Below are 72089 nucleotides of genomic sequence, written 5' to 3'. Positions count from 1 at the left end.
CTTTTCTGAAATGTACACAGTATTTGCCTTTTCCAGAAAAAAATACATCTTATTTATTTACATGATTTTACAGAGTTCTTGAACAGTTTTTCAGTGTGAAAAGTTCTTTCCAAGCATGTGTAGATTCATTGAGCATTTAATAATGGCTAGAAACAGTCTACTCTGAAATATTTGTCCAAACTCTATTGATAAATATCTTGTTATAAATGTAGTAAAGATGCCACACAACATTTACCCTAGTAAGAAATAAAGTGTAGTCTGATTTCAGTGATGTTAATATAACGAAATATGTATTCATAAATTCACTTTACTGGGCAGTACCATAAGGACACAACTACATTTCCAAGGAGATCCTGCAACAGATCCCATACTACACAATGTTCCAGCTTCATTTTCAATGCACAGGGTTTTCTTTTTAATTTAAAAATGGGGCATCATCTGGAATGTACATACACTTACCTAAGCTGTGGATTAATCAGGCCCTGCCTTCAGCTGATACCTCTATTATGGAGCTCATAACTGAAAATGTTTTATGCTCATCTAGACACAGCTTTGCCTAATTTTAGTAAAAGCTCCTCTTCTCTTTAGAGAGCTGATGGTAAAGGTGAACACATACAGTATGTTCTTATAGCCTCATTTACATATATTTTATATTGTCTTTTGCTTTATCTAGGTTATCCCACCTAATCCTTATCCTGGATAATAGAGCAGTGAGCTACAGCAGAATTGGGTAATGAGAAGAAATTACATCTCTGGCAAAGACTGAACCCCAGGTGGCTTCCCACCCTTCCCAGGGAGGCTGAAAGGAGCTAAAAGTGTGCTAAGCCAGGCTTCCCAGCCAGCCCATGTCTGGATCTGGCCCCAGGGTAAGAACCCCTCAGCCAGGTAAGGAGGTGCTCTTGTTAACTATGGCTTTGAGCAGCAGAGTAGGCTGCTCTGAAGTTACAGGTTGTTGGCCCACTGTGGCCCCATTTCTGACTATCCATCTTGTTCTCCAGAGCTTTCCTGAGGTCAGTCTGGGTCCCATCCTTACATGTGGGACTGGAGGGGCAGTGCAGACAGGCAGACTGCCAGGTACCATGGCTATATAAGGCTTCACAAACGGGAGGGAAGTGGAGGTTGGGTCTTCTGCCAGGCCCCTTTATAGCACAAAGGCTGCCGAGTCCCCAGAATATGCAGGGTTGGGTTGTGGGTTTAAAAGCAGATGTGAAAAGCATGAGAAGGAATGACAATTTTAACTTCTTGCAGGCTCAGAAGACAGATGCGTTTCTTTGGAAAATGAAGGGTATGAAGCCTCGCAGCCTGCCCTTTATACTCTGGGTGCTTCTGGGATCTAGTGCTCATATCGTATCTCTTGGAACTGCTAAATGAGCCTTTAAAAAAAAAAAAAAAAGCAGCCATTTAAATGCTGAGGAGAAATGCCAGAAGTGTCAGTGATAGGCACCCTTCCCTACCCCCCGCCGTGCTCAGTGGGAAGTTTTCCTTGCTGGAGCTGATTAAAAATACACTGTCCTAGGCTTGATTTCTATGAGAAGGATTCCACATGCCCATGTGAAAGCTTGACCCCAAGCTCATGTTCCTACTGCCAGAAAGTACTCTTTTATGCACAATGCACAATATTATTTCAACCTGCAAACCACAGACAGGCCAGTACCCTCTCTAGGCTACACCCAGTGTCCCAAATGCTCCATGTTTCTTGGGACAACACTGCTTAGAGGACCTTAAATAGAAGACAGCCAGCACTAACACTCTGACCCTCTGCTGCAACCTTTCTTCACAGCAGGAAGCACAGTTGCATCTAAGCCATCCATCCTTCATACTCATCTCACCAACATGACATGAGTTAGGGTTGAATAACTGTGAGTAAGCCCTTATGCTCCCCTCCCAATCTGAAGATTTCCCCTATATATCCCTAAGCTCAGTGTACACAAGTCCAGCCCCTCTCCCCTCTCTTTTGAACCCCAGATGCACTTTTTTGGAGTTCTGGAGGTTTTCTTGCTTTTAATAAGGGAATGAATGCATGTGAAAACCAAGTGCTATGCTATAAGAAACATTCACTCTCTCTAGAGAAAATCAAGAAAGGGCCAGTGAGACAGCAGCATTCAGGGAGGTACTATTGTGGGACCCTGGGCTAACCAGATCGCTTCTTGAAAAACATCTTTCTGGGTAGGTCTCTGAAGAATTCATTGTTTCACCCAGTGACTTGAATTTATCCCATGTAAACGAGATATATTTAGAAAAAGTTGCAGTCAAAACCATACGACACTATCATTGACTTATGTACACAGCAACAAATGAGCAATAAAGTTAAAAAGTAATGAGAGGTCTAGCAGATGGGCAAAGCACCAAAATAAACATGCTTATAAAAACACAGATTCAGCAAACCACCAAACCCAACAGTTCTTGGGAGTTTGGCTTTATTTAACTAAGTAAATTTGCTAAGAATGTTGTTAAACTATTATAATACTAAAGCACAGAACATGACCAAGGACAGTTCAGGACAATCTGGGTATCAGAGTATCAAGATATCTGAGAGAAAATGCAGATCTAATTGTAGCTCAGTTACACTTCGCCCCCATCATGCGAGCTTAAAAATCCTTCTAGGAGAGTTGCTCTTTCCCACAATCTGTGTCACTAAAACTAGATCCAGCAATGGTATTTGTGCACCCAGAGCCCTCAGCTGCTGCTCCTCACATCATCCCTTCACATTTTGTATGAAATTGCTTTCATTTCAGGAAACTGGCCCCAGACTTGGGGAAAAGTACAATAATGCAAGTGTATAAAATGCTGTCTTAATGGGATATGGTAACTTGGCAAATAACTTCTCATTAGCAAGGTTTTTGGTCAACTGGTTCCTGTTTCCTGCTGCAGGATAGGAAAAGTTAGATAAATAATACTTCTGTTTTGCAAAATGTGGCCCCATTATAACTGGGGAATCCAGTGCCATTACTGCTGGGGGCTTGGGTGCAGATTCTGAAATTCACCCGCTCCCTTTTTTCACATATCCCAGCTTTGAACCTGCTCACAGATGAGGGAAGTGGGCAACTGCTTCTTTTGATCAGAAAAGGACAGTCACAGGCTCTGCTTTGTGATAATAAAAAAATGATTTTAAGTGGTAACACTGCTGCACAATCCATTGCAATCTGCAAATGGCATAAAGATTTTCAGCAGCATGGTCCTCTTGTATATATAGCCTGCATACAGGCTATAATTGTATCTTTAATTGTATCTTTTTAGGTTAAGAACATCTGAACATAGCCTCCAACTGCAATTACAACCTGTGGATGGCAGATGTATTTCCTGAGATAATCATCTGTCCTGGGAAAATGAAGCAAGATCAAGTTTTAAAAACACTCTTAGAGAAATCATTTCTAGGACGATGTTTCTCAACAGCCCTAAGTCAATCCAAGTGCAAGGTGCCACCAAAATTTGCCCTGCCCTCCTCCTTCACCTGTGTGTTTCCTCCCTTCTCTTGGGCCTGTGTGACCATACAGCGATAGGAGGAGGACACTCATCCAGATGGAAAACAGACTCATTCTTTACTGGATTCTATTTTCAGCAGTCCAGGTCGGAATAATCCCAGACCAACAGTCTTAGTTACAAAAGTGCTTTTGAACCATGTACAATCCAAATACGTTTTTTACTGCTGTAAATGAATAATTTGGTTTCTATTGCAGCTGCAGCTTAGGAGGACGGGAGTGCCAGTGTGCTAACCACACAATCTGTTGCCTATAACTCACCGCCTGAAGCCCTGTGTCTGCCGGTTTACTCTTGGTCTTGTGCAGAAACCCTTTGGGAGCAGGGCTGAAAAGACCCGTCTATATGCTTCTAGCTATAACATCTGGGCCTGAGCAAATTTCCAGCATTTTCAGCATGAAAACTCAGGATGAATAGACAGTTATAAAAAATATGGCAGGCAAATCAGAAACAAAAGCTGAATGCTGTATAAATGGGGAAACTTCGGTCACGGGAGACTGTATAGCGGTTTTCTCAAGTATATGTTTGTTGGCTATGGCTGTCTTAGTTTATCAAATCAATATTTTCTAAATTAAGAAGGATTTATATAAACAGAGGATAGTCTCTGAGGTGCTGTTTATGGTCTGTCTGGTAAAAATATTTATGATCATTCTAAAAGTAGTCATTTTTCTAAAGAGAGTTTTTGTTTAATATAGTTCATGAGAGTTTCTATGGTAAATATGCAGTTTTGTTTTTTAAGAGAGAAACAGAGGCAGCATAGAAACCCACTGTAAACAGTGCTACAATGGTGGCCAATTAGCAGAGAGTTGTTTAATATTAATCTTGCTTCTTGAGCACAGTCTGTTTGATTCAACCATAACTGGGAAGACTTGACCTTGGATATGGGAAGTGCTCTAGAATGCTTAGAGAAACAGTAGACTTCCACATGACGTATCCTAGTTAAGGAGTTGCTGTTATGGCATAACTCTGCATGCAAATACTGACAAATAAAGTAAATAATACACTTACATGGAAACAGTTTTCCTGCATGGAACCCTCTTTAGGCTCAGTGATCAGCTCCATCTTTCTGTTTAAAGGAAAAAAAACCAAACCCAAACAACCTTAAAATTATAAAATTAATCATTCTGTGGTGTGATGTGATGGTTAAAACTGGGCTGTCCTGAGACAGCTCTCAGCATCGTTTAGGGCTGAGTTTAATGCGTGGCAGGGTAGGTAGTACTTCTGCAGCTGCAGTTGTTGGGATTTTCCCTTGCAGTTCTCATTTATGGTAGTCCAGGGTCCTGGCATGAGCACTGCAGGTATTCCATTCCCTTGGAATTAAAATGTTTTTATGTAATACGTCCACAGAATAGACTCCAACAAATATCACCTTGACACAGGCTCTTTCTTTCCATCTGTATATACTACACTTTGCTTCTCAGGTCTTTTTCATGACCATGTAATGCAAAAGAAACAGTAGGAACTGTCTTTAAGAGGAACAAGAGGGTCACAAGTTTTCCTTGAAGGCTTTTGAAACATGGAGTTCATTTTTCATCTCCCTCTGCTTTAACAAGTTGCAGTTTTGTGCAGTTCTGGATCTTTCTGAATTTACTTTTTGGATAGCAGCCTGAACTGTTTAGTGAGCTGTAGGCTGGCTGAAATGATTGCCTGTCCTTAACAGCTGCTCAGGTCAGAACATTTCAAGCACCGTAATTTGGTTTTCTTTCTAGTCTGTTTTTAAATGTCTTGGTAAAAAAACCGCTCTAAATACTCTGACAGCAATAGCTTACATGTCCTATGTACGACTATAAAGGTACACCTAAATATTTGTCAAAACCTAGAAATATGGAATGTGCTGCCATATGTACATATGCAGACTGCGCAATTCAGCACTTGTGTGGTAAAATTAGATTGAAATTTCACCTGTCTCTTCTGTCACCTATGTGTAAACACACCATTGCAAGCTCATAGGTTTCACTATTTGAAAAAAAAGGCCCTCCTTTATTCTCTGTTTGCTAACTATACATTCATAAAGCAGCCTATAATTACTTGAAAGTATATATAACTCGTGAGAAGCTGTGGTGGGTAGGATGCCTCCAGGTAATTTAAGCACTGTATTTTCTGCTTCAAAGTTGACAGATGTATCTCAAACGTGCTGAGAAGCAGATGCTACCTTTGACTGTATGGTACCAGGTTAGGGTTTCACTTTGCTGCAATAGAGAACACACCTTGATCTAACATTGAGCTATGGCCGGAGTGCCTGGTTCTTAAAAAGTAATACAGGATTGCTAAAATTAGTTGTGCAAATTTTATTCTGTCTTTTAGCCTCATGGATTCTTTTTTTTCCCCCAAAATAAGTTACAGTTGGCATTTACGTTCTTACCTTCATCACATTAGCAAAGGAAAAGTAGCTATAGGTCATAACTTTGCTTGAAATTTTAGTGGTGGCATGTACAATTAGATTCCAGAAGACTATTCCTTAGTGCTTTTGTCATTATTGATGAATAAATTTTGTTCCAGGAAAAGCTGATAAATGTTTGTCAAACTGTCTGTAACACTATGAAATTAGTTGTGAGCTTTGCTGGAGTCATGAAAAAAGTGTATCTTTAATTACAATTCAAACATTGTAAATCAAATTACAAATACAGCACCGCACAGCTTCCCTGTCTGATCTCAGCAACTGACCATCTCTCCCAAAGCCAAATGAATCACCTGTGCTTCAGGTATTTGAGATTAATCTTGGGCCATTTTCTGAAGATAGCAATTACTAGATCATACAGAGAAAGTTGCTGAGCTTATGGAAGCTTGGCCATAAAATGAATTCCTGCTCCCCTCACCTTTGCAGCTACTGGATCTAATCCAAATTTTTTTATCCATGCGTGGTGCTGCAATACCATGCTGGACTGACTCTGATAAGGACATTGCATTCTGCTCTTTTCCGCTTCTGGCAGCACTGTGTGTACAGAGCTAATTCAGTCTACCTTTCTTAACGTGCTGCTTTTTTCATGCTGCCTTCTCCCTTCCTTGCCTTCCTTTTTAAAGCTCTTTCTCCTTTTAATAACACCTGTACAATTTTCAAGTGATTATACTCATCTCCATCTCTTTTCCCTCTGATCTCTTGTAGCAATTCTTTTGCCACGAGATGCATTTCCAGTGTTTCTCTCTCTTTGCTTGTTAGCAAGCCCTGTCAAAACTTGCTGTTGCCACTGCACTGCCGCTCAGCTCACTCTGCAAAGCACGCTTGTTATTATGTGAGTATTAGTCAGCCCTGGAGAGAAGGGCTGCATTGTGCTACCAGTAAGGTTGAACCCTGAACAAATAAATCAAGCTCCATTTTGCTTCCTTTCAGACATCAATCTGTTTTGCTGCAGCCTGCAGCAGAACTAAAGGAATTGATTCTCAAGCCCACCAGTAGACATGGAGATATCTGGAGTTTGTATGCATAAGCTGGCTCACATTACTCTCTTAAAATGGGACAAACATCAGGAAACCTCTTATGAACAGCAGCAAAATATTACGCAAGTAGGGAGAAAGCCCAGCTGAGAATTAGCTTTTACTGGTTTGACTAGATGATGATTGATTGATGTCCAGCATCAGGAGAAATGGCTGGAGCTGACTGCAGAATTGAAATCTCTTTTCTGGGACATCACAAAAGAAACTGTGAAAGAAAAAGCTAGCAACTACTCAGGGAGGTGGTAAGAAAGACATGGAAGTCACTCAGGCTTAAAAAAACACTTCTGTTTTCTGAAGATCAGCTCTTCCATTTTTAGAAGCAGCTCTGCCACCTGGTTGTGTTCGGTTCCTACCATTCAGTGATCTTGGATGCTCTGCACTCCCCCCTTTGCCCTTCTTGCATTTTGTCCCTGTTACTGAATGTCAGTGGGCACATTACCTAGTGAAAGCATATATCAATGGTTCTGCAAGCTTGGGGTAAAGAAACTGGGGAGGTAAGATAAATAATATTGAGCATCTCCTAGGAGCACCTAGGACTTCTGCCCCAGTTACATGCCTGAACCATAGTAGCTGAAACATCCCTCCCTGTTGCCTTTCCTTAACTTCTGAGTTGCTATCCCTACAATATTAGCATGTAAAGCAATGGTTCATGTTACATCTTGCCTGCCTGGGTAAAACCTAGTTGCAAGAGCTGTCCTGGTAAGTCCAAAGAGCACTCCTTTTACTGAGCTGAGTTTAATTGAAGAACATCCCATCTGGCAACAAGGGTTTTCCTGACAGCTAACTAAATGAGCAGCATTGCAACACATTCTATCAGGCTTTAGACTTCCAAGAAGGTTTCAATTCCTTCATTTGCTCAAGATACAGTGACCGTCACAGAAACAAGTCTCACACTGCTGCTTTGAGGAGGGGAGAAAGAGTTGCCCTTTTCCTTCCCTTCAGATTCTGCTGTGGAATGAAGACACCAGAGACACAGCATTAGCCCACATCCCACCAGGCAGGCTCTAACCTCCTTGGCATGAAGGAAACATGGGGAAAGCAATGTCTCTAAACTTGGGGAACTGAGATCTCACTCAAGTTTGGAGATGGGCTGGAAACAGTCTCAGTCCACTATTTATGCGTGAGAATGAGACTGCTATCCATAAAATCTGCCTTTCATTTATGTCTGAATTAAAAGATTGGGTATTTTGGGGACCCAATATCCTTTTCTGATGTTACTACAGGTAGCATAAGAGACTGTATGCAACTCATGGAATTTATTTTCAGCTAAGACCTGCACAGCTTTGCTCAACTGAACTCCTGTGGACTCTCTTTCTGTTTGAGAATGATTCACTCCTACATACTTTTCCTCAAGCTACATGATCCTTTTCCCACATGACCATGGAAGCATATCCATGCCACAGAGCAGAGTACTGAGAGGAAGCACTGGAGTCTACTGCTGCCTCCTGCAATAGAAAGAATGTGATCACATGGAGTGCATCTACTTACTCAGATCTGGTGCCAAAGGATAATTCATGTCTTCTCCGCAGGAGTAAAATAAATAGGGTTCAGGCTGAGTTCAACAACCTAAGGTTGCATTCTAGCAGCTTACAGCTTTCCTGGGAGATGAGGCACTTTTTGAGTTCCCACTGACAGGAAAGCAGTCAGATAAAAGCCCAGTGCATGGATGAAGGGCAGCGGGATCACACTGAAGTGACTCATACTTTCTGGTCGTGACTTTAGTGGGCTTTTGTGAGCCACGACTACAGCATCTTTTTAGCAGGGTTGCCTTGAGTCACTGGCCTATCTATTCAAGATCTATAGATTGGTGGAACCTGAGCATGTTTATAGAATAGACTATTCTGTTCATACACTGCATTATGAATCGTAAAGTGCAACTGTGGGTAGACTGTCAATTAATTTCTATCTTAATCTCTCTTTTGAATAAGTAGTATTAAAAGCTGTATTAATAAGTTGTAACCTTCCCTTTGCCAGATCTTGCAAGTAAAATCTACTCGTAGTGTAGAAATACCAAATGAGGAGAGTAAACAACTGCAAATTATTATGAGTCTCTGACCAAATTAGGTCATCCAAACAGCATCCCTTCTTCCTCTGCCTCTTTTCCATTCCTACTATTCTCTCTTGTTACACTGCATAAAAACACGGACTTCAGAGCAAATGCAAAAACAAGTTTGCTACAGTCCTCCACTCAAACCACTTCAGCAAATTTCAAACACAGAAACAATGTAAATTCATGTATGACAATTTACCATGAAGATGGAGAGCTGGCAAACTGTAAAGCAGCCATCCCACTGCTGCAATTCAATGAGCTGACAAGCTGAATGATTAATGTATGTTTGCAAATGGGAATGAATTTGTCCAAAATGGAAGAAGCCAGACACTAGTCACTGAATGGGGGAAGGAATGGATTCTAAAAAGGACTTGACATCACAGAGAGTAATTAATTGAACATTGTATCATTGTTTATAAAAACCTGATGGTTGTGGTGTGGAGTAAAGAAGTAAATGAACCAAACTCTTCTCTGCAGTGACAGGACTGCAACAGGACAAGAGGCAATAAGCAAAACCTGAAACACAGGAAATTTCCCTTGAACGTAAGAAAACACTTTTTCACTGTGGGGTAACTGAACTGGAGAGGTTTTGGAGTTTCCTTGGAGACTGACAGGGGGTAAATTTAGATCAGATCTCAGGCAGAAATTCTTCACTATGAGGATGGCGAGGCCCTGGAACAGGTTGCCCAGAGAAGTTGTGGCTGCCCCATCCCTGGCAGTGTTCAAGGCCAGGTTGGACGGGACTTGGAGCAACCTGCTCTAGTGGAAGGTGTCCCCGCCCATGGCAGGGAGTTGGGCGTAGATGATCTTTAAGGTCCCTTTCAACCCAATCCGTTCTGTGAGTCTATGATTTTTTCAACTAGGAACTAATTCAGTAAAGTCTCTGGCCTAAGCTGTAATGTGTTTATATTAGATTCTTTTTAATATATTTTTACTTAATGGTCTAGTCTATATAAAGCATATTCTTATACTTTATAAAAGCACATTGCTGAATGGGACCTATGTTGCAATGAACTTAAGTATCTTAGCTCATCTTTTAGCTCATGATTTTCATTACATTCTTTTAGCCTCAGAAAATTGAAAATATCACAAAATATATTTTTTTGCATAGCATTGTCACCATGTAAGAAAATCCTACAGTGAGAAGACAAGCTGATGTATTTCGTTAAATTATTTCAACAATTTGTGTTTGAAGAAGTAAAAATACCTTTGAAAAAAGAATATGTAGCACAAAAGAGCCCTGTACGATCCTTTCTTCTCCCTGAGGTGTCCTGCTGTATTGGTCTTCACAGGGGAAAAAAGTATTGGTACATCTTATGGACTGTGGTTTTAAAAAGTTTTTAAGAATGAAGAAATCTCCTGAAGTACAACTGCAGCCATGATGCCAAACTTCAGTAGTACTTGTAAATTTATGGAAAATGTGCCCACCTCCTTCTGACTACAGGGGATGATTTGTGTGTCATGGGCACAGAACTGAAATTTACAAACATCTTTTGAATCTCAATTTAGGTCAAAAACCAAGGCCATGTGCACCTGAGTGGCGCATTTTCTAGTTCACTGTGTCACTGGGACACCAGTCAGTGTATGCAGTGTGCTGCACATGAACAGAGTGCCTTAAGAGGCCTGCTTCAGTTTGAATGTTTATTTTGTAGATTGTGCATTGATTAGGTCTGTGCAGCCTCTTTGTCCATCTACAGTGTGCTGCAAGCATTCAGGTTGCAGTGCCCAGTTTGCTGCCTTTACTGCTTCTGTGAAAAGCACAATATCCTCCCCATCCCCTCCCAACCTCTCCCTTTGGCTCTGGCAATTTTCAGATGTGAAGGTGCTGCAGCTTGTCAGCACTTTCCATCAGATACCTGGGCAGTGGCAGCCCTGGCTCCAGACTGTTGTGTGGCAGATTGAGTGTGAGCTGGGAGCTGTTTTTTGCAGCTTTCTGTCAGGCAGCCAGGCTAAATCCCTTTAGACACAAAGAGGACATTTTTAGAATAACAAATGTTCGATCAGTGACAGGCCAGACAAAGTGATGTGTTTCAGAAAATTGCAGCTCAGGAAGGAAGACTGGAAATACTGGGGAAAGAGGATGCTCAGCTTTACAGACCCATGTTAAATAAGTGCTGAATCTTTCCCGAAAGAAAATAAGTAAAACTAAGTTGGCTAAATTCACCAAGTATGTTTGACCTTTTTTCCCTATAAGCAAAGTCTTAGATTTATGCTGAGGTCTCCCTCATGTGAAGAAAATAAAAAAGAATTTGTTCCCTGCGGTATATTATTCCTTTCTAGAGGTTGGGAGGGTGATGTTTGTAATGTATGTGATTCCACCCTACTTCAGATGGCCAGAGAACTGCCTCCAGATGGGACTGCATGGCAGATCCACTTCCCCACAGAAGCAAACCTCTGCATTGCTCATGCTTTGGAGCACCCTGAACTAGACCTTTGAATCTGCAAGAATCAGGGCTCAGAAATGACCAATGCATCTTACCAACCCCTCCCCGCCCCTAAGTCTTTCACTAAACTTTCATTAACAGAAAACCAAACAAAAGTATCACACACACAGAGAGGACTATAGAGAATATTTCTCACTGTTACAATTGCAACGAAAGTCTCAGATCCCCTTTTCCACCCAGACTGCCCAGCCCCTACACAAGAGTTACTGGGGAGGCTGCAGAAACCCTGGTCTGAGAGTGCAGAAAGGGTACAACTCTCTCACGCAAACAAGTTCCTAAATACCCAGAGAGGGTAAATTAAATGCCAGCATTATTTGCCAGAACTGGTGCTTTGTTTATGTGGTTCACCCACAAAATTCATTTTGTAAAAGAAGTGCAAACAAGCACTGCCATTTCTTTTTTTAAATCCACTTTTGATGACTGGCAGAGCTCTGTACCAGCTTCTGCCATTTATGGGAGAATAGAAGACAAGAAAGTGAGAAAACATTGCTGACTTTCAAAGTTTGCTGATTTTCTAAAATACACCAGCATAATGCTTAGGTAGAAATGGAGAAAGAATTCTTACAATCCATCAAAGATGAAACTATTCCCATTTTTTACTAAAAAAGCTGCATTCAAAACTCAGGGGAGCAGAACTTTCTTGATCATCCTCCATATGTTTACTCACAGGCAGATGTCTAAAAATATGTGTTTACCAATGACAGGTTACCCAGGTTTAATAGATCAGAAAGAAACTAATGTCGGTTAATATTTAACAGTTATCTTCTACCTTGTGGGTCTGCAGACTTTGAAGCTGTGCCCAGAACGAAGTAGGAGTTCTCTGTGGGACTAACCTGATTTGAGCATAGTTAGAGGGTAACCGTTGAAGGGCCGCCAATACAAATGATCCTTCTTGATAACGTCTGCCTTGAGCATGGTGAAATGTCTCTTGGATCTGATCCACTAAAAGCTTCTGTCCTCTCTGAGCACCTTTCAAGTTAAAAGAAAAAAAAAGAGCAAAAAGTTTACCGTAATGATGTCGAGACTGTTGACCTACAATGGAAATTGCCCAAGCCCTTTTTATGTTTTACTAAAAAAAGATATTTACTCTAGCATGAAGTTAATTAATAACTGTCCAATGGACTGGAGACCTCAGGATGGGACTGAACAATTAAAAGCTGAATCTTTTCTCATTCAGTCTGCATTTGTTGCTGCAATCAATCTGTTAGACGTCTGCTTCAGCTCTCTTATGAGGAATTTAAAGTGATGAATGCTGCTTGCAAAAATACTTAGATTTGCTTGCTGGAGCTGGAATATAAAGGCACTGATATTCTCATTCCCCTTTTTGATCCTTCCTTTCCCAGTACAATAGTACCATATTTTTACGCATGCAGCTTATGCTGACCGTACCACAGAGCCCAGATGTAGACAGCTACAACTATGGAAGAGAGAATTTTAGTCTACACTGAGCTTTAAATGTCTGCTTTAGATAGTACTTTGTCCAATGGGAGCCTGAACGGGCACTGTACGCGCCTTTCTCTTCAGCTGGGAAGGTGAAGGGAAACACTAGGTACATTGTTAAGGTCCATTATTGTCAGTGTAGTTTGTGCCAGTGCACAGACTTGAGAAGGTTTCATCTGGAAGCCCAGGACAACCATTTCCTTTCATTTGCATCAGGATTTCCTAAACTTCTGAAGGCTGTTCCTCCTGCTTCAGGAAAGGGAGCAAGGTCCTTGCACATAGCAATTTTGCTGTGTACTGCTGAAGCCCTGCATGCTTCCTGCCCACCCCTGGGCCACCTTGGGTAATCCCAAGGCATGTCACCACTAGTTCATGCTTTGCTTTTTTCAGAAACACCACCTCAGATTGTCCTTTCAGAAAATGAAAGCCCCTGAGAGTTCCTCTCATGCCAATATTTTAGGAGATTACTTGTTGCCGGTGCCAACATCAGTCTTCACCCCACTTATGTACCTTGTGTATGACACAGATTTCTCCTCCTATCCTATTAGTGAAATCTTATCACATTTAAATCCAATTATCATTAATTCAAAAGACAGCCAGCAGTGGATAGCTTTCCTATGTTTTTAGAGGCTGGAGTCTAAGTATCACAGGTTCAACTCTGTTTCGTTGACTGAAAGGATGAAGTCTCCCCACTAGCTCAGGTACAGAGGCCCTAGGAATCACCAAAATTTCACAGGGATCTCTGAAGACCTGCAGTGAATTTCAGCCTCTGCTCCATGTTGGAGATGCCACAAAGCAAATTTCCAGCAGACTGAAGAACCTCTGCTTTCAGTAGAATTGTCCCTAACCACCAAAGTGTGTCAGCACATACACAGTGCTTCAATTCCATCTGCCCTGTTCAGTAGCATATGTAAACTTAGTTTTTGTGATATGACACTTAACAACTAATGTAACAATGCAAACCACTTATGAAATTTGAGATTCTTCTTCTACTTAATATATTTTAGAAGGCATTTGCCCACAATGTCTTCCAGAAACACAAGACTACCCTGCTGCAGCTTAATAAGCTATTCTTTTGCTCTGTGCTTTTTGTATTTCAACATGCTTTCCCAGATGCCACTCTCAGCTGAAAGAGATGAGCTGTTTCTACATTTAGCAAACAAAAATGTAAACAGACTGCAGTTTAATGAACTAATGTAATGAACTAGAGGTCTTCCCTTCCTCTCCTGCCTCCCCAAGCAAGCATTTCAATTGGCCTCTAAGCAAGTATTTAAAATGCTCTGAAGGCAGTATTGCCAAAAATGAAATTGAAGGGGCTTTCGTTCTATCTTCATCTCTACTAGCTATTAAATATGGAAATATTCTGGAAATCATTAACCGAGAGGCAGTCCTATTGTCATTTCAGTCCCACAAGAATCTGTTTAGTTTTTCCAACCTCAACAGTAAAAAAACAGACAGATTTTGTTTAGCAAAAATATGTGTATGTTGTTTAAAACATTCATAACAAATGTAGGAAAATATATAATCTTCACAGCTGATATATTAAACCTATTTAGCTAAGAGCCAGGAGTTCAAGTGGCCAGAGTTTTCCAGAAAGCTGGTATGTGCTCAAATAGAGGTACCCACTTTCTGGGTACAGAAAACACAGACTCATCTGCAAACAGCCAAAGTGCTGCCTTGTGTTGCATATAACACCCCGTCGGTCTCATCAACCAACACTGGAACCAAAGCCAACCTTGGGTAGTTACACTACGTAATAAATTTTCACTTACATGTTACCAATGAATATTCATATCCCAGAGGTACACAGCTGTGATATGGACTCAGATACAGAGAGGATCCACACCAACACAAACACAAAACACAGAAGCTGAGTGTTACGGCCCTTCCAAATGCAGCCTGTCAGTGCCCCCCTGAATTTTGAAGGATGCCAGTCAGAATCCCTCTGTTGACTTTGAGTTTGATCAGAGCTTTTAGTCCTCCTGGTTAAGCCAACAGAGGCAGCTGTTTGCCATCCAAGAGCAAATGCCTTACCTGATTTGTCCTGAACTGTAAGGAATAAGAAAACAGTATGAGGTGTTTTTTTGCTTCAGTGGCCAAAATACTCATTTTGCATAATTTATATGGCTAGAAATTACTGTGTCTTATCCAGTAGTGAACTAATGTAGCTCTGACTGGGACTAGTTGACTGTGTTGGAAAGATAACACATTGATAAGGCTTATGTTATCTAAACGAGCTATTTTGTGTGCTTTAATGTGAGGTAAATGGATATTGCTGAAAGGAAGGAAAAGACAGAGCTAGGGCAAATGTTCAACCATTTCAGGCAAAGAAGAGCGAGCTGGGGTTGCCTATGCCATACCTTTGGTATCAAAATGTCCTTGCTTTCAGCAGGCAGATAAGCCTGATTCTGGGCTAAGCCAGCCTGCTCACACACTGCTATTGGTTCATGGTGTCTTTCTTTCCTTTCCCCTAGTCACCCAGGGCATGGAAAACATAGAAATCTGGCGCAAATTGCCAACACAGAAAGTTCAGGTGATCTCCTGATAAACAGGGGCTGCCCCCAGGAGCTAGACTTTTCCCTGGCTGCAGTTTTCCCCTTTTGAAGCAGCTTCAGGATTTTCTTCCCCAAACATCCCCAACCCTGTCTGCCCTTTTGCTGCCTTTGGCAGCCTTGTTTTCTGGTTCTGTTAATCCCTCTTCAGGGAATTTTGTGACTACAAAGAGGGAATTTTGGTGTTAATGATCCTAGCAGCAGTTCTGGGGCTGCAGCAAGTGGGATACCAGACTGTCCAAACTTGACCGCACCTTACTGGTTGCTGTTAAAAACAAGGGCTGTTGTGGTGAGGAAGGGGTGGCAGACAAAAGGCAACCTGGTAAAATGTAATGAGAGCAACTCCTGGCACCTGAGCACCTTGCTTTGGCCCAGGAATAACGAAGGTTGAGGTTGGCTGGAAATCTGTGGTATTACTATGCTGACTTGCAGACTCAGGACATTATCCTATTTGCTCTCTGCAAGGCATCACATGGATAAATAAAACAGTCTCCTGAGAGAATGCTGGTTTATAGTAGAAACCCACCATCAAATATAGAGAGATAGTTTGTACAGGAAGAAAGTGCAGCCTGTGTACTTGCCTGCACTGACTTCCAAAATAAAAGAGGGCAAGGTAGTGCTTGGCATGGAAGGAAGTGTTTCCAAATCAGGGGATTTTAAGTCTTTACTTTGGCCATTATGTTATTTTGCTCTTACTTCCTGACTAATTTGTCTTGGATTTTAAAGGTTATTGTGAGTTACAAGAATGCATCCAGGATTTCAGGGGATTTCAGCTTCGATAATTTTGTGTAAAATATACCTGAAATAGGAAAATACCACAAAAGGAAATCTTTTGAAAGCACCACAGTCTTTAGAACTGATAAATAAGAAAATCTAACACATGCCAGACAAATACACATAGTGTGTATATTGGTACATGTCATCCTTATGTTATCCTGGCTTGGATTCATTCTGAGTGCACTGAAAAGAATCTTTTCATGGGCACTGGTATGGGACCACACTGATATCAGGATGGAAAAAGTAACAATTATTATTGCAAACAGAATACACTGGGACAAATACTGGTGCTGATTACATTATATTAACACTTCCCAATATATTTTCCTAACCTGTTTTTGTTGCCTCTTCTGCTTGACTGTACCTCTGCTTCCATCTATTGCATCTGCCAAAGCGGGGGTAACCACCGAACTTCTGACAGTGCTAGCGCTGGAGAAAAAACCCCAGTGTTTAGTGGCACTTGTCATTGCAGAGAGTGGAAATGAAAGGTCGTTGAGAGTCATTGCATGTGGCTTAATAGTCATGTACTATTTTGCACATCAATTTGTCCTGGGTAAAGAGAGAAGTCATTAGTACAGAAAATGTGTGTTCCAGCTTCCAGACTTGTTCTGCTAACACAATGCTAATAGACCATGTCCTGGAGAAAACTTTCTTTAGGGATGTGAACACCCTTCTGCTTAAAAACGGTGAAGATTTGGACAAAAAATTATTCCATGTGTGAAAAATGTCTGCTGCTTATTTAAGAATAAAAAAGCTGAATATGGATCAATCTTAGGGGAGAATTATCAGTAACAGCATATTTCTCAGGGTGAAAAGGCGGCTGCTGTAATACTTATGCAGCATCATTCTTTATGGGCACTATCAAATTTCAAAACCCACTGACTAGAAGTTGTTGGGTTAGCACCCCTTAAGCATAGAAGTGTCAGTGCCACACTATTTTAAGCAATGACAAAGGATGCCCAAAACCACAAAGCTTGTTTCTTAATCTATGAAGACATAATTGGGAGTAGCCTGAGCTAGATGCAGAGAAAGGTGAAACAACCATATAAAGGCAAAGAAAGTCTACTGTAATCTCTGGCTGAGTTAAATCTGCATTTGTAAGAAGCATGTCAACTCAGCCAACAGAAGTTGGCAGCTATGTGTGCACAGCTAGTTTTCGAAAGGAAGGCCAAAGAAAAACTAGAGTGTGTTTATTTTGGCATCAAGACACTGTCACCCCAGCTGAAAGCTCAGCGATGTTCGTTCTAAGACCAGAATTATCTTTGTTCTACTCAGTGCATTATCATTCCTTTCAGATACATATACATTCTTAGAACAAATAATAATCTGCATCCAGATGTAATGTTTCTGAGGAAGGTTAATACTAGTGAGGTTACCTGACTACTCAGCAAGCAACAGGGCATCTTCCACAGTTCTCCACTGTCTGGCATCTTTCAGTATCCAGAGCTTTCACTAAACCTCTACATTGGTCTCACTTTTTCATACGGGGAAACTGACACCTAGGGAGATTATTTGGTTTACTGTAGGGTTGATAATTTCCAATTTTGTTGCAGCCTCATTTGGGAAAATTGACAACACACCGTAATTCCCACATAAAGGCCATTGCCTTTCAAAACAGAGTGATAACGAAGCACATGGATGTTTACAAAAGTGATGTTGCACACAAGCTATGCAACTCAGGGAATCAGAGAATCATAGGATCAACTAGGTTGGAAAGACCTTGAAGATCATCAAGTCCATGATGAATAGATCGGCCATACTAAGCCCAAAAGCAAAATAATCATGTTTACCTTATGAGAGAGAGATGTGTGGCTGCCTCCCTTTATGCAGGTGTTATCAGGATGACTTAGCTCAGAGCTGCAATGAAATGTGCTTTGAGATAGGAAGAGCGTTGCTGGAGCTTTAGGAAAGGCTATGGGAGAGTGATGGGAATATTGCTGTGGTTGCGATGAATCCCTAGGGGAGGGACAGAGCTAAAGGGGCCCCCACTGAGGGTGGGTGGGTGCTGCTCTGTGTGGGTCTGCAGCTCCTGGGGATGTCCTGCACGAGGAGTGTGGATCTGCTCACCAGCTAAACAAGAGCTGGGGCAGGTCAGTGGAATGCTGGTGAGGCTGCCTAAACCTGGGTTAGCATCAGTGGTGGTCCTGCCGGGCACAGCTCAGTGTCCCTGGGCTTGACTGGGCTGCTGCTGCATCTCCCAGCTGGCAGGAGGGGTAGTGTGGAGCCACCAAGCCCTGCCCAGAGCCCCATTCCATGTCATACATGTCCTGTCTGCTCTACATGCTCCGCAGGGCTGTGCCTGGGTGCCAGCTGCTGCCTGCTCTAAGTCACAAAAAAGCTCTGGTACAGAGTCGGGTGCTGAGTCCAGATCTCGAGCTTCAGGCCAGTGACTTCACCACTGAAATGCGTCATTTCTTGTCAAATCACTCACCCTTTCCCTCTAAGGTGTACATATGGCTGTGAACAATAAAAAAAGAACAGAAAGAAACTTAAAAACTGTAATTACTTTATGAAAAAATCTCTCAGAATACAAAAAAGAAGCCATAATTTTATAGAAACGGTCCCACAGAAATGATAATGTCTGCAGAATTTTACCAGGAATTATTACTTATTCTTTTCATCCAGACCTGTACTCCTGCTGGAGAGTTCTGCACCAAGCCTGAAAAGCCTACTTATGAAGCATTAAATTATCATATGGACCTTACATAAAGATTGCCAGGAAAATTATTTTCTTCTGCAAATCAGCAATTTCATACTTGAATGAGAGCTCACCTTTAATAAAGTCCACTATTATTGTTATAATTGAACAGTTCTATGAAACATACTCTTTTTCTACCTTATAAATGCACTTCAGTGAAGTACTGCAAGATGACAAAGATTACTACCTTTGTATCTTTAGATGTTTGCCCATTAAACACACCTGAAAACTTTTTTTTTTCCTCAGGATACCTGCGTAACTGGTGTATCATGTAATGTGAAAGCACATTGTCCTACTAAGTTGCCACAAACATATTTTTTGCTTATGGCATAAAATGAGTTAGATTCAGAGCCATATTTGTATCTTTATTCATATGCATGCCAACTGCAGTAGAAGCACTAGAGACATTAGTAACCAATTGTCGGTCCCAGAATACCAGTGAATTTAATAGCCTACTAAGTGGGTATTAAATAATTAGATGCTTTACCAGCTTTGGGTGACATAGCCACAGACTGTGTGTGGTTGCTGAAAAGAAGGACTTTGGCATCTCAATGGTCCACAAGAGATTCTTCCCCTAGGGAAGGCAGACACACAAAAGGTATCAGAGCCTGCATCTAAAGTATGTCATCATTTTGCAAATTGTATTATCCAGACTTATCATGCATGTATCAGTTTTGCATTTAATCTCTGCATTAACTGACTTTCCCCCAGAGCATGTACCCTCCCAGGAAGATGTATTTTCATTATCTTCCTATTTGATTTTTATAATACTAATTCAGAGGCAAGCTTGAAAAAGCAGAACAGCAGTTAGATCCCCATCTGGGTTTTGCAGAAAGTTTGTGGAGGTTGGAAAAGCGCTTAGGAAAGGGTAAGTTAGCATCAGATATGTAGCTTTCAGATCTAATTTATTAGCAAGTCTGCTATGACTACCAGCCTTAGGGAAACAGGACAGGCCTTGCTAATGAAATCCTTGCATAGTCATTGCTATATCCAAGACCTTATGATTTGCATGAAATGCTGCCTCTTGCCATAGGCTGCTCAAGATGCTGATGCTTTGCTCTTCAGTGGTCAATTGGCAACAGAGGGATGAGCAGGCTCCTACCATGTGCTGTGGCTGGTGTGTCAGATTAGCCATTTCCATTTGATGGACTGGTTTTTCTTTTCTTGGCACCTGATAGATGAAATGTCTTTTGTTACCTTCTAAATCCTGTGATCACGTGTGGTCTTACTGAACTGGTAACAATACAGGACTTGGCAATGCACAAGGAAAGAAAAGGGTATTTTACCTTGCTTGCCGTTTTCCTCCTGGTTTGTCTATGCTTGCTCAGGAAGTCCTGCTGCTGCAGGAAGAAAAAGTGTGTGAACCCTTGTGAGGGGGCTTAGCTGAATATACTTTGCTCATGGGAGACTCAGGACCAGTTGCTGTCAGAGTCAAGGCCTAATGTGAATCTAAATTCACCGAGTAAGAAATTTTAGGTAAAAAAACAAAATCTGGTTTCTTTCACTTCATTCTCCATCTCTTTGTAAGCTGTTTGCTAGCCTTTAAGAGAAGCACGTGCAGTAAGCCATGACAGTGAGAATACTGGAAAGGTGCTTCAAGAAAGTCTGAAATAGCATTTTCACCTGCCTAAAGCGTGCCCAGTGTTTGCCAAGTCACACAAATGCTGCTGGCAGAGCCTTGTTACCGAGAGGGCAGGCTGACAGCCTTGCCACAAGAGCTCGTCCCTTCAGCTGCGCATCCAACCCAGCTCACAGAGGCTTGGGCCCCATCCTGGAGCAGACGTGGTGGGTCACCTCCATCCCTTCCCCTGCAGACTGTTGCCAGGCGACTTGGAGGAGCGCAGCAGTGCTGTCAAGGGAGCAACCCCTTGGATGGGGACCGAAGGTGCAGCCGTCTGCCAGGAGAAAGCTCCTGCTGATAGACCTGATGGGCCAGGGGAGGCAGAGTCCAGCAACCCATCTTTATATAGGGGTGCCAGAGATACCTGGGTGCTCTGTAGTATAAGCAGTCTAATGTCCATAATGAACAAATCCCGAAATTAAGTGGAATCTCTACTGTGTTTCAAGAATGCATAAATTATACTTAAAATGTGAGGTAATCAGGTGGTGAATTGGCCTGAGATAATGGAATAGAAAACATTTAACAGTGATTTAAAAATTTGTAATGCAAGACTGGGTATGTTTCCATAGATGAAATCCTTTCAGGAGTTTTTAATAACAGATTTCTATATTTTTATTTATTAACTGTCCACACTCCTCTGAAAGGCACTCTTGCACATTAGAATGAGGGTTTAATGCGGAGGTAAAAGCTTGGAGTGGATTCTTGCCCAGCATGAACTCACACCTTTAGGACAGCTCTGCTCGTTTAAATAACTGTCTTTCTGCTAATGCTGTGAATCGCAGCTTTTGCTGCTGACAATATACATGACCTGATGAATGAACATGAATTCCATATCCACCTATCAACAGCATTTCTTGCCTTGGACAGAATCAAAGTTTTTCAACATGTTTAGAGGACAACTGGCCAATGCCTGATCTCCTGTTAAAAAAGGAGGGAGAAAGAGCAACAGACTAAGTGATTAGTGCCCTCCCTTCCTCCCCCCCCCCAAATAATCAGAATTAATAAAACCAAATTAGACTGAAGAAGTCTTTTAGTATTAGAAGTATTTACAAAATATGGTTTTGATGAAGTCAAAGGTGATTAATTCAGATACCAATGCAAACTTGTACCTGCTGAAACTGCAAAGGTTACATATTTTGGACATTGATTTACTTGATCAATTCAGACTGATCATTCAAAACTTCAAACACTCAAAAGTAGACAGTTTTGGAAGTTCATATGTAGGTTATTGCCTGAAGATTAGTGACTGGGTCTGTACCCTCTGCAGCAGCTGCATCCTCAGGGTAATTATGCAGAAGACAGCCATGTAGTGTTTGTGTTAGGAAATGGTGAAACTCACCTCAGGCAGAATTTCATCTGGACCTGGGGGAATTATATCAGAAAGTAATTAGGCACAATTCAGCCCTAATGCAGAACTAGAGCAGCTGATTTATGGTACTATTAATTCTTACTGAATAGGGTATATGTAAAAAAGTTTAAATACATGCTGCATAAATACCCACGGGAAACAGATGCACAATTGCTCATGCTGATTTTCTTTTTTCTGTTTTGATGATATTTCTTCTTCGTATACTCAGAACTACAGTGTTCCTGAAGCGGATTATGATCAGACTCAGACTCCAGAGTTATAAGAGCATTTCAATCTATCTATCTTGTTTGTCTTAACAAAAATCAGTTCATTAAAGAATGAGAAGTCCCTTGAAAAAGATGCATAATATTTGGTGTAGTAGTACTTCAAGGCAGGGAGGAAAATCTACAGAAGCACTTGTTACTTTCTGATATCTGAAAAAACCCACCTCCTCAATTACAACTGAGGGTATTTGTGTTTCAAGGGTATCCTAAGAGTAACTTAATAATAAGGTGATTTAGGAATATTCAGAAGGGATAGCAGCTTTATGTGTTTCTGGTGTGCTCTATGCTTTGGGTATAAACACAAAACATCCAAACATGATCAAGGGAGAAAATATTAGAAATTAAAGCTTCAGAAATGTCTTTTCATTGTGCAGATTGCAATTCTATAGACAAAGTTATGATTTTCAAAAATAAGTTAAGAATAAATGGTCAAGTTGTTAAGTTTGGGGAACAAATTTTGTAAACTAGTGAGCGTATAAATAGTTGTACTAAAGTCTTTGCCAATCAGGTTGTCAAACTGAAATTTCTACAGTCAAAACTTGAGTTGTATATTGACAGCATTTTTACAAGTTGGCAAATATGGGATTCATCCAAAACCTGCTGAAATTAGTGAGCATTTTCATGGGCTTCAATAAGGACTTTAACACGCTATGCTTCATAATGCAAATGACACAGTGTTCTCAACACCTATTTCTGCAAAAGTGCTTGAAGCTTTATAATCAAAATGAATTAGTTTCAGCTTAGGAAGCATATTAAAAATCCAAAGTTTCATGGAGACTCCAAATTCATATTTTTCAACACAGTATTCTTCAAAACTGTCTATATTTCATTTATCTATATGAAAAAACCCCACCAAAACCAAACCCCAAAACCAGCTAACAGGTAGAACGGAGAATCAGAAGTCAGGAAATCCAGGCTGGGTTCAATCCTATTTATGATTTTGTTGAAAATGCTCTATTCTTGTATGAGGAAAATAATTTCAGAATGCCATAGGCATGCTCTTCTCCAGCAGTTGAAGTGCAAAGGTTTTTCTGCTAACTAAAATCTGCAAAAAATGTACATCAAACTGAACAATTAAACTTCTTTCTTTAATGATCTGCACTCCAGAACAGAATTTTGCAGAAAAAAAAAAATGGCCTAGAGAGCATTTATAAGCATCCATTGGCTCACATGGCTTCTGCAAACACCCACTAAAAAATTACATTTACAAATGTCTCCATATGCTGTAGAAGGGGAAATTGTAGGATGCCTTAAATTGCACTTGCTCACACAGACTTACTATACACAGTGCGGGATGCAGACAGGGATATTGAAAAGTAGCAGTAAGTAAGAATTGGTGATAAGGTCTCTTGCTCTCACACAAGAAAATATTTGCAAATAAACTGGCACAACGAAATAAACCCCACACCTGATGTGAAGGGTAGTTTTGAGTCTGGGAAGCAGATGTTCCCTGCCTGCTCCACTTAGTGGCTCTCCAGCTCAAAGCCTGACTCTGCACCAGTCCTCCCCAGAGAGAAGGCAGGATCTCTAGAGAAAAAAAGCCCTTTGATGGTTCAGAGGCCTTGTTTGAAGGTGCTAAATCCAGCCCAAAGAATATAGTGTTAATATTACAGTAAACCATGACATTTTCTGAGTTTGATAATAAAAAAGTTAGTGCTATGTAATAACTACACAATTTACCATGATGGCTTTCACAGTGTTCTCTGTATTTTCAGCCAGTAAGTTCTTTCTGGCTTGTTATTTTTGCACATTGCTCAGGAAAATGTCATACTGAGACATGAAGAATGATGGTACTTTAGCTATTAGACTTACCACACTTTGCAGAGTGCTTTCCATTCTCAGCTGCTTCTGTCCTCCTCTTAGGTCAGGCCTGCCTTGCGAGCAGCAGGGAGGGTTTCAGGCACAACTCCTGAACATGATCAAAATTTTGCTTTAGCCACCAAACCACATTTTCAGAAAACAAAGATTGACATCAAATCAAGATAAAAGTGCAGTGGGGGCTATTTTAGGGGGCAGGGGCTGGAGGAACGGAGAACTACCTGCTGTAGGAGAAAATCAGGTTTGAGACCATGTAAGGAAACTGAAGGTGCACAAGTCCATGGGACCTGATGAGGTACATCAGCGTGTCCTGAGGGAACTGGCAGATGAAGTTGCCAATGCATTATCCATAATATTTAAGAAGTCATGGCAGCCCACTGGTGAAGTTTCTACTGACTGGAAAAGGAGAAACACAACCCCCATTAGCCAAGCCCTGCCCAATGCCAAGTACAAGGTCCTGCACATGGGTCAGGACAACCCCAAGCACAAATACAGGCTGGGGGAGACTGGATTGAGAGCACTCCTGAGGAGAAGAACTTGGGGTGTTGGTTGGTGAGAAGCTCGACATGACCTGGCAGCGTGCGCTTGCAGCCCAGAAAGCCAACTGTACCCTGGGCTGCATCAACAGGAGCATGATCAGCAGGTTGAGGAAGGTGATTCTGCTCCTCTACTCTGCTCTCGTGAGACCCCACCTGCAGTCCTGCATTCAGCTCTGGGGCCCCCAACACAAGAGGGATGTGGACCTGCTCGAGTGAGTCCAGAGGAGATGATCAGGGGCTGGAGCACCTCTGCTATGAAGGCAGGCTGAAAGCTGGGCTTGTTCAACCTGGAGAAGAGGCGGCTCCAGGGAGACCTTAAAGTAGCTTCCAGTACCTAAAGGGGGCCTACAGGAAATCTTGAGAGAGACTTTTTACAAGGGCATCTAGTGACAGGACAAGGGGGAATGTCTTTGGGTGAAAGAAGGTTGATTTAGATCAGATATAGGGAGAAGTTCTTCCCTGTGAGGGTGGTGAGACACTGGCACAGGTTGCCCAGAGAAGCTGTGGATGCCCCAACCCTGGCAGTGTTCAAGGCCAGGGTGGACAGGGCTTTGAGACCTGAGAAGGTGCTCTTGCCCATGGCAGGGGGGTTGGAACCCCATGATCTTTAAGGTCCCTTCCAACACTAACCATTCTATGATTCTATGGTTTATTACTCTGAGCTGAAGAAGCACAAGGCCCCAATTCACAATGAATTTGAAATAGAGCTTTTACTCCACTTGGAGATGTTTAACAAGAACCACCACAGAAATTAAAAACTAGAGCTCATGCATCATCCATGATGGTGGAAGAACACAGTGCACTCTGACCAACTCAGTGTGCTTACCTGGAGTAGGAGAGGGCCAGGCTCCCTCTGTCTGATGCAAACCACACATTTAGGAGCTTATGGGCTACAGGCAACACAAGTTCAAATCCTGCCCTCAGAAGACTTGAATGCCAATTCCCCCCATTGCCGATAAATACTCTGACCACCTGAGTGCTGAATGGAAAGAATGGAAAGCCATGACACCTCCCTCACTTTGTGAATCAAGTATTTCTCCCCACAAAGCTCATGAGCTGAAAGTAGCCATTAAATTTTATCTGCAATTTGGAGCAAACAAAATCTCAGGTAGGATCTGAAGGTGCAAGGGAGGATTGCTAAAGGTTTGAATAACTAAGTATGCAAAACCCTGTAGCTGTATTTTATGGAGACTTTGTTTATCAAATATAGTTTTTTATGTAGGTTAGCTTATCTTGCTGCAAAAATCAGACACATTTTCTGTAAAACTAAGTCACTAGTGAAATCAGCACTTACACTACTGGCTAGATGTAATACTGAAAGGAGGGAGTAGTTACAAACTAGAACATTGCCCTAGAGTTACCTCTTGTTTTTTATTTCCCTTCAGCCAAAGCCATCCTGGGTTCTGCTTGTGGGCAGTCTGGGAACCCCACCAATAAAACCACCAAAACAAATCCATCCACTGCCTTCAAGACACAAAACCAAACAAACCTTTTTTCGTTATAAGCAAGTTGCCAATACGCAGTTCAGTGTTTTCTGTGGTTCTCTCTTCACAATCCACCTATGCTAAAAAAGTAGTTGAGGGAGACTGGAAAGGCTGTTACTTAGTTTTGCAAGATACAATGGACATATAATGCCCAGCAAGTACTGAATGTTAGGATAATGTGACATTTATTTAGCCGCTTTGGACTACTAGAGTCAATATAACATATTCAATGTATATTCAATAACTGTGATGAAGCTCTGATATAAGCAATACATTTCCACATTCTTTTTATATCACTGCTTCTAGGGTTGATAAGCTATGTGAAAAATTCTTTACTATTACTAACAGAAAGCTCTAAGATAGTGTTTGCTGCAGATGTTTTGTCTTTTAATCTGCTATAATTAAACCAAATGAAGCTATGATTTCAACACTGCACATTTCCAAAACTGCCTTGATTGAAAAAGCTTAAAAAAAGTCACCACCTGGCTGACAACTTGGTGATAGTATCAGATCCACCCAAAACACCAAAATCTTCTGCTATCTGGTTTTGGTTTTCTCCTTTGAACCCTAAGCCAAAAAGACACCAGGGTGCAAATTGAGTGAAGTCATTACAGAGATACCTACATGCACCTAATTAAAGAGAAATGCTAATTGCAGAAATTTAGCACATCAGGGTTTTGCATTTACGATTCTCAGGACAGCTGTATGTCTATATACTAAAAAGCATGAAAAGTGAAATCCTAAAAAGGCAGATTATCTTTTTCTTCCATAATTATTTTCTTCAAAAGAAAGGACTGGTATTTGACCTACTAATCCTATCAATTTGGTAATAAACGTACATTTCAAATTTATTTGCTCACATCCACTTACCAATTTCTACCACAACCTGCGGAACAAGGTTGGGAAATCAATCACGAAATACAATGGCAAGATATTCACTGAGCTTCAGCTGGGATCAAGCCTGTGTTCACTGGCTGACATCCACAAGTGGTAACTCCAAAGTGAAAAACTGAGAAGCTTTTAGAGCATTGAAGTGAAGGGCTGCAGCCTCTGCAAAGAGGCAGCCAGCTTGCTATGCCTTGGCACTGCTCTGCTAAATGCCAGCAGCCTCCGCCATGGCTCTGCTGCTGCAGCAGCAGCCTGTGGCACTAGCCGAGCAAACACCAAGATCTCCCAGGAGCGTTGGAATCAGGCTTGGTTAAACATTGGTCCACCTAGACAGATTTGTGATAGACACTCTTAACTCTTTAGCTTTCTAAATATTGTCAAACAGAGCAGGATTTCATATGGTCCAAGACAAGTCTTGGCTGATTTCGCATAAGTAGAGCTCAATTTAAATCTGATTCCTGACAATCTGAAAGTTTGTGAAATCCATCACTAGTGGAAATGAAGTAAACATGGGCTATGACGAGATCAACAGGCAAAAAAGCAAACATCTCCAAGGTAATTCAAATAAGCAGCTAACTGCAAGAAAAAGGAAGAGGAGATCAATTTACAGTGGCTGATCTGAAACTTGTAGTGTTATTCCATAGGGATTTTTCTCCCAGAAAGGTTGTCTTCAGTTTGTAGCCTCTGTGTAGCTCCTCGGAAGTGAGAGATGAAGCACAGGGATTCTCTGTGCTTCCTCCTGCTGCTACTTTGAACCATTTAACCAGTCCTTGTCTTTTTTTTAAGTCAAAGGCACATTTACAAGTTGCACCCTTGACACACACCACCTCATTATCCTTTCTTGGCAGCTTTATCTGTGTGTTCTTCATTAATATTAGAATAACTTTGATTTACGAAAATGTGCTGCAAATAGAGGATTGACATTGCATGTAGCTAGGATAAGGACTGCCAAGAGACATAGCCAAATAATACGTCTAAGTAAGTGACAGCTCAGTTCTAAAATTTCTGTTAAAATTTCCCCAAGTTATCCTATGTCTTGATAAATATAAAATAAAACTGAGGTCTAGTTAAGAAAAGAAGTGCGTGTGTCGGAATTTGTCACGAATAGCCTAAGGGATGAATAATTTTGTAATCTAGGGAAATTCAACATGAAAGCTTCCATTTCTTATCATTCTACAATTATATATATGTTTTATTCTGAACGGCAGTAGATCTTGAGCATACTGAAAGGCTGCATCACTACTCAAAGAATGCAGATTGTTGCTGTAAGTAATGACAGGAGAAATTAGACAGGGATTGGTTGTGCTGTGTGAAAGCAGTAATTTCTTCTTCATGGTACACCTACAAGTATGAAAATGTTAACTGAATGCATGATTAAGCATAACATCTGTGCTTATGTCATATATAATTAATAAGCTCTACTAATAAAGTTAGCAAATAAATTGAGAAGAAATTCAAGGGCAAAAGGTAAACTGAGAGTACCTTTGCACCATAAAGTATAGAAGCCTCAATGTATAAGTTGGTGCCCCAGAGACAAGGAAGGGAAACCCAGGAAGCGCATTTTTGTTTTTGAACAACTAATGATATGAAACACGACACAAGCAGTTACACCTTCAGATTCACAGTTGCAGTGTACCCATTGCAAACAGTTACAAATGAAAACCACACAACTACAGCTAGCAAATGAGGATGGGAATTCAAGCAAAGAGCTCAAATTCCAACACTATCACTTTAATATAAATACTCCCTCCTATTGCATCTCTTACGTTTTGGTTATATGCCTACAGTAGTTCAAACAAAAAAACATGGAATGAGAAACAGAAGACACAGCTCTCAGAATAGCTGAGTTGGTGCTGCCTGATCAGCTCTGATTATAGGATGATGTTAAACTCTTAAAGGCAAGTACAGGAAAACAAAACTGGGTCTTCTAAACTAATTTCATGGAAAATTTATTTCTGTACCTGTGAGCTCTTGGCCAACAGCATAGACTATTGAAGAAACTGAGTTCACTTTTTGAAAGGAAGAATTCATGGGTATTGAATATTTCAGCGTAAGAAACACATTTAAAAAATTCTGTCAGCATGCGAAACCCATCACCAGTAGAAACTGGGCAAGCATGTGCTCGGAGATGATCAACAGTACAAATCCAAACATCCCCTAGGCAATTCAAACACAGCTTGGTTGTAATACCTTAGGAGATTTCAGCCCTTGTCTGGCAACTAACAGAGCAAAGAAAGAAAATATTAGCCTGGATCCTTTTCACAGATTTTCAGTAAAAAATCTGGCTACTGGAATGAGTTTTCATCTTCCAGAATGTGCCAGTTGGGATAATAGCTTAATGCACGTCAACCAATATGCACAAATAGGATACTGAATAGATTCTGAATCCTAAAACAAAACCACCCAAAACAAAAAGCAATGAGGTTGTTTAGATGCAACAGGAACAAATGTATGTTATTCCTTCAAAAGCTGCAGTCTGAATGAATACCAAGTACTTTCAATGTTTGGGAAAGCTTTTCTTTCATTGTAAAAGTTGACAGAAATGTTAGAATTCTGAAAGAAAAGTGATGCAGAACATTTTATTGATTTCAATTAGACAATGCAGTAAGACTATACAGTGATGCACATGGGAAAATATTACAGTTTACTCAAGTTTAGCTTTATCTTACATGGTGATTGAATTAAAGGAAAATTATTTCAGTTCTTAAACTCTCTAAGATATTAATCACTAGACAAAATTAAACTTCACCACTTAAGGGAATTAGATTTCTGCAACTCAAAAGCAATTTAAAAGAACTATTGTATCAGAAAGTAGATTTTTCTCTTTAACGACTGACCAAACCTTTGCTATGTTCACCTCTATTTTACATAGGTCACATTTGTTCGCCATGATTAATTTATTAATCTATTAAGGAAGTGAACTGTGTAAGAATTATGATGCATTTAGTATCACAGAACATGTCTTGTCAGGGAATTTTAAAATCTGAGTAGGATACTCCTCCATCTTGGAATCCAGAAAGATCCGGAAAAAGATCCCTCCATAAAGTAGATGAGTGAGATGACAAAGTTACATGCCTTCTCTGCTCACTGTGGCATATGTTACTGGCCCATCTACTCATTCCTTTCTACTAATCAAGGCCAACTATTAAACCCTCCAAGCAGTATACATGCTGCCAACACGGTCCTTGAGAATAAGGTGTGTGAGGTTACTTACAATCACCAGAAGGCAACCAAAACCAAGACCCACAGGTTTGAGTTTAAACCAGACTGTTTTCAAAATGACTGTGCTTTCGCTACTTTATATCCAGCTAGATCGATTTTTCAGTGGACAAAACACAGTTCCTGCTTCCCACAGTATTACTGCCAACACAAAATGAATAGCAAAATCAATGAGTATTCAAGCTTTCCGCTAGAGCAGAGACTGAATGTACATTGAGTAAACTCACCCATTGACAAGATGGTTTGAATAATTTACACATAGATATGAATAGTTCTGTTCTGATAATGCCTTGTGTCATGCCTACAGAGGACAGCAGAGCCTGGATTGCTATTATCCATAGTGTGGTAGCCATCAGAGGTGCTAGTGTAAAGATATTAAGGACCCTGTGAGAACAGATGCATTTCTCGTGGTTAATATGAAAGCATGCTATAGAGTTAAAACACCATATAAACACAAAGCCCATAAATTAAACCTGACCATCATACATCTACATAATCTAGAACAACTCTCACGGGAAGAAAACATTGCATGAAAAAGTCTATTTGTTACTCTACACATACAAAATCACAAAAATTGATACAGAGAAAAATGGTAAATGAAACCTTGCTATGGTACAACATAAAACTCTTGAAACATGCAGTAAAACAATTAATGTATCTATCCTATTCTTGCTCATATAAATATTAACATTAGTACTGCAGAAGAGTTTAGAACTGAACTTATGTTAGGTGCTGCCTAACTTACATGAATTTCTGCCACCCTTTCAGAGTCTAATGAATAAGTACTCTATCAGATCCTCAGTGACAAAATCTCTCCATCTTCTTTGACCCCAGACTTCTTTCTATATGTAGTTCGTCGAAAAAGCTATTTTTGAATCTAATATCCATTTTACAGTTATGAATGCACTAACAATACCAAACTGTAATAACCCTTGCCATACCGTTCCCCTGTCACATAAAGCTGTTGAGGTTTAAAGACTTTAGTAAGAATTTAATTAACAATTTGAAAAGTGCAGATCTTTGAGGACCCATTTTTTGCTGATTAATTTAACAACAAAACCCACCAGACTATGAATTAGAACATTTCTAACACAAGAAAAACAGCTATGGTAGTTGAAACCATCCCGTTATGATTTTCCTAGACAGTATGAATCTTTAAAAGTGCAAGGAACTTCAGCAACACATACAACAGCACAGACCCTTAAGCAAAACAAATCCAAATAGAATTGAAAATTACTTCACCCAAACAAAAAAGAAATCTTCTTGGAAGAGAACTAGGTGCTCTAGAAGGTAAAACACATGCTCTTACAGTCAGCCAGTCAGGACATGGAAACAGAAGCTCTGAGGGACTTCTAAGATATTTCAGTTTTTTCAGGGAAAGGTCCTGAAAGAATATTAAATACCAGAGCTATGAAAAGTAACAACGGATATAGCATTTCCTTTTGGAGCAAGTCAAGCAGTACCACCACCAACTACAACTACAGAGAAGGAACCTCACCACTTCTGGCCAAAATAATCAATTTCAACTTTAAGCCCCAGCCATCTGATCCCTAGATGGAACAGGACAAAGCAATCTAGGTTTTATAACCTCTTTCTAAATATCAGTCTTGAGGCTATTGACTGTTCATAGATCAGTAACAATAAGCCTCCTCTCCTTGAGGCTTTGGCAGAGTCTCTAATTGACAATAACAAGATGTTAGGGAACTCTTCATGGAAAAAGAAAACATTTTTAAAACCCTACAGACAAAACCAACTGTTCCTCTCTCCTCCATATCCGTTTGCTAGAAGGCAATTTGTATTTACTGATTTTGTGAATCTGCAATTATTTGTGATATACAACCTTCCTCCTCTAAGGAAAGTCTGGCATCTAATTAAGTGGTTTCAATCCTCATCTTTGCTGCCATCTGTAGGTAATTTAGAGTGGTACAAAGGAGACATGAAACAAGTTTTAATCTGGTCAGATATTAGTCCTGTGATCAGGACCTGTGTCCATGAGAAAGCATGGTGTTCCTGTTACCTGCCCCTCCCGATTTTAATGTTAAAATTAGTCAGAAAAAGAGAAAACATACAAGAACTTGTCTTTGCCTCTCCATGTACCTCAAAGTAATTTTGCAGCTGAGAAAATAAAAAAATAAAGAAGAAAAATCAAGCTGAGGATCCATGCTATTTTACAGCACTATTACACCATGGTATGCACTGGAACACCTGTAGTTTTGACTATAAATATGGACTATAAATATTACTGGGTGTATGTCTGGTCGCTGAAACTATCTTTTTCAGCGGGATATGCAATATTTTAGCAAAACTGTTACTGTAAAGAAAACTGTGCATAAGAAAAATAAGACAAAAGCAAACAGGTTGATCTTGTTTTTAAATCCATTACGATCAATTCTGGAAGTCTGAAATTAAACAAGTGAGGCCAGAAATTTAAATATTTGATTTAATGACTGCACAATTCTAATACATAAAAATAGATACTTAGTAATGAACAAGTTTATACAAACCAGATTTCTTTTGTACGGTACAAAACAATGATGGAGATAAAAAAAGATTTGCTGGATTACAGGGCAAGACAAAAGAACAGCAAAATATCATTGAAGAAAAGTTTTAAAATGATCAGAGCTTATTTCATAAATACAGTGCAATGCTTTCATTTAACAAATACAAAATTTACTATTTAATTTATCAAGATCAGGAAATATATAAAATGTCATTGAATGACAATCTTATTTAAAAACTGATGCAAATACAATAGCCTTTTTAGAATTCTGAGGTAATATTACACAGTAAATCAAAAAAGCTTCAATAAATAAAACTAAACCCAAGGCAAAGTGCAATTCAGTGAAAATAAGAAGATAAAGCTTTTATTTTAACAATAATAGATAAATAGTTATTAAAAGTGGGCTTATGCCATAAAAAAATATTTTGGCTAATTTGCCGTGTTTTCAGATAAACTGTATAGCTATTTATTCATAAGCCAACCATCCATGAATCCAATTCTACAGAGAGGGGGAAGGGGACAAGTCTTTGTCTTTTAGATTTCTTACCTACATCCACATTCAGCTGTTAAAAATTTAACACTGCTTGAAGCTATCTATCTAGTTCATTCAGTGCAATGGTGAAAGTCTCATTTATTTCTTAACATCTGAAATCCTGTGAATTAAGATTTATTTAAAAATCTCCATTTGGGAAATTGATGTAAAATGCACAAGTCTAAAGTGCTGCTTTTAACACCCTCCATGCTAACCTAGTTTTCTTCCAGGCTAAAGTCGATGGAAACTTTACTACCGGTTTTGAGGAGAGCACGGTGAACACAATACCAAATATTTTAAAATATCTGACTATTTATCTCTGCTTTAATAAAACAGTAAAATCACCAGTACCTTCTCTAGAAAAAAAGAATAAAATTTACACTTAGCTATTGCAGAAAATCTACAATGGCTTTGAAAATATGGATTAGGAAGATTAATTTGTTCATCATATATATAAATCTGTTGGTTGTATGTAAATAATACAGAGAGAGAAAAACAAGAATAATATAATATTTTACTCTTATTGCAAATAAGTAATTGAGTACAGACTCTGCAAGATATTCAAGCATCCATGCCCCAGAAGGTCAATGGGGATAGCTGACAGATGCCTAAGTGTCTTGAACGATCTGGGCCTCATTCGGCTAAAAGAAAAATCTATAGAACATACAGTAGCTATTCGTATTAAAAAAAGTACTGTACTGCACTGCATGCTGATAAATTCTTTCCATTTAATGAATAAAACCCAGACTTATAATTACATCTGCATTTTAGAACCAGTTTTTTTCCCAGCTCCTAATTTACTAACTCAGAGCAGGCACACCAAGAACTATTTTCATGTAGTTTGTGCAGTGAAAACCACAAAACATTGTCTTTAAATGCTGGCCTTCAAGTTAATGAAAGCTTCAACATTCTTCTGAAATGTTATTGTACTCACTTTTGTCACAGCTTACTTAAGACTTTCAAGAAAGTTGCTGAAAAAAATAATAGCATGATACGCTTTCCATTTTCCATGTGTTGTGGATTTAATTCTTCTCCTGAAATATTTCACCATATGTAGAATGTATTTTAAATATCTAGTTCTGTTTACTATAACGCTACAGTAGGTCTGGTTAGTTTGCTGTCAAAGAATGAACATACAAGCTGCTAATACCTGTAGTTTGAATCTGAATCCCCTCAAACTGAAAAAAGTTCCTTTTAACACTCTTGTACAGTCAAGTGTAAAAGCTGAATATAGAACATCTAAAACCTCTTATTAATAAAAAATAAATTTTTAGCAGTAAATGGCACTATCAAAATCCCATTTTTTTTCACAGGCAGTTATTTACATGCTTCTTAGACAGCCTGTTTCGTTGAGAAGGAAAACCAGAATATTAAAACTGCATACATTTTATAAAGACTAAAATTCCTATTTGCCTTTGTGAAAATATGGCTACATGCTGTATGTTATATTTTTTCCTATTATTCATGTTAATTGAAAACATTCTACCACTGGGATTAGCTAATAAAGAAATATTCCCAGTAGGATACCTGCAATATAAAGCGATTATGATTAATGATAAAGTGCTATTAAATAAAAACAGAAACGAACTGTAACTTAGAAATTGTCTTAGTTTTCGTTTATCAAATAGACTAGCTTTTTGTACAAGGAAAGCTACTTTCTGTGACGAAGCAAGCAGTAAATGTATTGCCATTCAGGAAAAAAAATACACTTCATATCTAATTAAAAGAAAAAATCTACACTGGGTAAGACTGGCACAGTATCAAGAGACATAACAACGAAAAGCTTAAAGGCACAATCAGAAGAGTGAATGCTACATAAAAATGCTATTCTTGAAGTATTTCATTTTATTCTAGACCGAACCCCTCTGCATTTGAAATTCCAATGATCAACTTTTGCTTCAGTTCCTTCTTGCTCTTGTAAGGAGGGAGACAAAGCTGGTTGAAGCAGGTATGGGCCACAGGTAACCTAAGATAATAAAAAAAACCCCCAATAAAACAGATAATAATAATAATAATAATACAGAAGCAGAATACTGCCAACCGCCTACACATTTTCAGCTAAACATTACTTAAATAAGAAACCCTGTAAAAGGAACATTTATCCTAATGTTGTTGGTTCAAGTTCTGTTGAACACAATTAACATTGCTGGTGGTCATATGCACCTCAGGTGAATTTGTTTGCCTGAAACTGCCTGCTTGCCTTTCTTTTCTTTGAAAGGCAGCAACATCTCCTTCAAGGTTTTGGAAACTCCTCGTACCACATGACTTCAAAATCAGTTTTCCTCTAAATACAAAATCCGAGTATAATCAGAACCCACAACATGAAGAAGGAAGGTGGGTCCTGCAGTAGCAATAGAGACACCTAGATGAAACAAGGATACGAAACACCAAGTTTAGCCTCGTAAAACACTTCCCTATAGACACATGCCTCAGTGCAGAGCACTGAGGAGATGATTAAAGCACTGGGAAAACAACAGTTCATAAATTTTTGTCTTAGCCATACCAACACTTTCAGCTGTGAGTTTCTTCTGAGAACTGAGTTTGAATATATACTGCAGATACCTCTTAGGATTGCCTGACAAACACTGGAAATTGCTCCTCACTAGAATGGATTAGTCTGATGAGAACTGTTCTTCAGTAGAAGCATTTGTTTTGCCATCAGTATGAGATGCCACGAGCATCCTGACTCACAGCCATAGACAATAACCTATATGATCTTCTTGACCTTTATATTCTCAAGTGACATGCAGAACAACACTGAGGATATAGACTTGTCCTTGTCCTACAACTGATTACTTGTGGGGAGAGAGGAGAAAGACAGTGAGCTGGAGCTCAACCTGACATTTGGAATTAACCCAACACTGAACAATTTCTAAAACTCGGACTCTTAAATTTTTGTAGGTGACTCAAAAGCTCTCTTGTTCTGTTTTCATTATAGCCCTTAAAGTCTTTTGAATGGCAGCAGCTTGGCCTTTGGTCATTAGCAGATGTTCTTGAAAGGGGGTGGATTTCCCCCAGATTTTGAAATCCAAGCTACTTCCCCCCTCCCCGCCCCTTGAAGAAGCGGGCAAAAATCTATTGTCAGACTGGAGTCATGTGCTTCAGAATTTGGAAAACTCGGAAACTGGATATTCATTTGGTAATTCTTATTGCTGTTATATTCTTTGATCCTATTGTGTGAGCAATGCAATGCCAACATGTCTACATTCATCCCTACACAGGCAGTCTGACTGCAACAATTATCTTGCAAAACACAGACCTATCTGATTTTAAAATGCACACTAGTTCAAAACACATTTTCCCACTTTCAAGAAAAAGAACAATTTACAGGAGAATGAACATAAGAGATTCAATGCTGGTTAATTTTTCTTCAGTTTTCACCAGATCTTCACGTTCCTTTAACATGTTACTGGAACCAGTTATTAGCTCATTGAATAAAGCATTAGAAATACCACAGTAATGAGATAAACCAAATTTAAAAACAACCCCAAAATTTATTTGTTTATGCATTTAATTCAGCTCTCCACAGAAAACCCAACAAAACTTTGTCTAAAAATATAGTTCCATTTAAGTATTTTGATTATCCTAAATGTTTGAGAACTCTAGGTAAAGCCAGTAATTACTGCTTAGCAGCAATTACTGCTTAGCAGTGAGCTTTTCTATACAGCTTTCCAAATTATTTAAACTGACTTTCTCCAATCTTGAGAAGGAAAATACTAGCTGGGAAATACGTGGAATTTCTCGAGTCAATTCAATACAAAATAAAACACTACCAGAAACATAAGAACTTGGCATGAACGATTAAACCTTCACAACAAAATTACAAGGTTGCTTTGATGCTATTTCTTCTGAGTAACCTGTGTATCAGCCGTACACTTCCTCAGCAGAGACCCTAAAGAAATGCTACATCTTTTCAGTCATACATGTTAAAATTCTTATTTAGACCATCAAGAATGAATGCAAGCATTTTCTGCAACTTCGGGGCTGCTATATACAGTGACAAACTCGAATTCAGAAAAATTCATGGTGATTCACAGTGTGTTTCCATTAGCTCAGCTGTCGTGTTAGGAACAATTAAAGAAATCATTTATTTGAATTGAAAAGATGTAAGGAATCTCTGCAAATAAAGAATTCCCAGCCTTAAATATAAACATTGACTGGAGAATCAATATTGTAATAGATTGTCATCTGCAGAATTTATGCAATCAATAAATGGGTATAATAACATTTTGAAGACAAACTAAAGAAGTCCATGCAGTTTCTTCCTTATATATTAGCTTGCTGCTCTTTAAAAACACATTCAAGAGCGATAAGGGCTCTCAGGAAACAATTTAACAATTAATTTAATTTAATTATTTAATAAAAATATTTAAACATCCAGAAAATTACTTACCAATTAGTGGATGTTTCACTCTTTGAAATCTTGAAATTCAAGTCAGCCATTCCTCCCACAGGTACTCTATCACTTCCTGTAGCAAAATGTAGCAGCTTCTTTTGAAGGTCAAGAGAAAATCCAAGCACTACATCCCAAAAGTATCTATGTTCAAGGCAGAGGGAGAAGAAAATGGTGTAAGATGCAATATCATGACAAAACACTATGAGGATAATAATACAACCACAAGTACTACATGACGAATGTCACTTACTGAAAATTTATTATAATATGTAGTACATCAGTAGTATCCTAAAATGCAAGGTTAAATGAATCCCTAAGGACTGGCCAAGTACAATGTTTTAAGAATTCTGGAATGATGTCTTGTCAAATGATGCCCAAGCCCATTTTTCTATACAAATACAAATGCCTTCTACTCACTAATATAAATGTTCTTAGTACTAAATAGAATTGGAAGAGAAAAAGCATTTTTAGAAGTCTGAGTTTTTATTTTTGTTATCCAGACTTCACTATGAAGGATTTGAAGCTACTCTTTTTAAACTACCTCCATTTCAATCTGATCATAGCCTTTTGAAGGTACTCAGCAACACATTATGCCATTAAGGATCTAACTCTTCCTACTTACAGATTATTTACTAGTGTCTGTCTTATTTGAAAACAGTTTTTTAAAACTTCAATCATTCTCAGATTATGCTGGAGGAGATTATTTCCAACCTAGTCTACCATTCTATGATGTTTTTATACTCGGTAATTAGAAAGAAAAAAATTAAGCCTACCGTATGGTGAGATCAGTTTTTTGGTAGCCCTCATATTGGGTACTCCTCTGTAAAGCGGACATATCCAGTTCAGGACTGCCACAGACAAGAATTTCAACCTCTTCTGGACGAAGTAACTGCCAGAAATTAAAGATACTATATTTTTATTTTTTTTAAAGATAAGAAATTATTCCACTAGATTCAGATTAAATTCTTCTTTTGGCATTACAGAAAAAAACAACAGAAGATCATCCAATATAAACTGTTTTACAGAAAAATTAATTCTTCAGTACTTTCAAGAATCTTACTATGGTATATAGTAAAAAGCAAATTACCAGATAACAATATTTTAGCATATTTCTTTTGTTCCTCACTGTTTTATTCTGATCTTTGTTACACTGACTTGCTTGTTATCTGATTAGATTACAAATGGGTCAGGAAGAAAATTAAGTTTGTACATATGGAATTCAGAGGGAGAGTCTTGATCTCAATTTCAGTTACAATTCCCATTTCATTTACACTGAGAAGTCCCAGTGTAGGTTGCTTAGTAGTGGTGGCTGACAGAAAACTTCGCTTTTAGTTGTACACACTGCTGTGCAAAGAAAACACATATAACAATAAACCGTGTTTAACAACTGCTAAATCTACACCTGCAGAACCTATTTATTCATTTATTACAACATTGTTAAATTGCATGGGGAGCATGTCATGGCATTTCAATGGATTTGCATTCTCCTTCCAGAACCTTCCCTGCAGTTAGTCACATTTCATTTTGCTGCGTGTCATGCATGGCTAATTTCACAGGAATGAAGAAACTCTCATGGAAATTGTAATTGCCTTTTCTTTCTCTTCTTACTGCACAGGTCATGATGTAAATTACAAAAGGCATTCTAATCACCAAACAGGACTGAATACAGAAGAATGTTTAATCTCAACCTCACTGTGTGTTCTGCCTGCAAAAAGTAATAGGTTTTTTTCAGAGGAGTCACTTAAGAGCACAGTTGCTCTGCTGCTTATAACTGTAGGGAATACAGAGAATCCTTGTAAACATGCACATGAAGTGTCTGTGAATGCATACTGATAAATAAAGCCCCACAGGTTAGGTTTATCTGTTTTCAACAGAACACTATAGAGAACAGTTGACTACCTGCTCAATTTCTTCTATTTATGTTGGATTAATCAACTACATTGATTAATCAAAATTATTCATGAAGCCTAAAATTGTCCAGCATGATTTGTATAATTTAGATGTCATTATTGTGTATTTGAAACAGAAGAGTTACATTTAATTTTATTCTTACCAGTAATGCATATGAAGCACAGACACTATGAAATCCGTAATAGAAAGCTGCAAATTGTTTGTAGATTGATTTGTTGAGAAGAAAATCAACATAGAGCTGCACATACTCTAAAAAAGAAAAAACATTTTATTTTGTTTTACAATATAATAATTTTAAATAATCATTTGTTGTGCTCTCTCAAATTGTACTGCATTAAGAAAAATGAATGCATTTCATTTTAGTTACTATAAAATTGGTAAGCAAACCAGAAAGGGCCTACAGTAATTTCATTTTCACACTTCGTTGAAGAAAATCTAGGCTTATAAGAAGGAAAAAAAGGACAAACTTAAACCTGCCAAATATGTGTAATTAATATGTACTGAAGTACCTTTCCTATTCTGATTTGTGACTGGAATTTTATCTCCATTTGGCTTTAAGTTGTAAGATTTTATAACACCAAATTCTTCCTGAAAAACCTGGAGAAAAAGAGGAGTCAGGTTCAGTGCTGGAAAATACATTCATATACTCACAAATTACAAAGCTTGTATTTATTATTTCATGTATTTCCTCTACCTCTCTCTTTAGCACATGCTGTAATTCTGAGGGTTGTGGGGTTTTTAAAAGTTAAATATTACAATTTTCAAGAAATTGCTCAAGAAATTGGTATTCAAAGTAGAAAAACTGACCCTGTTACACAGTGCCGTACCAAACCGACCTGCAGGCTCTGGAGCCACAGAGTTTTTAACAGAAAAGAACAATTTAGAAGCATCAAATACAATTAAGAAGGTACTTGTTGCACTGCAGCTCACCTAGGAACTCAAAAGTACCCATTTAACAAAAATTCTCATATGGTCTGACAATAATGTAATTCAAAGCTGAGGAAAAAAAGGTCAATACTAGTTCAATAAACATCCACAAACCAGCAGGAAATTTTACTAACTAGTATGTGTTCTAAAACAATGAATAAATGAAAAAGGCTTTCTTGATTGAAGTAGCAGTTAGACACACAGGTCAGGCAAAATTTTTGTAATTTGAACAAGCTATTGTTCAAGGAAGATATCCAGGAAAATGCATGTAAAATAACCAGAGTAAGCTTTGACAAGCATCTGAGTTAGACAGGAAAGGAATTGTTTTGCAGCCAAATAATTCCACAGACCAGGTTGCCAATTGCAAGGCGATGTCAGACCAAGCAAAGAGCTGGGAACGCACCAGCAGGTGGCCATGCGACCCTGGCAGTCAGCACCCAGATCAACCTGTGCTGCCAGGGGACAACAGCTTAAAGCCCCACAAGGGAACCAGCGTCTGTATGCCTAGAGGCTCCAGGACTAGACTGGTCCTGAAGCAAGCTTTAATGTCCATGCAATTATATTCCAAACAATCAGCAATCACAGAGTAGTAGACCACCCCACTGCAGAAACATTGGTAAAAATTACTGACCAAGTTTGAGAATCACTTATAAATGTGTATTTAATGACCTGAAAGGTTGAGTAAAAATCCTCTTCGACATTGCCTTCATAGGATAGAAGTTCACTTAGTCCATGGGCCAGTTCCTACAATACGAATAAAAACTCATCAGTAAATCTACAAAACTAAGTGATGTACTTTGCAAGGATGTGCCAGAATCATAACTTTATATAGAAAGAATTTTGGGAAAAGCTGTATTTTCAAAATAAAATAACACAAATAAAATTCACTGCTTAATTAATGTGTATATTTATTTATTTATTTTTATGTCAGTATAAACTGTCACATTTTTACTATAGAAAATGTGTCTAGAATTCTCATATCATATTTTGGTATTCTAACTTCAAGTAGATAACAAAAATTCTGCTTTGCTAGAAAACATGGAAAATTTCAGCAGAAGAAAAGGAGACTATCAGCCTGCACTGGAAAAAAAGGATGTTTTCTAACAGCTTATAATTCAAACATTGAATAGAAATAAAACAGGTTTCAAATCAGTAATTTTTAGCCTCTTAAAAAACATCATACTTACGGGCATAATCTGAAACAGGTCATCTAATGTGACATCACAGATGCCTACAAGTGTGTTATGATCACAGGGAACAATGGGAGGACTCAATAATTTCTTGTAACAGCAAGGTGGAAAACGAATATCCAAAGTGATGCTGTTATATACAGCAAGTCCCATAAGCTATACATGTCAAACGTTAAGGGCAAACTCCACACATCATTATTATAGTTAGTATTTTAACTAACTTAGAAAAAGATTTTAAGATTTTACTCAGCATACTCTAATATATGCTAAACAGAAGGAACTGCAGTTATATTTTTTTTATGACTGATAATTCTAAATGCAGTTCTGTATTATAATTAAGTAGTCATTGAAGTGGTCAAATGATGCACGTTGGCAGAACACTTGATAATCTTTATCATAATATTCTATACAAGCATTTCCATAATAAATTATTCAAAGTATTGTTATGAAAAAGGTTTTAAAGCAGAACCTTAGGTATCTATTTTTTATCCCAAAATTCTAAAGAGAGCTCAATATAGGATTTTTATAAAAATAAATCTAAAAGCATAAAGACAAACCTGCACTGGCATTCCAGTTCACCAGCTAGCACATTTACGTGTACTCATGAAACAAATTTCAAATTATACCAAAAATTATACCAGCTTCTGACTAGAAGAGAATAGTTCAGTTGGAAGAGACCTACAATGATCACCTGGTCCAACTACAATCAGTAAAACAGGGATATCATCATCTCATCTTGGTGAAGTTATAAGCATATATTATCATTAATCATTTGTGTCTGAGAACTTAATATATGCGTGCAACAGAAAAACTGTGAAATAAACTTGCATTCAAAGTAACACATGGCTTCCATTCAGTTACAAAAAAAAAAAAAGAGGTGTAAGTACATACATCTTAATTTTCTGACTGTAAAATGTACCACGTACCCACATGCCACCATTTGCTTCCTATTTTTAGTTCACTTGCTTCTATGACATTCTTTTTATACATTTAAAATGGAACACGCTTATATGCACAAAACTGAATGAGCTTTAATTGATGCCTTATTTCTCCCCTGCACCAACTCATTGAATGGCTGTGCGTTTAACAGCGTTTAGCACACATAAAAGGATACAGCTCCAATCAGTCGGAATTCAGAATAGTTATCACACTTAAAGCTGCTGAACCAATGGCAGTGTGAGTCCTTGTGGTAGGTGAACATGCCTGCAGAACAGGAACAGTGGCCTTTACAGAGCCTGAGCTTCAATAAAAAAATCATACAAAACCTCACCTTTCTCACACATGCAACCTTAAGAGTGCTCCTAGGAGTGCCTGTATCCCCACGCTTATTCTCAGCCCCATTTTCCCACCCACAGCAGGAGCCTCCAGGTGCTTGGGCAAGGACCACAAAGGGTAGTGCCAAGCCCAAAGTAGGCCCAAGCCCTCCAGCCCTTCTGGGTGGAAGAAACCAGAGTTCTTCAGTGCCTCCAGTCGTGGATATTCTGCACTGTCTCTGTGCAATCTGTTTCTTCACTGTACTTCATCATCCGTACAGCCAGAAATGTTAATTGTCTAACCAAAGATTATCTTGCTGCAATTGTAAACCATTTCTTCTTCCCTTCCTGGGTCAATAGCAGATGACAATCTTTAAAAATGCTGGCATGAATCCCATGATACAAATACCATAACCTTTACCTTCTTAGAATAGAAAGCTATAGAAGGTTTATCTTATACATACATTAGCAGCAAAGGGGTATGTTTCCTATTTTCTGCCAAAAAATATCAGAGAAGTCAAAAAAAAAATAAAAATCAAACCACAAACACCCTAAAAAAGCTACTCAGTGGTCTTGACAAGCTAGGTCCTATTGAAATCATCACTATAGACCAGTTTGACTGCTATTTGTGGATTATTCTGTTTTAAAGAGTGATAGAAAGTAAAAATCTATGTAATGAAAACACATACCAGCTTTCCGATGCCTAGACGTACTGGTCAGAGAAGCAAGACACACTCTAGTGTGTACTAACAGTGAAATTCACTTCAGGAGTGCAGAAGTAGATTGGATAAAATGTGATAACTGGTTTTAATTTGTTGGGATTGAATGAGACAACAGTTTATTATTGTTTCCACAGTCAGTGTACAAACAAAAGCACTGAACAGTTCTAAGGACATATTGCATGCAGTAGCTCACTGCATCTGTGTTTGAAGATGAAGTTGGGGAAAAATAATATTTAAATGAAAAATCAAACTCCTTTGGATTAAAATTAAAAAACAAAACAAAAAAACAAAACAAAAAAAAAAAAACAACCCCAAAAAACCCCAAAAAAACAACCAAAAAAAATCCAATTGATGACTCAGGGACATCTAGGTCTTATGAAAATTTATAGGTAAAACTCTGCCTTCATATTCCCTTTTCCCCTACTCTTCCTGAACTTCATCTTTTGAACTTTGGCTCAAAAAGGTGCTCATCATAAAAGCTTTAGACAGTGCCTTTTCCAGAAGCAACAAAACAGTTTCATGTAAGGAAGAGCAAGGTTCACATATACTGAAAGATGGCAGTGATGCTGGAACAAAACAGATCTCATATCCCATTTATTAATTGTCCACACTGAGATTAAGAAAGCATTGTAATAAACAGGAGGGCAGACAAGTGAGTTAGTTGGGAGTTCTTTAATTTCAGGAGTTAAATCTGCAGGATCGGCTAACCAGGAACGGGTAATAACTGTGATGTTTTCCTATGTTTTTCCTTCCAAGCTTCTGACATACATTATTTGCAACTTAAACATTAAAGACAGCAGAGCATACAGTCCTTTTCCAAGGGACGAGAACATTTCTGAACTACTCCCACACTTGGCTGATAGCTGTATCAATGAAAGAATTTACACTTAGGAACAAGGAAGTCTGCCAGAGCAGGTGAAAAAAAAATGATTAGTCTCAAGCATTTCCAAACTCATCAGTTACCAAGCTCTGCTGACGACACATTTTTACTAACAGAAATGTAAAACTTACAAAACACTTTCTCCAGGATAAATTATTTCCTATAAAGGTTATCACCAATGTCATTTCTCCACACAGGCACCTTTTTACTAGAAAAAGGGTTATAGGCAAATAATGATCTCAGCAGATTTGAGGATATATTTATGACTTAAAGCTCTAGACCTTAAGAAGGAGTCCTATAAACAACTGAGGACCATGCATTCAACAGACATGAACACTTCCAGGCAAAGACAGACAAGCTCTTGCATTCTGCCAATGACTATCAGGTGTTATGCTGAAGTCCCTGGAAATCAATGTTTCTAACTTAAGAGCCAGCCTGGAAGCACTTTAACTCATTATAACATCAGTAACATATCCGTGCACAGCTGAGGAAAGCTGACTCATTTAAGAAATATTAGAGTGGGGAAAAAGCTCTGACCCAGATCCATCTAGAGCAATATAAAACAAGATTGAACTGCTTGTTTGTGAATGCTAATTCATGTCTTCCCATCTCCTACTTACTCAGAAAATCTTCCTTTTTTTTTTTCATTATGGGCTCACAAGTCCTGGTAACAGCAGAGGCAGGCTATTTCATTCAGTCCCACATCAGCCTATATCATCTTTGTACCTGACTGAAGTACCTTTTGTCTCCTGAGAACATCTCAGACCACTTTAAGAATACTGGTCACACAGATACCCCAAACAGATTATATGATGTCAAAGTTTCAACCTCTACCAGTACTAATACAGAAATAGACCTAAAACTTGCAGACACTATCAGTGCAACTATCAGTGCAAATGGAAACCATTGATACATGGGAAGTCAGCAGTTTACCAGAACCGAGCACAGTAGCTACTTACAAAAACCAGGAAAACTAGCAATATGAAGATAGTTGAGGGCAACGTAAAAACAGAAAATGCAGTATGAGAAGAAAGTGGCAAGGATGGCAGTGACATACAAATAGATTTGGCCTTATCTCCACTTCAATATTTGATAAACCATTGTGCTGGTTTTGGCTGGGATAGAGTTAATTTTCTTCATGGTAGCTAGTATGAAGCCATGTTTTATATTTGTGCTGAAAACAGTGTTGATAATACAGAAATGTTTTAGTTACTGCTGAGCAGAGTCAAGGCCTTTTCTGCTCCTCACACCACCCCACAGTGAGTAGGCTGAGGGTGTACAAGAAGTTGGGAAAGGACACAGCCAGGACAGCTGGCCCCAGCTGACAAAGGAGTATTTCATACCATATGATGTCTTCTCAGCATATAAAGCTGGGGGAAGAAGGAGGAAGGGGAAGGTTTTCAGAGTGATGGTGTTTTGTCTTCCCAAGTAACCTTTACATGTGATGGAACCCTGCTGTCCTGGAGACTGCTGAACACCTGCCTGATGACTGGAAGTATGAATGAATTCCTTGTGTTGCTTTGCTTGCATGCAAGGCTTTTGCTTTACTTATTAAACTGTCTTTATCTCAACCCACAAGTTTTCTCACTTTTACTCTTGTGATTCTCTCTGCCATCCCACTGGGAAGGGGAGAGCAATGAGTGAGCGGCTGTGTGGGGCTTAGTTTCTGGATGAGGTTAAACCATGACAACCATCTACTTCAAAGGCTGCTATATGTCTCTTCCTACTTTGGAACAGGAACATCATATTCCAATTGCAACCAGACAACATATTAAGCTAAATGGAATAAAATTATTTTTAAATCCAAACATATGAATTCACGCATATATTCTAGAATATTTTCAAGGGCAGACAAGTGTCAGTGTTTCAATGGCTTGCATAGCTTTTGTTTATCCTTCGTAGCTTGTTTTTAGGTCTAGCAATTCACTAAGACTCATAGAAAACTTTTATGAATTTTCTTTTCAGAAGAGAAATGGAAACAACCCTTTCAAACTCCCTATTCCATTCGAGTTAAACAGATTTAAATTATCCTTGACCTACTCCATAAAATGATGGCCTTCTCCCATCTGCCCAGAGGTAAATCAAGATCCTGTCTCTGATACAGATGGAAACACTGTAACCACACATATATTTGGGAAAAACTTCAAGGAAAAAATCTACTGATAGCCTTGAATCCCCCTGTTTCATACCCAATACTCTTACTAGCCCCGGGATACTAATAAACCATAAACATTGAGCTTCTGGTTTCTGAAACGAGGTTTAACATGACTAAAGTCTTAAATAGCTGAATCCTAATTCTAAACCTTTCCATTGATCAGAGATTTGTTCACCCTCTAATTTTGCCATAGCACTGAAGCAAAATCTCACTTTTTCAGCAATGCTTAAACCTCCTTGTCCAAAGCCAGGATCTTCAAAGCTCTTCAAAGACTTTCCAGTCTCTTCTATCCTCCTCCATGCCAAAACTTCTTCTCGTCTATATGCAATTCTAACTTGCCTGCTTTTGTTTTATCATAAATCTATAACTGGTCTGCCTAATACTAGATTAGTGAAGAATTCTTATCCATCACTGTTTTGATAATTTAAAATGAAAAAATATTTTCATGTTGCATTTGAGAACATTTATGAGGACTCACCATAATCTGGGTGAAAAATCTGGCGAATCAGAAGAAGAAACCATTCTTTTGTCAGGCCACCCATATCAAGACCAGCTTCCCCTACAAATGTGACTTTCAACTTCTTTTTCAGATCTGCTCTCTTCCTTGCTAGCTATTGCAAAACAGGTAGGGAAGAAGAAAAAGGAGATTTAACTTATTATCACTATGCATAGCCATAGAGAACATATCTCTGTCTCTACCACTCTTTCTTTGTTTAAACTAGTAATTGGCATCTCCTACCAACAGGTCCAAACTATATTAAAACAATGATTGAATTGCAGAGGCAAGATGATCATGACTACTTGATATCATAAACTACCTGGCACATGGTGCTGCTCTCTAGGTTTCAAAAGAATGGTGTGCAAACAGACTGTTAATAACCCCATCACTACTTCTGCCAGGAAGAAATGATAGATTAAAAAAAAATAATTAAAAAATTAGACATCCTTTGGAAATATTTAGAAATAAGGAGGTATCTAAAACTTTCAGTATTTGGACAGCCTTACTTTCAGCTTAAGATACCTGACAGCAAGTATGAGGGGGTTTTTTTATCGTTTTGTAAAACTATTTTTCAGACAATGGTAACAAGCTCTTTTCATTCCTTCATCCTAAGATACAGGATTTCAACCATGCGTGCAAAAGACCTGCAATGAATTAGATTACAGCCTTTCACAATTAGCAGTGATCTTTTGAAATCAAGTCTTCATACAATTTTTCTTTAGATCATTAATTACCGTCCAGCTCTAGAGAAAGTGTTTACGTCAGTCAGGAAGATGCATGTGCTAAAATAATTTCTATTTTGTTAGCTGCTCAAGAAAATCCCTGTTGCACAAATGTTATGATATAGGTATTTGTATTATTTGTCATAAGCTATTTATTAAAGTGATTTTCCTTTGCAAAATATTTCTCTTTTTAATTTGAAATACAAATAAGACACCTTCCCCATCTTCCATTCCCCACACTTTTGAGAATATGGATAATATAATACATTCTTACTCATCCCTGAGATGGGCAGAGGAAATATCAGAAATAAATAGGAGAATATTTTGGCTATCATAACTCTCAAAGTGGCTCCTGGTTATTTCAGTGTGGCAAAAAAAACCCCTACAATGCCCAATAGAAAGCAGTATTACCACTTATATTTCTTCTAACTTACGAGGGAAGGCCAAAATAGGCTTTAATATAGGAAAAAATTAGTTTAAATTTATGTTTTCTGAAGATTAGTAATCAGAAGTTGTTTGGTCTTGTTTTTACCACTTGGACTTATTTTTCAATACCATCAGATTGATTTTAGTGTTGAAAAAGTAGAGAACTAGATTTCATTAAGTAATGTTAATTAGCAAGGTTCAGTGGATACTGAAGAACTGCCTACTTTAATGGACACATCTGTTTCATTTCTAAAAAAGGAAAAAAATTACACTCAAGAATGTGAGGAATTAGTTGAAATCAAGATAAGAACTTAAGAAAAGAAAGCCTAAAATAATTCTTTTAGGACAGAGAAGTTCATGAAAAGAATAAAAATGTTCCAAGAATTGGAACAGAACTAGGTCATGAGTGATTAGTCACTATTCATGCTCCTATCATGGAACCAAGTCCTACATAACCTAATAATTATTCACTGTATTCTTAAAACAAAAATTGCAAACACAAATACATACTGTGTGGCATGCAAACATGTATGTTTATTATGGGCTTAGCTACGGAGCAGTATGAGGGCACAAATAAAGTTCAGAATGTCTGACCCAATTTATTCTGTGGCACTGCTATTCTGACAGTGATGCAGTTCTTTTTATTTAGAATTATATAGTCATATTCCCAATCTCTTAGCGCAGAAAGATTTAAATATGACTTATCAAACTGAATTCTAAGTGCAATAGCTATTCTGCAGCAACACACCATTTAATTACATTTTTGTTACCTCATCAAGTGAATCACTAACAAGGTGCGTCCTCCTCACTTTCACATTTAGGAACAACATGTTCATGTCAGGTTTCTGTCTGCGAGAGACTTTATCCACAAGGCTTTGCTATTTGAATGAATAAGAAACATCATACATGCAGTATGTTCTTTTATAAACCAAAGTGCTGCACTTGTTAAATGTAAAAAGACCTTAGTATCTTGCATAAAAGACATTATCCTAATATGATAGCTGCTTCAATATCTTCTAAGAGATGAGAGCAATTTCTTTTCTAGCATTTATACAATATTTGAACTAACTTATCAGGAAGCTTAACAAGAACACGGCAATTGTGCAGGCACCTTTAAAACACCACAAATAGTTAAAAATATACCCATAGGATTCCAGAGACTGGCTTGTGCTTTACTTAGCTATTCACAAAACACATCGAGCAGGACAGGAATGGATAGGTGGTGGTGCTGCCACATTCAGCACCAAGGAAAGCTGTATCACCTAGCACCTGAAGAAAATGACCACTGAAGCAGGCAGACGGTGCCTCTTTCAAAACAGAAGAGGCTGGCCTGAAGCAGTACCTCTTCTTTGACTTGTGGACATACAGTTACATCTTAGTCTGCCATGACAACATATCTTCATGGAATTATATAGGTAACTGTCCAGAATTCTCATGGAATTTCTCTTCTTTAATTATCTTGTTAATTTAACATGCTTAGAACATTATGTTGGTTTCTCAAAAAAGAAAAAAAAAATTACAGTAACTTTCTCCACAGCACGGGCATTTCGAAACATCCTGAAACTGAGCACATTAAAATAAAAAAGACTGAGAGAATCCAGCATGGACATTTATAGACTGGTAATAGTAAAATTGCTCAAGTTCTTTTTAAGGGTACTCCAAAATTCTGGAAGTTGTGATGAAAGGCTGTATGTAAAATCAATCTAACAAAAACTTACAAAATACCAATGGATGAGACATAAACATTTATCACTAAATGACTTACCCGTGCAATGCTTATCATCTGTTGTTCTGAGTCCCTTTGAATAATAACTTTTTTTGCCGCTATAGAAATAATAAATGGGTATTGACAGAAAGAAAACCTAACAAGAAGAGAAAAGAAGACAAAATATTTCCTTTTTTTGCATCTAGCACATTATTTACTTTTTAAGAATACAGGAGTGAATAGTTGTATTATGATTCAGTAACTACTTCCCTCCACTGTTAGTAATTTGCAAATAGCTGCCGGGTTTTTTGCATTGCATACATACTCAATTCAGTAGACCAAACTGTTATTTGCAAATACTACTAGAAATTGTAATTAGTAATAATACTTATTCTCAATAAAGCTCTTTCTTATTATTTATCATTATCAACAGACCTAATAAAAAGTCATCTGCTTTAAATACTAAATTTTAATTGCTACACTGAATTAAAGAAAACTATAATATCTTATTAAATACAAGAAAAGCAGCTATCTCAGTGCAGCATGCTTAGGTACAGAGTAGAAATATTTCTGGTTTGGCTTATTTACTGCAGAACTGATTTTCAAAGGAACTGATTTTCCACAGGTTCTTCAGATTTAACCTGGGGTTACAACCACCTAGGGCTTCTAAAATATCAGATCCCAGTCACATTCCGCTGCAATCAAATACTACAAATAATTTTGAAAAACTTCAGAAATCATCAAGGTAAAAGATTTTTTTTGTTATTGGTTATTTTGGTAGGCTGGGTTTTTTTGGTGATTTAGCTCATGTATCACCTAGCAGAAGTTCATACTGAAATACACAGAACTTCAGACTCTATCTGTCTTAAATCCAGACTGCATGTGCACCCTGAATCCTACCTGTGAGAAGCTCTGGATTCAAATGTCACTAAGAAAGAAATGAAAATGAGCAAAATATTCTCATTTGGTCTCCTGGATATCCTAATCCAAAATGTTTTACCAAGGAGTGTTGACTTAGTTTGAAGAATTATGTATTTCAAAATATTTCATATGGAAGGTAAACCAGGACTTCCTCCTACTTGACCTTCTTAGTTCCAAGCATATAGTCTTGACTGCGATTCTTTGTCGGTTTGTTGTTTTGTTTGGGCTTTTTTTAGTGGAACGACACAGAGTTAAAAGATGTAAAAGCAGAAAAAAGTGTAGTTGCAACAAAGTAAAAGAACTAAGTTTACTTTAAGAATAATACAGCTAGTCTGCATTTCAGCTACTCTAGAAATTATGTATCAAGCAAACTTTGTTTTGACATATATTGAATTCCCAGTGTCCCAGCTAACTGAAAAGAACTGGAGCAGGTGGAAATCTTACAGCCCTTTTGTAAGTTTGGATGTGGGTGCCAAAACAGCCAGATGGTGCCAGTGGAAAAAAAAAAGTAAATTTGAAGCTCAGCAGTATTCAGATTCCAATACTTTGACTGAGACTATGCAAAACCTACTGTACATTTATTGGTATCATGTGTTTTGATGGGGCTTTTTTTTTTTTTCCCATGTGTTTGTTTTTAATTCTTTCCCAAGCAGAATATCAGGTATCAGGCAGAAGCCTAGCCTACAATACCTGCTTTGGTGGAGCAAATTGTGTGAGGTTTTCCTCAACTGCTGCTAAAGACAAGGAAAATTGCACATGCAATAAACAAAAAGCTACATTTGGTTGGCTGACGTCTTACATTAGCTTACTGAAAAGTCTTGAAATATGGGGAATTTTAATTGATCTTGTGATTCAAGCTGTAAAGACTGAGTGATACATACTAATATGCTTAGAGATACAGCTATACAAAACAACATTTTTATTAAGAAAATGTCACTAAGATTTTAAATTTCAGCAGAAAGATGAAATGCTTGTTTCTCTAGATGTTTCTAAATCACACTGCTGGCTGCCTCTTAAAAGAAGACAAATACCTTTGTAAGCTTTGAGTCTGTAAAGATTTAACTTGTGTGTTATTTTCATGTAACAGAACTAGTACAATTGATTTCACCGGAACAAATATGTATTGTATATACATGTATACAGGTAGAGGTATTTTCATCACTAAGTGGTAAATATGCACACACCACCACTTTCTATGAATGTATTGGAGGTTATATGTTCGTAGTAAGACACAATTAGAAGTTTATGCCAGTAAATAATAAACTCATATTATCATCTATATTTTACATCTTTTCTCCAGTTTGCAAAGTCATTCAGTCTTGCATCCATGCAAACAGCAAATATAGCAAGTAGTAGCTATACAATGTTTTTCCAATAATAACCACATCAAATACTGTATCTACGTACACACGCTATATACACGCTATAACATAGATATACATAGTGTAGATACAGTGCTTTGAAATAGTAATTAACAAGAAACAACCACTTATTCCTCTTACCTGTGAGAATTTCCGTAACATTGCCAGTTATGATATTCTTCCATAAGATCAATATGATCAAGTGTAGAATTATAGAAATCCGTATATGAAATAATAGGAGGACTGATTAGACAATTTGCAGCATCTACAAAGAAAACACAAAAGTCTTAAAATACTGCCTGGATTCAGCACATCTGTTGTCTAGGCATCCTGGGCACCAGTGACCCCAGAAACTCTAAGCCAAATCAGATACTAATAACTTTGTCTCAGTCTTAGCTGCAGGTTAACAACTACAACATGACATCACATTTACTGTAGAAAACAGTAAATCCCTAGGTCAGCCCACTTATGGTAAGAGTAACCTCCATTTGACTCTACCCCACTTAATGATATAAGCTAAGTTAAGGTTTCATGGATAAAGAATTCTTTTCTGCTGAAATCAATGAAAAAGCAATTTGATAGATGGATTTCTTAATCACCTTCATCTAATTTTAAACCTAGCTATGGATATAACATTTACATGCTTTTCAGCTAACAATTACCTGTTTGAGTTTTCTGCCTGTTTGCAAAAGAGATGGAAAGGGAGTGGCATAAAACATAGTATTCAAAGATACACCTATTTCCTGAGGTAACTACATCTAGACTCACCAGCACAAAAATTAAGTACATGACCAAATCAAGAAAACCAATTCACACTTTAGCTGCCTATCTCATTATTTAATATTCATATAAGAACGTGTTACATTCATACAATGTCAAACATCTAATAAGTTTTCTATAATTCTACTTAAACATGATTTATTTTTGATCAGTCAGAAAGTAGAGTATTTTGAATTACTAAATCTCTCTTTTCCCAGAATTATGGAATTAGAAACTCTTTGATAGATGACTAGACAACACACGGTTATTTCAGGTACAGTTGAGCTTTATCTAAGCTGTCACTCTGGACAGGCAGGACTGTGCAGAGTGCTTTTAAGTAATTTTAAGCTGACAGTGAAATGAAAATGTCCTCACTCCAACCTTAATTTTCACTTGGTAGTTTCATTTTCTCCTAGAGAGGAGAAAGTGTTTTTACCTCTCGAGAAAAGGGGACTGACCTTAAGCCTCTCATCTCCATAGCAAATGCTCTAATCACTAAGCTGTTCGGGAAGAGTGGAGAAGGGTTGCATTTGCAATTGTCATATTTTCTGTGCTCTATGGTTGAACGGGACAAGGATTTAGTTTTCAAGCTGTAGTTTTGGATACATGCGCTGCCCAGCTTCTCTTAGATGCTAAATACTTCTGTGGGGCTAAGCCAGTTACAGAAGAAATTCTGGGAATTGCACATTTAAAACAGTTTCTTTTACAAATCTAAGGGAAACCTTAACCATTGGTTACTTCCATGGATTTTTGTTTGAATGATGTTCAGTTGTTACAGGAAAATGATGCGTAGCAATTACCCTTTACTAGAAAGCACGTACAAAGACTTGCCAAGAGAAGATTTTTTTGTTGTTTACTACTTTTTGGCATATTACTGTAGTTCGCACTGTGCCACCACCATTGTCAATCTACCCCAGAACAGAGAAGGTATAAACTATTCCCCCCCATATGTACATACGTACAACAAATGTACATGTATATTCACATACATATGCATATATAGTTCAAGAAAAATACTTACTAAATAAAGCCAGGACTTTGGCTGCTGATGGAATCCACCAGGTACATTTCACCATAGGTGGAAACTCTTCAGGTTTTGCAGGAAACAAGCGTAAAGAAATAAATTGCAGTAACCTGTCCACCAGCTGCTTGAACCTCGTCTGTGAAATCCTAAAACAAATGTGCTGCAGTTACTCTCATGTGGTCACTGTCCACACTAGGGCTTTTATCATCAGCTTTCAATTTTATTTTTTAAAAAACATGCTTTTACCCTATACATAAATACAAATTCCAAATATAAAGTTTGAAGAAGCATGCTTTTAAATATCGATACACAGCAATGCTCTTCATCAGTGCACCCCTAAGCTTTTTAATGCCTGTGACTCGAAAAAAAACCACCAAAATGCAGTAGAATCCTTAGTGGTTCTTGACTTTTAGTAAACAAAAAGGAAACAAAACCCCTTAGCTATTTCACTCCACGATCTGAATACTGAAGAATTATGATTTTTTTTTTTATTTTGAGACATTTGGTCCTATTGAATAAAGAGTGGAAAGTACTTACTAAGCTTGTGACAAGTGCACATTGTAAATTATGTGCTGCACCAGTTCCATAATACCACAACAATACACATGTGTATGTATATTAGAGAATCCTTTCGTAAATAAGAGCTCTCTTATTTTAATGGTTTAGATTTCCAATACACATTTTAAGAATAAAAATATTGATGTGCCTATTGCATGCCTAACCAAAAGGGTAAACCTTATTCGTAAACACTGATTCAAGTGAAATCATGTATTATCACATATTTAAGCAAATCTAGACACATTACAGGGTAGGGGGAGGGGAATATAATTTCCAACTTTGCAGGTAAGAAAATCCTTTATTAACGGATTCCCTGAAAGGTCAGGGAATTGTGAATATGGCCATTCAAACTTTTCATTTTTACACCACACTGAACTTTTTGCACAGTCATTATGAGGAAGGCAACCAGCATACCAACTCTTAAAAGCCGCTCTTTGGGTAGTTATCCCATATGACTTTGTCAGTGAGGTGCTATTAAGAGTTATTTCAATTAATTAAAAATCGAATGCCCTAACTACACTCTCTCACCACCTCCATTACACTACGAAGCAGGGACTTGATTTGATTCATGGTTTTCATACAACACAGTGAAGTTACAGTATCTTTTGCAAATTATTCAAGATAAACCTTTATTTAAACAAAGATCATAAAGATGTTTGTATTTATAATACCATTTAAACATGTATCTAAGAAATTTACATACATAAGTATTTTGCATGTGTTACAGAAAAATAACTTTTAAAAGTTATTTTGGAATTAAGGCTTTTTTGCATATTCATTTTTATACATTACATACAGTTTGCATCTATAAATCAGTATCACTTAGTGGACTATGTCCAAATGTACTTTGAAAACAACAAAAACAATCTCTTTAGTCAATTAAATTAACTTTCATGTAATTTATAAAACAGTCAACATCAATGGAAATACAGTAACAATTGTAATCCTAAAAAATGGAATTTTTATTTTTATTTTTTTAATTTTTTTTACTTTTTAGACCAGTGCACTAGGAAATGATGGTCAGCTTCTGTTAAGGCTGCTATCTGTCTTAGCAAGTGAGCATAGATGACATAAGTAGAAGTGTTACTAAATTGAGGATTCTGAAAAAGATTAAAAAAATGTGTTAGGTTAATAAACTGCAGAAAGGGAAAAAAGTCATTAGGAATTTTTCTTATGTTTGTTCTTGTTCAAATAAAAAGTACATATCTTCTATATGGTAAAAGTCTGATTTTTTTTTTATTTTTCTTTTTTTAGTTTCAAAAGAAAGCCCAAAGGTAATAAAGGCAGTACCCAATAGATTTTTCTGGATTATCATTTAATGCACAGCATATAAATTATACTCCTCTGAGTCATGTGCTTTCCATCTCAGTCATAAGAACTCTGACAGCTCCTTTCTTCCTGCATATCAGTCCAAACTTATTTTCTCTCATGTATGAATTAACACATTCCTACTTTTCAGCAGGATATATTCCTTATAATTCACAGCTAGCATACCATCCCAGAAAACTATTGTCTTAAAAAATTAAATTACCATCTGATCTTCCCAAATAGCAGCAGAAACCTCTCCTTGCATGGAGAGGTGTTATCTACACTCACAAAATTTAAAGAGGAAATTTGCGACAAATGCAAATCAACTAGAATAGTAAAGGTAACACCCTAACACACACAGAAATCAGACAATGTAGCCAGTCAGACAGGATGGAGAGAGTCTACTGGATATAATGCAATTCTGGAGAAAGTTACAGCAATATAAAAAAGTGCATACACTGAAACTTTCTGGAAAGATCAGTGTTACAGAACAACAGTAAGGCAAATCTAGGAACAAGGAAGAAGAACAAATATCCTGCTAAAACATTTGTTCTTTCAACCCACAAAACGATAGGAGACAATTACATGTCTCTTACTACATAGTTTTAACCTATGCAACATTTCCCCATCAACTATTTTCAATCAAGCTCCCATTCCCATCATGCATACCCTAAACTTCTTCCCTATTTTAATGCATTCTTATAATAAGAAATTAAATGTGAAGTATCTCAGCTATACAAAGTATCTTTTTTGCATAGTATACTGGTTTATAGATTATACACTAAGCAGACATACACTTAAATAAAAATACTGTATTTTTCTTACCTGTAGAAGTATACAGTATGCTCTAAGATCATCTTTTGTTCGTGGCCTATGAATGAACAAAATAATAAGCAGAACCATATGTATACATGATATACACAAATTAAGAGCCATGAAATCATGCACCTACAATTTAACTTTGCTTTGCCAGTATGTGTAGAATACCACATTTAAGGATCTTCACTGCCCTCCGAAACTGAAAAGGACACTTAAACATCCTGGCTACCCTGTAAAGGCAATAGGCTATTTTAGCATCTCTCTTTCGTGGCATAACACAAGAAAACGCAAAAAGACCCCAGTCAGAACTGAAGAGTAAGAGGTATTCCAAAGAGCGAAGTTCATGCTGTTATCTATCTTGGGTGACACCATGGAAGCGTTTATTTGCCCTATGCTTGATATTTCCTGTCAGAATCATCAATACACTTCTTTCACTGCAGCCTCTGTAGTTCTTGCTGTTTATCTGTTTCAAGGCTTTCACATTACCAAAAATACACATGCAGCAACAGCATAGAAAAAGCAGCATAAGGTGGAAAAAGGAACAGCCAAGGGCTGGGTCACAGGCAAGTCACAACAAGGCACTGCCTCTTGCCATATCTTTTCGTGAATCAAACTCCATTCTCACTTCTATTACTTCTTGCAAAAATGTTGTCATCTCCAAACCTCCTGCCTTAGGGCTATCCCCTTCTGCATTCTGCACTGCCCTTTCTATGCTGTTGCCACACATGAACAGTATTGTGAAGTAAACTTTGGATTTTAACCTAGGTTAAAATGTCCTAGTTGCTGTTGGAGGGTGGGCAGGGAGAATATGTTTTACTTTAGATAAATTCCTTAACCCATCTCACAGTTCAGATGCCCAAAAGATTGCCCTGGCAACAAGCAGCTGAGATTTTGTGGAGGAATGTATGGCTGGGTCTGCCTCTCAGGGGTTCAACGCCAGCTTAGAGAGTTCAAGATATATTCCAGCATATTTGCCTGCCAAAAGGAGACAAGTGCTTAAGAGTCAAATAAATTGTATCAGATTATTTTCTTTCTTTGGCTAAAGCAATAAAAACAAAACGTGTATGAGCTTTAAGTGCTAGCACAGCACTAAATGCAAACATTGTTATAATTACCCTGTCCATTCTTGTAGCAGACCATTAATTACTCCTTTTAGGACTGATTTCTGAACATCTTGAGGCTATGGAAGAAGGAGAGGAAAAATCATATCTGATGTAATTATATATATGCTATACAATATACTGTATGAACAAGCAAGTTTGTTTTGCTTGTGATTCAAGCCAGCCAAGCAATCTTTGCATTATGATGCTCAACTCTTAAGTATCTTTCCTCACAGACCATTAGCTGAGGCCTGGAGTTGTGTCAGCGATGGCTTTCAATGATTTAAACAACTTCAAAAATGTAAATATAACTTTTAAATTACTCCCATCCTTTGTTTAGCTGGCACAGTACCTACTTTTTACTACCCCATCCTCACATTTTCCTTATTTCCCACCACGCAGTGTCCCATCAGTCATGTCATATCCTGCAAGCAGTCTTTGAGATCCAGCACAGTATAAACTGTGCATTAGTAGTAACAAAAATATCCCCTTTTTCTACAGCAGTTTTCATTATTCTATGGCAATTCTCATGGGACCATTTTAAGTATGTTTTGAGAGATTCTTCAGAAATTGTGCTTGAGAAAAAATTTTGGTATAAATTGCTTCTTAGCATATTTCTTTGCTGAAATAATTGCTACAATGTTCTAAAACATGAATTCATTTCTTCTACTTACAGTATTTAATAAGGCGTCATAGACAACATTCACAAATTTTGCATTGATTCCAGAGTCCTCAATGGTATTAAATGGAGAATTTGCATCTTTCTGTAAGTTGTTAGACAATACATGAAGTAATTTGGTTTTGAAATGTTTTGAATATTTTATCTTTGAGAAATAAAAGTTTAACAGCAAGTTTAAACAAAACACATACAGATATAACTGTTTCCTTTATCAAAGCCTAAGAATCTAAAGTGCTTTTATTAATATGTGAAAAATGAAGCTGAACAATGGTAATCCTACATATTGGCAATATTCATTGAACACCATTACCTTTATCATTCTATTTTAATACAGTAAAAGGATTTCAAATAATGAATTCTACCAAATTTTCATCTTTCATCTTTGTTGTCAATCCACCCTCAGACAAGAGCAATAAAATTATAAGCATTCAATACTTGTTAAGTAACTAAAAGTCACAGGTTATTTTGTCTAGGTTCAGGCCCTACTTACTGTCCATATTAAATATCATAAGCACATTTTGTTCTGTAACAGGCAGGAAATATTAATTTAGCATGAATTCAGAAAGTTTTCACACATGAATATGATCTTTCCCAAGGAAAACTGAGGATGTCATCACAACACAAGAACAGCTATATTACTTGAGCCCATATCACATGTTTTTTGGCAACAGAGAAATTCTGTTTCCAGATTTGCCCGGGTCTCCATGTTAGTTGCATGTTTTTAAACTGTAGTTTGTGTAAAAAGCATCTACACAGTCATAGTGTTACAAAATTAACTACAGACTGGAATTTTAAAGTTCCACATACACTTGAAAGAGAGTTGCTTAAATTGGAGTCTATAAATCAATGCAATAACAGTCAGTCTACCAAAGACAGGTGACATCGTGACAAAATAATCTTAGTGGCCTTGATTAAGTAGCTACAAGCCTTTAACTGACATTTTTGTAAACACTTCAAAGATACAAAGCACTGCAAGTACTAAAGAGTATTTTGAAGTATTTTCTACCTTAAATGCAGCATTTATCTCCAGGAAAGAATCAAATGTTGTAGTATAAAAATCATGTACAGCTTTCCAATCTCCTGATGACTTAGCCTTTTCGACATCATCCCTAGAAAGGATATATTAAAATATTGATAATCTAAGGGTTCAATCTTTCCAACCTTCCCACTTAGACTTCACACTGCACTGTAACTCTAGGCTTTCCTCACTAAGCACACTTAGAAGAGAGACAGGTATAATATCAGTATTTTTCTAACATCTTCCTTGTCATTTTAAGATCCTGGTATTACAAAAGAACAAAAGCAGAGTTTGTGTTTGATACACCTGAGCAATGTCTCTTATTCAAAATGTTAATTCATGGTGTCACAGTTCAGTATGTCAAGACAAATAATTAGCAGAACAGAATCATGCTGAAGATACACTGACATGATAAAATTTCTGACTAGTTTATTAAAAGCTTCTTAACAAGTCAAATCAATTCTCATTTATACAAAGTTTTATTTCTCTTATTTGTATGCAACTGTACACATCCCCTAATGGACTCTTTAAGTCCTTTTAAGTATTGGACCTTAAAGCACGTATCTGTATATGAACTTCTGTATAATACCATGTGTTTAAAATTAACAAACAAACCCCAAACAACCTTTGATGCACAGTTTTTACCCATCCACAGTGCTGGGGATACAAATCCCAGTTGGCTCCCCCCCAAGTAATTTCCTAGTACTAGATACCAAAAAAAAAAAAAAAAAAAAAAAAAAAAAAAAAAAAAAAAAAAAAAAAAAAAATCAGTGGGACATACCAAAGATGTTAATGACATTTTAATACTTTCTTTGAAAGAATAAAATTCTTGGTAACTACTTAATTAGGCAGCGCTCAATGGATACAAAAAACCTGAGTATGGAAAAAACCTCAGCTCTTCAGATCACCCAAATACCAACACAGGATCACCTCTTGTCAAGCTTTTATACCCGTTTCCTTTTCCACCAAATACACGCACTGACTAATCAAAAAGCATTCCTTTTCCTCACTGAATGCATAAAATTTCAAACATGGAAAAGAGCAGTAAAGAGTATATGCTCATACATTTCTTAGAGCAACTGTGATATTTTCTTTAATTTTTTTTTTGTCCCCATCTGTTTGAAAAACAGAAGAATCGGGCTTCTTCCTGGGAATACTTTTCCCCATTCCCTGATGAAGATTACCCTGCTGTAAAACACTCGAGGGTACTAGAGCAGCATAATGCTGCTCTGTGGGTGCTAAGGCTAAAAAAAAAAAAAGCGCCATACTTTCAATGAATTAGTAAATACCCATCTAAGAACACTCTAAGCACACATCCACACTAAAGAGACACTCTGTCAACATATGTCCATGTGTTGCAGGCATGATTCCCTAGCACAGATACACCTTATGCTATTAGTTTTTCCACAAAGTTATGCCATTTCCACAAATGAGTGTCAACATCACAATTTTGGGTAACTTATGTGAAGTAGAGAAAGAAAGTTCCCTATTACCTTGTGTCCACAACAAACCAAGCAAAACCAGCAAAACTTTCTAGTGTACACCTGACATCATGGAAACAAGCTCTACTAGTCAAAAACAATTCAGGTGGTTTCCCTGAGGACTTCTGCTAGCCCAGCTCAGCCGATCAAGCATCATTGCTGAAACCAATCTAATGCAGATACTGTTCTGAGTAAGGGTCTGTACTGATCTGGAAAAACAGAAGGGGAAGACAAGACACTATTTCACATAAATTTTACTTCTAACTAAATCACTGTTATGATGCAGGAGCATAAATACTATGTACACAGACTAATTATCTTAAAACTTCTCACTTAGAAAAACTTAAAGTATAGTGCCTCTCAGAAGTGCTAGAATAGCTTATACTGCTTAAAATTGTGATCGCGTAAGCAGCAAGGATACCATGAAAAAAGGTTTTGCCATAAAACTAATATTGAAAATTAACCCTCTAACATGAAGCATGAAGAAAGGTCATCTGAATTTTAGCCAAAGTAAGAAATAACTACGTCCACATAATCATCACTCTGGGTCCTCAAATACGTTGTTATACATTTAAGTGTCTGACGTGCAGTGCTTCAAAGACTGAGAATGCCCAGTACCTCAACGGACAGGACACAGCACAACTGGCAGTACAAACAACATATTAGGATTGAAAGGGATTTTCTAGCCTGCAATAAGCCATATATGTTTTGGGGTTTTTTTTAAACTAAACATCCTCTGAATGTCAGTAACTGAATTTCTAACTCTGAAGTACAACCTTTGGCATTTGTTGAACAGAACAACACTTCAAACTAGAGAAAGTATTCTGGTAGTTTTCACAGTAACAGAGTTATCAATTTCAGCATCACAACCCAAACACCCGTCAGTCTTACTAAACCGTTTCCTCATTTGAGATTAACAAAATCTAGTGTATGAATTAGGACAAAATAAACCAAGTCCAAAGGAATAAAGTATGCTCTTAGAAACACCAGTGCAACTTACTGAAAATCCTTCACAGTTTTGGTTCGGATGGGAAGGGGCGGTTCAGGAGGAATTGGTGCTTTCAGTTCTTGGGGTAGTGTGTCTATAGAGATACGCTGCTTTTGTCGTACATCGAGGCAAATAGGTGGTAGGTCTCTCACTTATAAAAAAAGTAAAGAACAATAAATAAAATGCAATCATATACATCATTTAGTTAGTAAAATACAAAGGAACTAGGAAAAAAAAAGAAAACTCACACTGATTAATTCTACAACTTTAAACACCTACTCATCCAAGTACTTTTCTTACTACGTGCTCATCCCAGACATGATGGAAACTTCAACTAATTGAAGGGAAATATACAAAAACCGTGTCCTGAGTTCGTAATTATATCTTTGTGAACAATGGGTGGAGAAAATTGGCCAGTCTGTCTCCTACCTAAGGTTTTCTGAAAGAAGGCAGTCTCTACTATTCTACAAATGAACTCTTGGACCAAGTTGCAAACAAATGATTTGCCTATTACAAAAAAAAAAAAAAGAAAGAAAACCAAGACAGATTTTCACACCTGAATTGCTAACAATCTGCTGCCAAAAAAAAGGGGAAAGAAAAGGCTGGTGGCCCATGCCCGGGCAGGCTGCTGGCAGGAAGTGTGGCACGTGGGGGACCCACACTGGAGCAGTCTGTTCCTAAAGGAGTGTACCCTGTGGAAAGGGCCTACATTGCAGCAGTTCTTGGAGAACTGCAACTCATGAGAAGGACCCATGTTGAAGTTTGGTAAGGACTGTAACCCATGGGGAAGACCCTGTGCTGGATAAAGGTAATTGTGTGAGGAGAAATGAGGCACAGAGATGAAATTTCTATGAGCTGACCGCAACACCCATTCCTCACCCCCCTGTGCTTTCCCCTTGGCAGAAAGAGGGTAAAAGAATGGGAAACAAAGGACTGAAGTTAAGCCTGGGAAGAAGGAATTTTCAGTTTTGTTGAACTGGCAATAAATTAGTATCCTCAAGTCAAGTCTGTTTTGCCTGTGACGGTAATTGGAAAGCGGACTCCCTGTCTTGATCTCAACCCATGAGCTTTTTCATCTTATTTTCCCCCCATTCTGATTAGGAGGGGGATTGATAGAGCAGCGTGGTGGGTGTCTGGCAGGCAGCCAAGGTAAACTCACCAAAACCATGAAAAAATATTCCAATACAGTATACACAAACATCCATTTTACTGACAGTGTCTTCTTGAATATCCTTAAAATGCTTTTTCAGTCTGATCTATGCTGCACGTTTTTAAAAGCATTTATATGAATCATGACATATGTTTGGGATAAAAGACACTATATAAAACAAAGATGTCCTCAAAAGTCAAACATACTAAACTAAAATCCTGTATGAATTGTCTAAGAACCCTCTAAGCCTTTTCCAAGAGTTGTTTTTTAAAATTAACTAAACATCAAAGTAGTATCACTACTCTCCTGCCTACCCCATTTATCACAGCAGGGAAATAGACGCTAACAAAATCCCCAAACCCAAAGGCAGATTCTTTTCACTCATGCTAATGACAGAGATACTGTCACTGTGACTTAACACAGCCACCATTCATCAGACGATAATAGATCAGAGCTGCCCTCGATCTCCTGAGTATGGCATCAATTATGGATACGGAACCTTGCCCACTCTCACAGCTGGAATTTAAAGCTATTTAAAGAGAAGAGCAGTAATTTAAAAAACAAAGTGGACACATAGGTACTAGATTAATTCAAGCCAAAGTGTCAAACAATCCTGCCATGCAAGCGCTCTGCTATCGCACATCATTATCTGAAAGCAGGATGGACTGACTTAAAAGAAATGAATACTACGTTCTATTTTTATACTCTGAAAAACACAAGTAATTTTCATTTAGCTCTCATTCTGTCTTCTCAATTTTAAATTGATTAAACATTGAATTATAACCAGCTGAATACACTGAAATGAGGAAAATATTCTCTCCACATCTGCAGAAGAGACAGCTGCTGACAGAAGCTGTTTCTCATTTCAGTAAATTGAGGCTGCAGGTGCTAAGCTGGTAACTTGCACCCTGTCACTGATGCAATTTTCTTAGAAATATATTCAGCTTAAATTAGATATACTAAAATGGAATTTTAATAGTATGTTTAATAAATACTGACAACTTCAGTATGTTTTGCCATTATTCAAGTTTATTCGTAAATAGATTTATTTGTTCATGTGACATTCAAAAATATTAATTAAGATCTGTCACTTGAGTTCCATTGAGAAGAAACTTGAAATTTCATATATTAAGCTAATAAGGAGCAATAACACAGCATTACAAGACAAGAAAAAGCAATCATTGCTGGCCGTTTGCCCGGTTACATCAAGTAAAAAGCTTCAGCAATGCATGACTGCTTAGGGAATGATCAAAAGCATTGAGGAAGAAAATCTCATTGATACAAAGCAGAATTGATTGGTATGAGGAAATTTAGGGTGAATGAATTTAGAACAGCACTTATTTTCATAGTGACCAACACAGCTGCTAGCAGATGAAAATTTTCAAAGTAGGTAAAAGCAAACAAATCTTACTTGTATTTGTACCATTATAAAAGAACTAGATCAATCTAGTTCATATACAGATTTCATACCAGATCATTGTTGCACTAGAAGACTTGTTATAGAAATTTAATCTCTGTGACAGCTGCATAGCAAACAAACATCACCCTAGCTTTCATGCTGGATTTACCAGCATTACCTTTTCCACACTTATGTTTTTCAATGAAATTAACATTCTTTGAACTCAACCCTAAAGTATTACCAGTATATGCACATATATATACACACATATTGAGAGAGATAGCACGTGTATAGACTGAAAAAAACCCCACCAACCAAGCACCATTCCTCAATTTCAGAGTAGCAGAAGCAGCATTTTTAACTGAGAAGTCTGTTTCAATAATTATTTTCTCCATAGAATACACATACCTCCTGAAAAAAATTGAGTACACCTTGGACGGTTAGTAAAATAATCTATTTTTATATAGGCAGGTTATCTGGCCTTAGTTTTCTTTCAAACTCACAACAGTCTCTTAATTAATGCCATCTCTTTCTAGCCTCAAATTCATTGAGTGCTATAGAGACTTAGAGAACCACAGAATAATAAGGCTGAGAGGGATCTGCTCAAAGGCAAGATCAATATAAACCTGACAAACGTTTGTGCAGTCTTTTATCAAAAGTCCCAAGTTACTGAAATTCTATATCCTAGCCTAAAAATTTAATGAAAATTTCAGGTCTAACCATGATGTCATCTTATCAGGCTTCATGACTCTGGCCTTCCTTAATTACACAGCTCCACTTTCTACCTTTTCATCAATTACCATTACTTCACACCAACAACCACCTTCCTTCTCACCTTTAAAGCCCTTCAGAAATTATCAGTCTTTGCCTGTGAATTTTATTTTGTGTCATCACTGGCCTTCATCTTCACTGAAAAACAGCAACTCTCAGCAACTGTCTCGCTTAAGAGCCCTAGACATCCCCCATCCCTGCCATCCTTCAGATGGTGATAGAAAAATTTTTTCCACAAATTTCTGACACAATTTCTAGGGAAACTGACATCTGCCTGCAGTTAGACAAACTGGAGATGCACTACTGAATCTGTAACTTTCCTTTAAACTTCAGATGATTAATTCATCCTGCAGGTCTATTCCTTTTTCTTATCCAACTTGTCTCTATGACACAAACTTTACAGAGGATGGACTATCACATATATAACTTCCGGTACAATGTACAGCATGCATACTTGAATAAAATCTAGATTTATAGATTTTACTGGCACTGCCACAGTACAAATATTGGCAGAACACCGAGCACCTTCTTAAATTGGTAACTAAGTAACACAGAGCTTTTATTCTCTTACCATTTTTGATGTTGGGCATAACAAGTTGCGTAGGAGAATTTCTGTTTCCGATGCCTTCTTTCTTTTGGTTGATAGTTGTGATGAAATTGCTGAAAGTGGAAAACTGATTTTTGGCTCCTCTCTCCAACCCCTGTAATTAAGATGACAGCATGCTATAAAAGGCTAATACATTACTGCAAGAGTAATCTTACTCATGAGGTATTACATAGAATACTTAAATACTTTTTATCTCACAATCAGAGTGGTAATACCTAAATAAGACATAAATAATGATTCTGCAAGTTTTTTTCAAACTGAATCAGTAGAAATCCCATAAAATTCCTTTTTACTACATTCAAAAACTTAAGTATTGATTTGCAGGATATGAAGATATCCTTGGATTACTGTAAGGAAAACACAACACGATTAGAATGCTTTCATCAGAATCCTAACTTTCTGTATCCTAATTTCTAACTACTTTTATATTCCTCACTATGTCCGGCTCAGTTTATACTGGTGAAAGTGTTACATACTCTTTTCCCAAATAACCCTAATATACTGAAGTAGTGAAGACAAATTTCCCAAGACTTGCAATGTGGGGCCACAAACTATGTGAGCTAACCTGCTAGTAAAATTTAAATATTAGCTACCTGTGTATACACCCCTAATAGTTCAAAATTATCAGCATCAGCTGCCACTGAAGAAAGGCCAGCCAACAAACATTCGTGAACGCTGCTAAAAACACTTCCTAAAAACCTGTATGTGCTGCCACCAAGAAGTCTGCACAAGCCTTTGCTAAGAACTGTTGAGCCCTAATATGTTTTAATCTATAGAACAGAAGTGAAATCACACAACAGTCTTCCAGAAGATTGTGCCAACCAGTCTGTTTAACACCAAGTGCTACCAGACAGTTATTTACTCCAGAGAATTTGCAAAGCATTGGAGGGTTAAGGGGCTTGCCCAAGATGACAGAAATCACATGATAGAGATTTCAATTTCCATCTCAGCTCCAAGTCATCAGTTGATATCAGGCAAAGGTAGATCAACTCAAGAAAATATACAGACTCTCCCTGTACATCACGATTTTCAGCCTTACATTAACCTAAAGATTCATTTGCTTGATATCTAGTATCTGTACTCTCAGCCAGGAAAAAAAAAATGTTTTCATGCAAATCAAAACTGTAATTCCCCAAATGAGAATAAAAATTCTAGAATAATTAACATAATAGCCTATCTTTTCTTTTTTTTTAAACCCATACATTTCCCTTTTCCCTTAAGTGTAGTAAATTTAGACTAAGACATGCAGCCAGAGTTCTGAGGAAAGCACTTCACTTCCACCACAACATCCTGAAATACCACCAGGAGGGTAATAACACAGCCCATAAACCTGCCACGCCACAGTGTACGCAAGCTGGTACACTGCCAGGAATTTTAAATTACTGTGGCACAAACAACCATTTTTCCATGGTTTATAACTCTGGAAATTATAAATTTGAGCAATCAGCAGGACTTCTGGATTTAAAAATCCCAAGTTTCAATTTCTAGCTCCAAATTCCTTGCATGCATCAAACATTCAAAAATAAAATGTAATTACTGCTATAATTTTCACATTAACTTTTTCTTTTATTCTATAACCTTTGAAATATCATTAAAATGCTTCTTAAGAAAAATCATCTGGCACATGACCGGAGAAAAAGAGACCCCAAATAAACATGCCAAGACATGATTGACTAAAAAAGGACTTTTAAATCCAGATCTGAGGTTTATCTGTTGTGTCACAAAATGTATCCTCTAGGTAGAAAACTTCTGGAGCTTGGACTAGTCTAATTATGATTAACAGGGTAGAGTTACCATAGATAATTGAGAAAGGAGCTTTTATGAAACAGACTTATTGTAACAGCCTTTTTGACTGACTCTACTTTAGAGGTTTTACTCCAGCCACCGAAATAGTATAGATCAGAAAGAACAAAAATCGCACATGCAATCATCCTGCTCCAAGTGCAGTTCCAACAATATTAAACAAACACATGGACAAAGGCTTTACTGGAAAGCCCTGGAGGAATACTGGGAAGCTACATGCTCATTAGTGAGGATCTCTGACATCTCTTGGGAGAGTAATCTAGGACAGGTGTACAGCACTATGCCATACTTCAAAACTTTGTAGAAGGTCAGTGAGCCTCTAGAGCTTAAGACTCTACACACTGCCATCAGAAAACTGAGCCCCCACATAAAGAATGAGTATGCTTAGAGGGAGTAAGTGGATCAAAGAAATTTTTAATCCTCTTTTAAGAGCATATTAATAACTCACAACTCTGCTGGCTTCTTAGTGGAAGTTTTCCAAAACATTAAACCCTCCATAACAGTGAAGAGGTACTAGCATTATACTTCTTAAACCTATGCTTTTCATTATTGAAGTTAAACTAGATGGTGAAAGTAAGTCACTGCTTGCAAAGTGACTTGAAAGTAAGAAACTGTTTGCAAAGAGCACATACAGAGTGCTTTCTGGGAAAAGGCAAAAGACCACCTGGAAGAGTTTCTTGAAAATCCTACTCTAAAGAGTAGGCTAAAGCCCTAATGTAACTCACTCAAGACCCATATATAGGTAGCAAACAAAGGCCAGTGAAGAGTAAAAGGTTTTCTTCTCTCTGCAAGAAGACTTGGAGAACACTCAAGATTACCTAAAGGCAGCTGTCAATGCAACAGCCTATGCAAGAAGCAGGATGTTCCCTTTCATTTGTATCTCGAAAGATGTAACATAGGACCAGTTTTGCTTTACAGAAGCCTCTACTTGTTTCTCCTTACTAGGGGGCAAGATATTTAGCTTCCCACAAGTTTCTTTTCAGAATCTGAATACTGACCTCGAAACCATTACCCCTTAGGGCATTATCTCTAATCACCGTTTGGCCATTAAGAAAAACCTGAACTCCTTGCAGGAGGATCACGTTAATTTATTAATGGACTAATTTAATCTCCACAACTTTCCTTAGAAATAAAAGTCCTCAACCCCACTTGCCCACCCCCAATCCTCAATGGCCCTTGGCTCAGAAAAGCCACAGTATGAATGACAGTATCAATAGTCACAAAATCCCTTTATTCTAACTTGCAGCCAGACGAGATATCTTTCATGCACATGATCTTCGGAGAAAAGGGTTACCACTATTATCTATTGACTTACTAAAATTCTGGCCTTTTCCACAGCTATTGCGGAAAAATGGAAAGTGCTTAAAGGATGTGTCACACCTTCATGTTGCTTTCGAGGAAGCTCTAGTCATGCCACGTCAGCTGCACAAATCTATGGTGAGTCTTCAGTGCACTGTCGATTACACAAAGCCCAGGGAGATGTTCTGAGACTAGGATATCTGAGGCTCACTTCATACAGAAACAGGGTATGGTGTCTGTATCACCATAGTCATCATGTGATGGCTATACATTTAGAAATAATAGGCAGAAAGAATATGAAAATTAAGGTCACCTGGCATATCACTGTATTTGAACTAGGCATGTATTTTTAAAGGAAAGGAATTCTAATGGGGGAGGGAGAGAACCATGAATAAGCAAAGACATTTTTTTTTAAAGACAGGAATTTCCCTCTGTTGTCATCATATTACAAACTCTTCCCTAGTTTAACAAGAAGGAAGCTGAGAACATATTTCCCTCTTTAAAAGTGTTCAAGAGGATTAAGTAACACTCACTTTTTGATGTTCAATCAGAACTTTTTAACAGAACTTGTATTGAGATCATGCTATATGTGATTCATCACACAACATACTTCACAAAGCTCTGAAACTGAATGTGTAGGTTGGTCACAACTAGGGTTTAGCAGACCAGCAGTCCAACACCTTCTTTACAGCAACTCCTAAAGGTCTTGCTAAAGCATACCTACATTCCCTTTTTGGTATAGTTGGATCAAAACCTGCATTTGTTACAAACAAAGAAATCCAGGGCTATGGAAATGTCTATTACATCTGCCCACAAAACTCTCTCTCTCTCTGTAACATACTATTAAAACTCATACGCAGCTCTTTGTAAATTCAAGATCCCACATGCATTAGACAAGCAATTGCACCTAGCCAGACCTGTGCTCCTCTGCAAAAGGTCAATTTCAACAACTTATGCCTGTGGACAGCAGCTCAGAGGTACAGGAAGGATGTTGAGCTACAAACAAGGTTTCCTGATTCTTTAAGGCAGTAGGAATTTCACACGGCCGCCCTCTTGCACACATTTTCATTAGGTGAGATAAGCCTAACATGTTTTAGACCAGCACTTAAATCTCAATTCTGAGGGACTGTCATTTGCCATTCAAAATCTGAATTGGAGATTTTCAAAGGTAAAAATAACTCCTGGGCACTTGTCCATTACAGACTTCTCCCACCGAATCTGTATTTGAATCACAAGAACAAACACATTCTTCCACATTCAGACAGATTTGCAAAGCTTAAAGTCTTTCAGAAAATTGGAACGTTGTAGGCAAAACACAAAATTGGCAGAACTGCTCAAAGCAGTTTGCAGTTTGCCTATGATTACTTCGTTTAACATTACAATGATTCCATGACAGCCATAAACATCGGGCGCTCAATCTTTTAAATTCAAATTATGTAAAATGATAATTTCTAGGAAGTCGGACACTTATCAGAACTGCTGAATTAAAAGAGGATTGGTAAAATTTTTGCTCTGTTGTTGAACTGAAGTAACTTACAAGCAAGCTTTAACACTGAGCTATGTAAGATATCCAACTCATGCCAGGAAAATTTTATGTTTCACAATATTGTATGGTCAGCAGAAAGAAAAATCATAACTCCAGTAAAATTAAAAATCTCAAACGAGGTTTATGAAATGAGATTATTCTGGCAAACATCCTTAGAGATTTTTACCCCTCTTAACTCATTCATCAATTACCAAAGTGTTCTCTCATCTCTGTTTCAACACAAAGTAAAAACCAGAAAAGACCTCTTAAGAAAAAGTTAAAAATACACAAGTATTTTCCAGTTAGCTGTCTTGCCATTAAGTGTGTGAAGAGCTGAAGCCCTCCGCCACCGACAACCCTCAACGAACATTCATAGCGCTGCAAACCCTCAGTCATGACTAACCCAAAAGAGCAGACCGTTGTAAAATGTTAAAGAACTATAAGTAGACGGAGAATTTATAGCTTCATTATGTCACTGGTTACAGACGCACTTGTTATTTTTAAGAAACTTGAATGAGAGCCTCTCGACGGAAAAGAACATGAAAGAAAAGGAACACGATACTCCCCCACCACCACGAATAAAGCGGCAAACACAGTAGATGACAGCGGGGACCGCAGAGCCGGTCCCGCTCCCCGGGGCCAGGCCCGGGGCCACCCCGGGCGCTGACGGGTCGCCCGGCCGCGCCGGCGGCTGCAGACCTACCCCGGCAGCCGCGCTGGACGCCGATGGGATGGGCGGCAGTTTCTCTCGCTCTTTCTGTTTCTCCCCTTCTTCCTCCTGTTCCTCCTCACCCTCGCCGCCCTCCTCGGCTGACGGGGGCTCCGCGCTGCCCTGGTTCAGCTCCGCGCCCGGCGGGAGCTCCGCGCCGGGGCCGGGGGGCAGGTCGGCAGCAGCCGTGGCCGCCGGCGGGCTCTGCAGCGACATGGCCCCGCTGCCCTCTGCTCACGGCAGCCCCTCAACTCCCGCCGGGCACCCGAGCCCACGCGCCCTCTTCTTCTTCTCTTCCTTCGCGCCGCCGGCTCCGAGGAGCCCCCGCGGGCACTCCCAGCACCGCCGCTGCGCTCCGCTCCGCTCGGCGCGGGGCCGCCGCGGCAATGCAGCAGCGGCGCTGCTCCCGGGCGCTCAGACACCCCCGCGCGGCGGGGCGGAGCGCAGCCCTGCCGCCCCCGCCGCGGCCCGGCGAGGAGGGGGAGCGCGGGATGCACGGAGCGGAGGCGGCCGGCGCCGCCGGACCGCGCTGCCCTGGCGCCCCCTCAACCACCGCGCCACCTACAGACCGCGGGCGGGAAGAGGAGCCGCCGCCGCCGCCGCCATGTTGTTTATAGGCGGCTCATAGAAACGCGCTTGGCGACCTGGGGCGCCGCGCGGGGGCAGCGGAGGACACGGCTACGGAAACTCCGTAGCGCAGGAGGAGCCGCGGTGCCGGCCCGGCGTGCGGCGGCGGGGGCTGACCACCGCAATCTGCGCAGCCGCGGACCCGCGGGGGCTTCGCTCGCCGGGGCAGGGGATGCGGGCACCGCTGGGGGCGCCCTGCGGCACCCACGTCCCGCACCCCGGTGAACGGTGCCGCTGCTGGCGGGGATCGGCCGCCTCCCAGTGAAGTCGTGTTCCCGGTGAGCGGCCTCCTGC

At 38.4% G+C, this 72089-nt stretch overlaps 1 protein-coding gene across 3 annotated transcripts; it reads right to left on the bottom strand.

Moving 5' to 3' along the window:
• Window positions 1–32497: 32497 nt before the first annotated feature.
• HECTD2 (HECT domain E3 ubiquitin protein ligase 2) lies at window positions 32498–71704 on the bottom strand. 3 transcript variants are annotated; one of them, XM_030488401.1, is made up of 21 exons: window positions 71163–71704; window positions 65797–65926; window positions 61918–62056; window positions 59425–59527; window positions 58414–58503; window positions 57755–57819; window positions 56646–56691; window positions 55503–55612; window positions 53952–54100; window positions 52313–52436; window positions 49950–50046; window positions 48955–49062; window positions 47016–47148; window positions 42642–42730; window positions 41525–41683; window positions 41007–41081; window positions 39920–40007; window positions 39553–39659; window positions 38273–38388; window positions 37497–37640; window positions 32498–35069 (listed from the first exon to the last, which is right to left on the bottom strand). In XM_030488401.1, exons 1-21 carry the CDS (start codon window positions 71382–71384, stop codon window positions 34949–34951), a joined length of 2415 nt encoding a protein of 804 aa, XP_030344261.1. In that variant the 5' UTR covers window positions 71385–71704; the 3' UTR covers window positions 32498–34948. The 3 variants fall into 3 exon arrangements, 2 of the variants coding, with proteins under 2 accessions (XP_030344261.1, XP_030344262.1); XM_030488402.1 differs by lacking the exons at window positions 32498–35069; window positions 37497–37640; window positions 38273–38388; ... (3 more) ...; window positions 41525–41683; window positions 42642–42730 and having other exon boundaries at window positions 47022–47144; XR_003991682.1 differs by lacking the exons at window positions 32498–35069; window positions 37497–37640; window positions 38273–38388; ... (5 more) ...; window positions 47016–47148; window positions 55503–55612 and having other exon boundaries at window positions 49004–49062.
• Between the last annotated feature and the right edge of the window lie 385 nt (window positions 71705–72089).

The sequence above is a fragment of the Strigops habroptila genome, chromosome 5 (assembly GCF_004027225.2).
Source record: "Strigops habroptila isolate Jane chromosome 5, bStrHab1.2.pri, whole genome shotgun sequence".
Classification (NCBI taxonomy): Eukaryota; Metazoa; Chordata; class Aves; order Psittaciformes; family Psittacidae; genus Strigops; species Strigops habroptila.
This window is presented reverse-complemented; position numbering and strand designations above follow the sequence as displayed.

Bases quoted from the DNA above. Each gene is read 5' to 3' on its own strand.
- HECTD2 (XM_030488401.1), bottom strand. From the start codon at position 71,384: ATGTCGCTGCAGAGCCCGCCGGCGGCCACGGCTGCTGCCGACCTGCCC. The intron at 38,389-39,552 runs GTAAGAATAAAA...AATTTCTGGCAG, and splicing joins GTGCTTCATATGCATTACTG to TTACTTCGTCCAGAAGAGGT. The intron at 35,070-37,496 runs GTAAGTAATTTT...TTATTATCTTAG, and splicing joins AGTGAAACATCCACTAATTG to GTTACCTGTGGCCCATACCT.